The following is a 72,089-nucleotide window of genomic DNA, read 5'->3' as shown; positions in this document are numbered from 1 at the left end:
CGCGCCCAGGGGGTAGGGCGTGCCCCCCACCCTCATGGATGGTGGGTGGCCCCCCTCTGGTACTTCTTTCGCCCAATATTTTTTTATATTCTGTAACTTGCTCCCGTGAAGTTTCAAGACTTTTGGAGTTGTGCAGAATAGGTCTCTAATATTTGCTCCTTTTCCAGCCCAGAATTCCAGCTCCCAGCATTCTCCCTCTTCATGTAAACCTTGTAAATTAAGAGAGAATAGGCATAAGTATTGTGACATAATGTGTAATAACAGCCCATAATGCAATAAATATCGATATAAAAGCATGATGCAATATGGACGTATCAACTCCCCCAAGCTTAGACCTCACTTGTCCTCAAGCGAAAGCCGATATTGATAAATATGTCCACATGTTTAGAGATAGAGGTGTCGATAAAAATAAAATACGGACATGAGGGCATCATGATCATTCTTATAATAGCAACATATATAAATATTGTCATATGATTTCTTATGCTAAAGTAATAATTCATTCACAATTTCAAGTATGAATCATAAACTTCATTGAGAACTAACAAACTATAATCGTAGTCATTGAAGCAATTGCAATTTATCATAACATCAGAAAGAGTCAATATAAGAGCTTTTTAGCAAGTCCACATACTCAATTATCATTTAGTCTTTCACAATTGCTAACACTCACGCAATATTTATGGGTATGAAGTTTTAATCAGACACAGAGAAAGATAGGGGCTTATAGTTTTGCCTCCCAACCTTTTACCTCAAGGGTAATGTCAACAATAATAGTTCATGAAAACTCACATCCAATTAGCCATATATATTAGGATCTTTCCAACACATTGTGCTTGCCAAAGGATAAAATGTAAAAAGGAAAGGTGAAGATCACCAAGACTCTTGAATGAAATATAAGGCAAGAATAAAAAGATAGGCCCTTCGCAGTGAGAAGTAGAGGTTGTCATGTGCTTTCATGGTTGGATGCACAAAATCTTAATGCGAAAGAACGTCACTTTATATTGCCACTTGTGATATGGACCTTTATTATGCAGTCTGTTGCTTTTATTTCTTACACATCACCAGATCGTATAAAGCTTATTTTCTCCCCACTAATAAATCATACATATTTAGAGAGCAATTTTTATTGCTTGCAACGATGACAACTTACTTGAAGGATCTTACTCAATCCATAGGTAGATATGGTGGACTCTCATGGCAAAACTGGGTTTAAGGATATTTGGAAGCACAAGTAGTATCTATACTTGGTGCAAAGAATTTGGCTAGCATGAGAGGGAAAGGCAAGCTCAACATGTTGGATGATCCATGACAATATAATTTATTTCAGATGTAAGAAAACATAACCCATTATGTTGTCTTCCTTGTCCAACGTCAACTCTTTAGCATGTCATATTTTTATGAGTTATCACAATCATAAAAGATGTCCAAGATAGTATATTTATATGTGAAAACCTCTCTTTCTTTATTACTTCCTATTAATTGCAACAATGACCAAAAGTATGTTTGTCAACTCTCAACAACTTTCACTCATCATACTATTTATATGTGAAGTCATTACTCTCCATAAGATCCATATGATCTCTTTATTTATTTTTATTCTTTCTCTTTTATTTTACTCCCTCAAGATCATAGTAAGATAATCAACCCCTTGACTCAACACTAATCTTTACTATATATAGCTCACGGACTCGATTACATAGAAGGATCATAAAGCAAAACTCAAAAGTAGATCATACTAAAACTTTATTCTACTAGATCAAGATATTACCAAAAGGATCGAACTAAGACAAACGGTAAAGATAAAAGTGTGATGGTGATACGATACCGGGGCACTCCCCCAATCTTGGCAGATGCCAAGGGGAGTGCCCATACCCATGTGTTTATGTCTCCTTCCTCGGAGGTGGTGATGATGGAGTTGTTGATGATGTGGGCTTGTCGTCCATCTTCCTTAATTTGCGCTTGAGGATAGAATTTTGCTCCCTTAGGTCACCGATCTCCTACTCAAGGCTTAATACCTTTTTGCAAAGTTCTTGTTTGTTCTCCTGCAAGAGGCGAAAAGGGATAAACTCGATCTTAGGTTTCTTTGCTCTGTCGGGGAGGCTTGACTTTTTGAACTCCACATGCATGTCCCCAGGTTGAGGTAGTGGGACTTCATCTTCATTTGAGCTCATCTCCTCCTTTCCCCTAGGCTCATAGTCTTCTTCTTCCTCCGTGGTCCAACCACAATGCTCCAAGTCCCCATAGCCTTATGATCTGCAAGGTAATCAGTCACATAGCTTTCTCCCTCCGAATCTTGAGATGCATATTGCTCTAATCTACAGCAGAAGTCGGTTTACTTACCGTACCTCATACCTATTCCTTTTCAGAGTCTGAAACGTTCCGGAAAGTGTCCCTTATGTATTCCTCCGGGGTTACGGTTTCAATAACATTAGTTTCAACATTTATAGGATTACCTGAGATATAATGTTTGATTCTTTGACCGTTCACCACCCTCGGATTAGTGCCTTCGAAGTTGTTGATTTTTATGGCACCGGAACAATAGACCTCCTCAATAACGTAAGGACCTTCCCATTTAGAGAGGAGTTTTCCTGCAAAAAATCTTAAACGAGAGTTGTATAATAATACATAATCACCTATGTTAAACTCACATTTTTGTATCCTTTTATCATGCCATCTTTTAACTTTTTATTTAAACAGTTTGGCATTCTCGTAGGCATGGGTTCTCCATTCATCAGTGAGCTAATGTCAAAAAGCCTCTTCTCACCGGCAAGTTTAAAATCATAATTGAGCTCTTTAATAGCCCAATATGCCTTATGTTCTAGTTCGAGAGGTAAGTGACATGCTTTACCATAAACCATTTTATACAGAGACATACCCATAGGATTTTTATATGTAGTTCTATAGGCCCATAATGCATCATCAAGTTTCTTGGACCAATTCTTTCTAGATCTATTAATGGTCTTTTTCAAAACTAATTTAAGCTCTCTGTTGCTTAGTTCTACTTGACCGCTAGACTGTGGGTGATAAGGAGAGGCAATTCTATGATTAACATCATACTTAGCAAGCATTTTACGAAAGGCGCCATGAATAAAATGTGAACCACCATCAGTCATTAAGTATCTAGGGACTCCAAACCTCAGAAAAATAACTTCTTTAAGCATCTTAATAGAGGTGTTATGATCAGCACTACTAGATGGAATAGCTTCTACCCACTTAGTAACGTAATCAACAGCAACTAAAATATGTGTATACCCATTAGAGAAAGGAAACGGTCCCATATAATCAAAGCCCCAAACATCAAATGGTTCAATAACAAGTGAATAATTCATAGGCATTTCTTGAGGTCTACTAATATTACCAATTCTTTGACATCCATCACAAGACAAAACAAACTTACGGGCATCCTTGAAGAGAGTAGGCCAATAAAAACCGGATTGCAATACCTTATGTGCAGTTCTATCTCCAGCATGGTGTCCTCCATAAGCCTCGGAGTGACACTTGCGTAGGATCTATTCCTGTTCATGCTCAGGTATACAACGTCTAATGACACCATCTACTCCTTCTTTATAAAGGTGTGGGTCATCCCAAAAGTAATGTATTAAATCATAGAAGAACTTTTTCTTTTGCTGGTATGTGAAACTAGGTGGTATAAATTTAGCAACAATATAATTAACGTAATCAGCATACCATGGAGCAGTACAAGAACCATTTATGACAGCTAATTGTTCACCAGGAAAGCTATCATCAATAGGTAGTGGGTCATCAAGAACATTCTCTAACCTAGACAAGTTGTCTGCAACGGGGTTCTCAGCTCCCTTTCTATCAATAATATGCAAATCAAATTCTTGTAGCAAGAGAACCCATCTAATAAGTCTAGATTTAGCATATTTATTTTCCATAAGATATTTAATAGCAGCATGATCAGTGTGGACAGTTACTTTAGAATCAACTATATAAGGTCTGAACTTATCACAAGCAAATAAAGTTGCTAAAAATTATTTTTCAATAGTAGCATAATTTCTCTAGGCACTGTCTAGAGTTTTACTAGCATATTGGATAACGATTAATTTCTTATCAACTCTTTGTCCTAGAACAGCCCCTACAGCATAATCACTAGCACCACACATAATTTCAATGGGTAAATTCCAATCAAGTGGCTGAACAATGAGTTCAGAGATCAAGGATTTCTTAAGTATTTCAAATGCTTCTACACAATCATCATCAAAGGCAAAAGAAACATCTTTTTGTAAGAGATTAGTCAGAGGCTGAGAAATTTAAGAGAAGTCCTTAATGAACCTCCTATAAAAACCGGCATGACCAAGGAAACTTCTTATACCTTTAATGTTCTTAGGACACGACATCTTTTCAATAGCATCAACCTTAGCTTTATCAACTTCAATACCTCTTTCAGAAATTTTATGCCCCAAGACAATACCTTCATTAACCATAAAGTGGCACTTCTCCCAATTCAAGACAATATTAGTTTCTTCACATCTCTGCAAAACTCGATCAAGGTTGCTTAAGCAATCATCAAAAGAAGTTCCATAAACAGAAAAATCATCCATGAATATCTCAACAATCTTTTCACAAAAGTCAGAGAATATAGCGGTCATACATCTTTGAAAGGTAGCAGGTGCATTGCATAAACCAAAACACATACGTCTATAAGAAAAGGTACCGAAAGGGCAAGTAAAAGTTGTCTTTTCTTGATCTTCTTTGGACACAGGTATTTGAGAGAAACCAGAATAACAATCTAGAAAGCAAAAATGTGTAAGTTTGGACAATATTTCTAGCATTTGATCAATAAAAGGTAAAGGGTAACGATCCTTTTTAGTAGCTTTATTTAATTTGCGGAAATCAATTACCATTCTATAACCTATAACAATTCTTTGTGGGATCAATTCATCTTTATCATTAGGAACAACGGTAATACCTCCCTTCTTAGGGACACAATGGACAGGGCTTACCCACTGACTATCAGCAATGGGATAAATTATACGTGCCTCCAGAAGCTTTAGTATTTCTTTTCTGATCACTTCTTTCATCTTAGGATTTAACCGTCGTTGGTGATCAACAACCGGTTTCGCGTCTTTCTCCAGTTTTATTTTGTGCTGGCATAGAGTGGGACTAATGCCCTTAAGATCATCAAGAGTATATCCAATAGCAGCACGGTGCTTCTTCGGAGTTTTCAATAATTTCGTTTCTTCATGCTCTGAAAGGTTAGCACTAATAATAACAGGATATATCTTCTTTTCATCAAGATAAGCATATTTAAGAGTATTAGGCAATGGTTTAAGCTCAAACACGGGGTCACCCTTGGGTGGAGGAGGATCCCCTGGAATTTCAACAGGCAGGTTGTGTTTCAAAATAGGCCCATGTTTAAAGAATAATTCATCTATTTCCCTTCATTCATTCATAAACATATCATTTTCATGGTCTAGCAAATATTGCTCTAAAGGATCATTAGGAGGAACGGCAATAGAAGCAAGACCAATAATTTCATCTTTACTAGGCAATTCTTTATCATGGGGTTGTCTATGAAATTTAGCAAAATTAAACTCATGAGACATATCCCCCAAACCAATAGAAACAATATCCTTATTGCAGTCTATCTTAGCATTAACAGTATTCAAGAAGGGTCTACCAAATATAATGGGACAAAAGTCATCTTGTGGGGAACCAAGAACAAGAAAATCAGTAGGATATTTAACTTTCCCACACAAGACTTCAACATCTCTAAAATTCCCAACTGGTGAAATAGTGTCTCTATTGGCAAGTTTAATAGTAACATCATTTTCCTCTATCTCAGCAGGTGCAATATCATGCATTATTTCTTTATATAGGGAATGAGGTATTGCACTTGCACTAGCACCCATATCACATAAGCCATGATAGCAATGATCTCCTATTTTAACAGAAATAACAATCATGCCTACAACAGGTCTATTTTTTATTTTTAGTATCGGGTCTAGCAATTCTAGCAGCTTCATCACAGAAGTAAATAACATTCCCATCAATATTATCGGCCAAGAGATCTTTAACCATAGCAACACTAGGTTCAACTAATTTGCTCAGAGGGTGTAGGTGTTCTAGTATTACTCTTACGAACTAAAGTTGAAGTTTTAGCATGATCCTTTATTCTAAGAGGGAAAGGTGGTTTCTCAATATAAGTAGTAGGAACAACAGGATCATTATAAGTGATAGTCTTTTCTTCAACTTTAATAGGAGAAACTACTTTTACTTCAATAGGAGGATTATATTTAAACCACTTCTTCTTAGGGAGATCGACATGAGTAGCAAAGGATTCACATAAATAAGCAACTATCTCAGAGTCAAGTCCATATTTAGTGCTAAATTCACGGAAATCATTGGTATCCATAAAAGATTTAACACAATCAAACTTAGGTGTTATACCTGACTCCTTACCTTCGTCGAGATCCCAATCTTCAGAGTTGCGTTTAATTCTTTCCAATAAATCCCATTTGAATTCAATAGTCTTCATCATAAAAGAGCCAGTACAAGAAGTATCAAGCATGGAGCGATTATCTAGAGAAAGCCGAGCATAAAATTTTGAATAATAATTTCTCTTGAGAGCTCATGATTGGGGCATGAATATAACATTGACTTAAGCCTCCCCCAAGCTTGAGCGATGCTTTCTCCTTCGCGAGGCCAAAAATTATATATATAATTACGATCACGATGAACAAGATGCATAGGATAAAACTTCTGATGAAATTCCAATTTCAATCGGTTGTAGTTCCATGATCCCATATCATCACATAGCCTAAACCATGTCAATGTCTTTCCCCTCAAATATAAAAGGGAAGACCTTCTTCTTGATAACATCCTCGGGCATACCTGCAAGCTTAAATAATCCACAAACTTCATCCACATAGATTAGGTGCAAATCAGGATGTAATGTTCCATCACATGTGAAAGGATTAGCTAGCAGTTTCTCTATCATACCCAAAGGATTTCAAAGTAAACATTTTAAGTAGTTTCAGTAGGTTGAGGAGAAACTCTTTGCTCTACTAGACGGGGTGAAGATACCCCGAACAAGCCCCTTAAAGGATTATGTTCCATAGTAACAAGTGACAGTAAATTTCAGCACAATATATAAATTTTTCCTTACCAAATTCCACCTACCAAAGGCGCTTCACTCCCCGGCAACGGCGCCAGAAAAGAGTCTTGATGACCCACAAGTTTAGGGGATCTATCGTAGTCCTTTCGATAAGTAAGAGTGTCGAACCCAACGAGGAGCAGAAGGAAATGATAAGCAGTTTTCAGTAAGGTATTCTCTGCAAGCACAGAAATTATCGGTACAGATAGTTTTGTGATAAGGTAATTTGTAACGGGTAACAAGTAATAAAAGTAAATAAAGTGCAGCAAGATGGCCCGATCCTTTTTGTAGCAAAGGACAAGCCTGGACAAACTCTTATATAAAGGAAAGCGCTCCTGAAGACACACGGGAATTATCGTCAAGCTAGTTTTTATCACGTTCATATGATTTGCGTTCGGTACTTTGATAATTTGATATGTTTGTGGACCGGTGCTTGGGTACTGTCCTTCCTTGGACAAGCATCCCACTTATGATTAACCCCCCTCGCAAGCATCCGCAACTACAGCAGAAGTATTAAGGTAAACCTAACCATAGCATGAAACATATGGATCCAAATCAGCCCCTTACGAAGCAACACACAAACTAGGGTTTAAGCTTTTGTCACTCTAGCAACCCATCGTCTACTTATTAATTCCCAATGCCCTCCTCTAGGCCCAGACAATGGTGAAGTGTCATGTAGTCAACGTTCACATGACACCACTAGAGGAAAGACAACATACATCTCATCAAAATATCGAACAAATACCAAATTCACATGACTACTTATAGCAAGACTTCTCCCATGTCCTCAGGAACAAATGTAACTACTCACAAATCATATTCATGTTCATAATCAGAGGGGTATTAATATGCATAAAGGATCTGAACATATGATCTTCCACCGAATAAACCAACTAGTGTCAACTACAAAGAGTAATCAACACTACTAGCAACCCACAGGTACCAATCTGAGGATTTGGGACAAAGATTGGATACAAGAGATGAACTAGGGTTTGAGATGAGATGGTGCTGGTGAAGATGTTGATGGAGATTGACCCGCTCCCGATGAGAGGATCGTTGGTGATGACGATGTTGATGATTTCCCCCTCCCGGAGGAAAGTTTCCCCATCAGAACAGCTCCGTCGGAGCCCTAGATTGGTTCAGCCAAGGTTCTGCCTCATGGCGGTGGAGTTTCGTCCCGTGAGCTAGCTTGTGATTTTTTTCCTCAACGAAAGACCTCATATAGCAGAAGATGGGCATCAGAGGGCTGCCAGGGGGCCCACGAGGCAGGGGGCGCGCCCAGGGGGATAGGGCGCGCCCCCCACCCTCGTGGATGGTGGGTGGCCCCCCTCTGGTACTTCTTTCGCCAAATATTTTTTATATATTCTGAAACTTTCTCCCGTGAAGTTTCAGGACTTTTGGAGTTGTGCAGAATAGGTCTCTAATATTTGCTCCTTTTCCAGCCCAGAATTCTAGCTGTCGTCATTCTCCCTCTTCATTTAAACCTTGCAAAATAAGAGAATAGGCATAAGTATTGTGACATAATGTGTAATAACAGCCCATAATGCAATAAATATCGATATAAAAGCATGATGCAAAATGGACGTATCACTATACTGTTTCACTTATATCTTTTTAGAGCACGGCGGTGGCTTTATTTTATAGAAATTATTGAACTCTCTTGCTTCACTTATATTATTTTGAGAGTCTCTCTAAACAGCATGGTAATTTTCTTTGGTTTTGAATTTAGTCCTAATATGATGGGCATCCAAGAGGAATATAATAAAAACTTTCATATAAAGTGCATTGAATACTATGTGAAGTTTGATTCCTTATGATTGTTTTGAGATATGAAGATGGTAATATTAGAGTCATGCTAGTGAGTAATTGTGGATTGGTAGAAATACTTGTGTTAAAGTTTGTGATTCCTGTAGCATGCACGTACGGTGAACCGTTATGTGATGAAGTCGGAGCATGATTTATTTATTGATTGTCTTCCTTATGTGTGGCGGTCGGGGACGAGCGATGGTCCTTTCCTACCAATCTATCGCCCTAGGAGCATGCGTCTATTACTTCATTTTGATAACTAATAAATTTTTTTCAATAAGTATGTGAGTTCTTTATGACTAATGTTGAGTACATGGATTATAGGCACTCTCACCCTTCCACCATTGTAGCCTCTCTAGTACCGCACAACTTTCGCCGGTGCATTAAACCCACCATCACCTTCCTCAAAACAGCCACCATACCTAACTATTATGGCATTTCCATAGTCATTCCGAGATATATTGCCATGCAACTTCCACCACTCCGTTTATTATGACACACTTCATCATTGTCATATTGCTTTGCATGATAATGTAGTTGGCATTGTATTTGTGGAAAAGGCACCTTTCATTTTTTTATACATGTCGCTCTTGATTCATTGCACATCCCAATACACCGCCGGAGGCATTCAAATAGAGTCATACTTTTGTTCTAGAATTGAGTTGTAATTCTTGAGTTGTAAGTAAAAAAAGTGTGATAATCTTAATTATTACAGCATTGTCCCATGTGAGGAAAGGGATGAAGGAAGCTATGGTTCCCTCACAAGTTGGGATGAGTCTCCGGACTTTATGAAAAATAAAAGATGCCAAAGAAGCCCACAAAAAAATAAAAGAGGCCAAAGAAGCCCACCCAAAAATGAGAGAAAAGAGAGAAGGGGCAATGTTATTATCCTTTTTCCACACTTGTGCTTCAAAGTAGCACCATGATCTTCATAATAGAGAGTCTCCTATGTTGTCACTTTCATATACTAGTGGTAGTTTTTCATTATAGAACTTGGCTTGTATATTCCAATGATGGGCTTTCTCAAATTGCTCTAGGTCTTCATGAGCAAGCGAGTTGGATGCACACCCACTTAATTTCTTTTTGAGCTTTTATACACTTATAGCTCTAGTGCATCCGTTGCATGGAAATCCATACTCACTCACATTGATATTTATTGATGGGCATCTCCATAGCTCGTTGACATGCCTAGTTGATGTGAGACTATCTCCCTCTTTTTGTCTTCTCCACAACCACCATATTCTATTCCACCTATAGTGTTATATCCATGGCTCACGCTCATGTATTGCCTGAAAGTTGAAAATGTTTGAGAACATCAAAAGTAAGAAACAATTGCTTGGCTTTTCATCGGGGTTGTGCATGATTTAATACTTTGTGTGATGAAGATGGAGCATAGCTAGACTATATGATTTTGTAGGGATAACTTTGCGTGTGCGTCAGCGGTGTGTGCGTCAGCGGTGCACATTCTGGCGGGTGCCCTCTGTGGGGTCGTTGCAGCCTATGACGGTGGGATCTGGAACCCCTGGGCCTGGCAGGCAGGCCGCGTGTCGATGCATGTGTGGTGGGTTCCCATGCGCCTCTGTGAGGATTGCCCCTGCCATCGCGGTGGCCGGGAGGGCTTTTCTCTCCAGTTTTCCCCTCTCCTCCTTTTGTCCCTCATTTCCTCCACGCTCGCTTCGTCCGCTTGCTTTCGTCCACACTTCCAGGCCGTCGCGTCCTCTCCTGTTCGCTTGCCTTCATCCAGTTCATCCAGCTTACGTTGCGGTTCTCGCCATGGTCGCGTGTTGTTCCATGGGTGGTGTTGGTTGAGGTTCATCCTCTTATCCTTTCCCTGTTCCTTTTTGCCGTTCCTTCTCCTGTTTACTGACCTGCTTTGCTTGTCTTTGCTTCGGTGCGCAGTTTGCTACCGATTTTCTCGTTGGCTCTTGTGTGGGGGCGTGCGCCATTACGTTCTTGCTGTCCAGGTTGGTGCTTGCCTCTTCTACCTCTATGTGGACATATGCCTTTGAGGTGTTTGTTGAAATGCTTGGGTGCTGCTAGATAGGATGGTTGCCTGCTACCGTGTGCTCTGCTTTGACATTTTTGCATTCCGTTATTTGTGCATGTGCATGCTTCATGTTGTTTGTCGACGGCTAACATGAGTATAGCTTGTGTTTTAGGTTGTTTTCAGGTTGGGCGGCTGTTCATCCACGTTCGCTTGCTGGCTGCTCTTCCGGTTGTGCTTCGTCATTCTGGTAATGTGCTTCTCTTTTGCATGTTTGTCTCTATTTATGGATTGTCGAGAGATGCGTTGTTTAGTGATGGCCTGAAAGATTAGGTCTGAGAAGATGTCGTGCTTAGTCTGTTTTGTTTGGTTGCTGCCTCTACAGTAGCCCTGAAGGTTTATACTTCTTGTGTTTATTACTTTGCCTGAAAAAACACGGTGGCTGAGGTTGATTGATGGTCCTTCGCTTCCTGCATGTCTACAGTTTGATTGCTCAGTGATTAAAAGCTGCTATAGATATAGTGGATGGTGTTTTAGCATGCTGAGTGATGTTGTTTCCTTTGGTTCTGCCATCGTGTGGCTCTGCACTTGTTTAGTACCCTCGATGGAACATATATGTGCTCTGTGACTTGCTGTGTTCTAATGGTTCTGTCTGCATTTATTTTGTAGGTTGGAAAGGCTACTCTGTTTCTGAATCTGCGACCTGCTGCTGATCCTCAAGGTTTGCTCTCCTTTTCCATTGCATGTCCGTTACCTGTGGGTTCAGATGTATTTACTTGTCTGTTCATGTTATCATCGTTGTTGATGTACTGATAATCTCGCTATTCCGGATCTGCTCCGGGGGTCGTGTTATTTTTCAGTTTTTTTTAATTTCGTTGCGTGTGAGCAGGATGTGTACTCTTATTTCAACTGTTATACCCATTTTGGAAGTCGTGGTGGCTCGTTGTTCTTTGCCGGCGCTTTTGTATCTGTGTGAGGTCATGGAGGATGGGTCCATTCTTGCTGGGGTAGAACTGGAGCTTCCAGGCGATAGTTCTGCTCCGGTTCCACGCCGAGAATTTTTTCGGAGCTCAGCCTGGTGTGGTTTTGTCCATGCTTATGAACAGGCTGCCCTCCAAGCCATAAGTTTTTTGCAGCGTCTGTATGGGTTTGTGGTTCGAGACTATAATTATGACTGTATGATGGCCTATAGGAGCTCCCTTCGTTCTTCCATGACGGTTGCAGTCCCTGCCATTTGACATGTTGGTCACTTGGAGAGAGAGCTATTGCTCTTGCGCCGTGCGTCTGTGGAGACGGAGATAAATCCAGATGTTGGCCTTGTTCTGGTCCAGTTTGACTGGGGTCTACTGTGCTCGCGGATGCTTTCCTCTCTTCAATCTCTTTAGCTATCTTTTCTTGGCTTCTTGTTTGGGCCTGCATGCCTGCTTTGTACTGAATTCGTTCATTCCTCTGATGCAATAAAGTCCTTGGGCTTTCTATATGGCTCTTACAGTGTCTTCTTTCTGTTTTTGCAAGACTGAAAAGAACAGCCTTCTTCTTCAGATTCAATGCTCTTCCCACGTGCCCAAATAATAGATATGTTACTTGTTTATTGATTCTTCCTCGGCTGGGTCTCTGGCCTTTGGACCGCCCCCTTCTCTTATAGAGAAAAAAGTAGAACGGGCTTTAGAGGACCCTGTTCCTTTTGGGCTTCTGGTTCTTCATGGGCTTTTGGGAAGGTATTTCTTGGGGCACCGACTTTGGAGAATCCTGTACGTTTGGGCTTATAGTTTTCCATGGGCTCTTGGGAAGGTGTTTCGTGGACTTGCTCTCTCTCTCTCTTATCTTTTTTTTGCTGGGATTTTGTTTGATGGCCTTTTCATTCTGCCTATGTATTTTAAAAAAGGCTTACAGTTTACTTTCGGGATGCCTCTCCCTTTCGTTTAAAAAAAGTTAGTTCCATGCCCTTTATAGAGCCTTGTCTTTTGCATTCTATTCCTTGGTCTAGGTGTATGCCTTCTTGATATTTAATGCGCCTGATTAGATTGCCTTTCTTTGTGTTACGTTTCTGTTGCAGTGTGTTATGGTTGTTCTGTTCTTCATGTCGTTCCTGTGAGTCATGCCTCAGCGCCGTTCTGTTCGTCGTAAGCCCAGTTCAAGCACCAGTCAACCACCTCTGTTGTTCGACGAAAACTGTCTTTTTGTGACTCGCCGTTGCCCTACATATCCTCGGGCCTGCCTAAAAGAAAATGTACGGGGTAGCCTTTTAAAATAGGTCCTTTTCCTTTATGGGTGTGCCTCCTGCACTCTCTCGATTCCTCTTCGTACTTGTGACACACCCTTCATTTTTTTAGATGATGGTTTCTTCCCCGTTCTTAGTCCAGAAATTACGTCTCGTAATAGAAAGAGATGCAGCGTAGTTGTTGATAGACTTAGGGGAAAGGGGCCTGCCATTGGATCACCCTTAAGTGCTGACTGGGTTGGATTCACGGCTAAGTCTGAGATGCTGAAAGGTATGCTGAGTGCCGATATGCCTAGAAACTATTGTATGATGCATTGTTGATTTACCATTGTTACTGAGTCAAGATAAATTTGCAGCTGGGTACCGAAAGAGATCTTTCTATGGTGGCCCAGACTACAAATGTACCAACTGTGGTGCAGTCTTTTGGTTCGAGGAGAGGGTGAGATCGGAATCCACTATTACGCTAAGGCGGGTGGTTTACAACAAATGTTGCAAGGGTGGTAAGGTGTATATTACACCTTTTAAGAAGCCACCCTTGTTTCTCTCTGAGTTGCTAAGATACAATGGTCCCTCGCGTAGCAGAGAGTTTATAAAAAAATCGCCAGTACAACTGCCTCTTTGCATTTACTTCCATGGGAACTACTGTTGACCGTTCCGTAAATGATGGTAATGGTCCAAATATATACAAAATAAACGGGCAGGTTTGTCATCGAATGGGGTCTCTTATGCCTAAGGAAGGAAATACCACTAAGTATGTCGAACTCTATATACATGATACCCAGAATGAGGTGCAAAACAGGATTCAGGCTTTAGAAAAGGGTGAAAAGAGTGATGGTGGTTTAGATGAATCTATTGTTGAAGACTTGATGCACATGCTTGACACACACAATTCTTATGTCAAAATGTTTAGATCAGCTAGAGAAATACTAGCAGCCAATAAGCATGCCGAGATAGCCATTCGTTTAGTTGCCCCTGGAGAATCTGATGACCCACAGTTTAGCCTTCCTACAACTGATGAGCTAGCGTCTTTAATGTTTGGTGAGTTCACAGTGGAGGCTTCTTGTCGTGACATAATAATACACTGTAGAGATGACAATCTGCAGCAAATATCTTCTTTGCAAACTTCATATATGCCTTTGCAGTATCCTCTTCTCTTCCCCTATGCAGAACATGGGTTTCAACTTGGGATTAAATATATTGGTTCGGACCCTTTAGATACTAGCAAAAGAACCAGGCTCACTATGCAGGACTATTATTCCTATTGTCTCCACTATAGACCAGAGCAGCATAATCCATACCTTTGTTGTGGTTTGCTTTCCTCACAGGCCATTGTAGATGCACGCGCTTGCATAGACGAGTGGAGGCTGCATTTTATCATGAAGGCTAATAATGATCTTAGAGCAGAGAACTTGCAAGGAGTCACTAGTGATGTTGGAAAAGGGCAGACGGATGCAAGTTCTGCTGGCAAGAAAAACATACTTCCATCCTCTTTTACCGGTGGCCGGCGTTATATGATTAAGAACTTCCAAGACGCAGTAGCCATTTCGCGTGTCTTCGGCCCACCAGACCTTTTCACCAGCTTTACCTGTAATCCCAAGTGGCCTGAGATAACAGAAGCCCTATGTTCTGAGCCTGGCCAGATGCCTTCAGACAAGGCGCATCTTTCAGTCAGGGTTTATCACATGAAGCTCAATGACTATATTCATGATATTAAGAGTGGGGAGGCCTTTGGTCCTATCGTAGCAGGTAAAACGTGCTTTGCGATTCCTCTCATTTCTTTTCTTTTGTTCTTTTCCACCTCAGCTCGTGATTGTTTTTTACCCCTTTGTTCACAGACTGCACACTGTAGAGTTCTAGAAAAGAGGGCTTCCTCATGCCCATATCTTGATCTGGCTTGACAGAAAAAATGGGAGGTTAGTGCTGCTTTAATTGACTCTTTTATATCGGCTTCCATCCCTGATCCTATTGCGGATCCTCTTGGATACGTTCTTGTTTCTGAACACATGATGCACGGCCCTTGCGGGGAATGGTGTTAAATGTCCTTTCATGAAAGATGGATTGTGTTCAAAAAAATTCCTAAGTCATTTCAGATTGAGACCTCTCTAGATGATAGTGGATTCCCTGTGTATAGTCGCCCAGACAACGGCCGTTTTATAGTTAAAAAAGGTCAGGCTTGATAATAGGCATGTTGTTCCTTATAATTTGCTCATACTGAAAAAATACCAAGCGCATATTGACGTTGAGTGGTGCAATAAAACCCATGTCATCAAGTATCTTTATAAGTATGTTACAAAGGGTCCTGATTTTTCAAAAACTTTGTTTGAAAGCATCAAAGACAAGCATGGTATTGAGATTGATGAGATCATGGAATATAGGCAATGTCGTTACATATGTGGTAAAGATGGTTGCTGGAGGATATATGGCTTTGATATACACAGTAAGATGCCTTCTGTTGAAAGATTGCATGTTCATTTATTAAATAAACACATGGTGCGTTTCAATGTTAAAGCAAACCTAAAGTCAGTTGCTGACGATGCGTGGCTACAGAGAACAATATTAACCGAGTGGTTTGTAGCTAATAGATGCCATGCAAATGCTAGATCTCTTACTTATTGTGACTTCCCAACCAAATGGACTTGGCTAGCGAGCAAAAAACTATGGATTCCTAAGACCTCAAGCTATAGGATTGGTAGAATTTATTCTATTCACCCTATAACTAGAGAACTTTTCTATCTTAGAATGCTCCTGATGGTTGTCAAAGGTGCAATGTCTTATACGGATGTTAGAACTTATAATGGGATTGTGTATGAGACCTTTAAGGAGGCATGTGCTGCTAGGGGCTTGCTTGGAGATGATCTTGAATGGTATAGTGCGTTCGATGAGGCTTTGACCTGGGGTATGGGAGACCAGCTGCGCAGGATTTTTGTTACAATCCTTGTCCATTGTGGAGTTAACGATGAAAATGCTTTCTTTGAAAAATATTGCTCACACTTAGCTGAGGATATTAAGTACAATATCAAGCGCTCTTTTCGTGATGATAATCATGTTGTGCCTCCTGATGAGCTGATAGACATCTTGCTTGATAAGCTAACAGTTCTATTTACTAAAAATGGTTCTAATATTCTACATCACAGGCTGCCATTAAAGACTACGTATGATGATAACTCTGATGACAATGACATGATAACTGATGAACTATGTGCTGATCCTAAAAGTGAACTGCTAAAGACAGAAACCATGTACAACCAATTAAATCCAGATCAGCTCCTAGCTTATAAGAATATTATCGATAGAGTTGTGTCTGGAAAACCTGACTTTTTCTTTGTTTTTGGATATGGTGGAACTGGGAAAACTTTTCTCTGGAGTTCCATAATTGCTTATCTTAGAGGTAAAGAAAGGATTGTTCTCACAATTGCGTCTTCTAGGGTTGCAGCACTTCTTTTGCCTGGAGGTAGGACTGCTCATTCTAGGTTTAAAATACCAACCAGTCTAGATGAAAATGGAACATGTGATATAAAAAGATCTAGAAAATGAGCAAAGATGGTCGAATCAGCCTCCCTAATAATATGGGATGAGGCTTTAATGACGCATCGTAGACGTTTTGAGGCTTTGGATCGTAGCTTACGTGATATTCTCTCTGCCGACGATCCTTCTATAGCTGACATGCCTTTTGGTGGTAAGGTTATGGTTCTGGGTGGCGATTTGAGATGGATTTTACCAGTCATTGAGGGTGGGACTCGCTCGCAGGTTATAAATGCTGCTATAAAAAATTCACCTCTATGGCGTTTTATAGAAGTTCTACATCTTAACATAAACATGTGTTTGGTTGTGCAAACAACAAATCCTGTTTTGCAAGCTGAGATAGCTTCTTTTGCTGGTTGGATCTTGAGTATTGGTGATGGTACATCGCCTTGTATTACTAGACAAGGGGAGTGTGAGCCAAGTTGGGTAACAATTCCTGATGATATGTTGATCCATTCTGAGGATAATAGAATAGGTGCTATTGTTAATGTTGTATACACAAACTTTGCTAAAAATTGTTCTAATTGAAAGTACTTGTGCCAAAGGGCTATCTTAACAACAATAAATGATCTAGCTTAAGAAGTTAATGACCATGTGCTAGCCTTAATGCCTTCTACTGAGAGGGAGTATTTAAGCTATGATTCTATAGTAAATGTTGTTGATTCAATGCGTAATATGGATGTGTTTTATCCTATCGAGTACCTCAATACAATTAAAATTAACAATTTCCCATAGCACAAGTTGCTATTGAAAAAAGGCGTGCCGATTATGCTCCTTAGAAATTCAAGTCAGGCAACTGGTCTTTGTAATGGTACTCGTCTTGTTGTCTCTAAACCTGGTGAGAAAGTCATTGAGGCTATTATCATGACTGGTTCTAATATTGGGGATGTTGTGTACATTCCAAGGATTTGCCTCACTACCAAGGATCCTAAATGGCCATTTACTTTACATCGTCGCCGGTTTCTAGTCAGGGTTTGTTATGCCATGACTATCAATAAGAGCCGGGGACAGACTCTCTTGGCTGTTGGATTATACCTGAAAAGCCCTATTTTCACTCATGGCCAGCTTTACGTGGCGGTTTCACGTATGAATTCCAAGGAAAACTTGAAAATACTTATCGAGAACGAAGATGGCACACTTGGATCTCAGACTAGAAACATAGTTTTCTCTTAGATCTTTGAGTCTTTGGAATAGTACTTACGTCGCGCTTTATTTTGTGAGCTGCTTTTGGTCTCACTACTACTTGCTGCCTCTTAGTCTCTATTATTGTATGGTTCCTAATTTGGTAAAGTATTTCGATTGTCTGCTCCCTTTTCAATAAGATTTGAGGTTGTAAATATTGTTTTATCTGTTGCTGCTCATTACCTAAGATAGCATCTATTGTTCTTTTTGTGCATCTATCTACGCGTTAAAGGTATTTTGGTAGTTCGCTTAGTATGTCTGTTCACTTAACTTCGATTAGGTATGCTATCGTATTGCAAAACCTAATGTATTGCTTCTTTGTGTGTTTTTACCTTCCTAAGAAAAAGTGTCTTTGCATTTCTAGATGGTGCATCAAATGCTCTCTGAGATACACAAGCGCAGTAGGAAGTGGGTTGTCTCTGTCCTTGTCTCACGCCTGTGGTTTTATCGTGGGGTGACTGACAATGGGCCTATCCGGCACATGGACTTAGTTGTTCTTGATAGCCAGGTTTATCTTTACATAGATAGCTCAACTCCATTTGTCCATATTTGGCCTAGGATACCTTTCTGATTGCTGTTTTTGTTGGCAGGGCAACCATATGTATGTGCAGATACCTCAGAGAGCAGAACAACTGAAGGACGAGCTGCAGGAAGGAAAGGTCTACATGATGAGCAGCTTCAATTGGTTGAAGCAAAGACAACTTATAGACCTGTTGAGAGTCCCTTCATGATTCAGTTCACCAGGTTTAGCAATGTTTTTTTACGCCCGGCCTTGGAAGCAGATTACCCGTTCTACACCTACAATTTGATCCCATTTTCGGACATCCCCAGGCCATGTGGGCCATCGCCTCATTTCCTTGGTAAGTTGTGTCATTGCATGCCTAAGTACATTAAAAACTACTTGTCAAATATCTGGGGTCTGATGCTCTTGCAAATTCTATGGTTTTGAAGATGCCATTGGAAGAATAACTGTTGTTTCTGATGTGGTCACTATCCAATCAATGCATCAGCCAGAGCCATCAAACACAAGGACAATAATCCTCACTGACTTACAGTAAGTGTGATTTGCTTATTATTATGCATGCACCATTCTAGGCCGCCTGCTCATTTGTTTGTTTACTGATTTATTCATCATATGAAACCTATAGGGGCAAGGAGCTAAAACTGGTCCTCTGGGGTGATCGAGCGATTGAATTTGAAGAAGAAGCAATGCGGGCAAGAGACGAAAAGGAAGTTGTGATTGCAATTTTCGTAGGAACACTACCTAAAATAAATCAAGGTAGTCAACCTATTGCATCTTATACGCCTATGCATCCTATATTGTGCAACCTTTTCATCCTATGTTCAGTGCAACCTCTTACCCCTCTATATGGTTCAATAACTATGCAGGTGTTCCAGGACTTAGTGGTAGTTCTGCTTGCCGTTGGTACATTGACGAGGATCTGCCAGTGATAAATGACTTCCGCAACAGGTGATTTCTATATGCCTTCTAATTGGCTTCTCTTGCTTTAACCATGAATATGAAGACAGTGTTGTTTTCTTTGTCACGCTGCTAACTATCTCCCCAGTTGCGTATTAAAATAGGTTGGAGACTAATTTCAAACCCATTGATAACGATGCTGCTTTGACCGAGGGTGCATTTACTACCCGTGTCTACGCTGATCCAGTTGAAAAGACCGTGACAGAGCTCCTCCGCATGAACCCTTACGAAAACAAGGTATCCTCGCTGTCTTTTCCTCTATATGTTGTTCCCACTTTTCCTGATCATGTGCTCAACTGCAAGTTATGTTACTTCGACAGGAAAAATGGTTCATATGTACCGTTACTGTCCAGAGGCTCAATCCTGATCAGCGCTGGTGGTTCTTCTCTTGCTCCTCCTGCAACAAGACCTCTACAATAGTTGCATCGAACTACCGATGCACCAATCCTAACTGCTCATCCATAGCAGCACAAGAGATGTATGTGCCTTCCTAGACCTTTGTCTATTGTTTCTTTTGTTTTGTGTTGTTTGTTTCCTCAGGCTTCCTACCTGATTTATTTAGACATGCCTCTTCTATGTTTTATTAGTCCTTTACTACAATCCTCATTCTATTCATGCCATGTGTAGGTATTGTATTTCGGTATTTGCGAGTGATGACGTGGGTGAGGCTGAGTTCACCATGTTTGATAAAGTTGGAAAAGCAACTGTTGGAAATCCACTCCTTAATTTACTAAAGTTTAGAAACCCATGACTTCCAACCATACGCGAGATAGCTCGTGTACCGATGGTTGATAGGATTGCTCCACCAGAGGTTACCCAGATTATTGGGCAGAAGTATAAACTTCTTGTGTCCATTTCAAAGAGAAGCTTTGCAACCACAAGCACACAGTTATCATTCCAAGTTGTGAAAAATATGGAAACCTACAAGCCTGAGTTAAGCTCATCTGCCTTTAACCATGTCCCTGGATCATCTGGAGCATCATCCTCTACTTCCCTCACTGACAGTCCAGTACCTTCTGAGATGTTTACACCCAGTACCCCAAGCATCAAGCAAGCCCAGCCTGGCAGCTCCTCAGGGAGCCCTGCTATAACTTTTCCATCACCTATAGACGCGGTATGTTGTTTTCTTAGTCTACCATCTGTCGCTCGATTTATTCAATCAAGATGCCTGAAAAATAATTCAGTTCTTCTCATTTCCTTTTTTTACACTCAGGCGCAGACACCAACTTCAAAGCTCAGTGTTGGTCTCCTTTCATCTGCATCTCCAGGGTATGCCTCTTTAGAAAGGACTACTGCAGTATTTTCGAATGCTTGCTTGCTCTTATGGTTGTGTTTTCTTTTCTAGCAAATCACCATGCCCACCCAGCAAGACCAGGCGTGCTTTATTTATCAGCAATGACAAGAAGCTCCCTCTGGCAGAGGATCCTCCGAAGAAGTTTGATGAAATAGCCGCGGTAAATATTTCTCTGCTCTGCCTGAGATACCTATGAACACACATGTGGTAAATAACGCATAATACTATAAATGCACGCATGTACATTTAGTAAATGAGCAGCATGGTCACGTGCCGATACACATGTGTCAAGGCAAAATCTTACTATTGTATAGCCTAATAACCATCCAATATCAATATGCTATGTTTCTCTATTATCAAACTTATGTATATGCTGGGTGCTCCAGGAGAACGATGATGAAAAGGCTGAAGATCCTTCTGGTGCTACTAATGCAAAAGATGATAAGAGTCCACCTCGAAAAAACAAGAAGTACTACTTCTTACATTCCACTAATATAGCTGGTTTCCCAACCTGTGTATAGCATTCCACTTATTTCTTTTTGACTAACACACCTTGAAATAAAGGAACCCCATTGCTGCAAAAGGAGCTGGAGCAGGGAAGAAAACAAAGCAGCAGTGACTCCTTTGCCCTACCTATGCAACCTTAAAATATCTATAGGTACACCACAATTTCCCTATATACTACTATTCTTGGAATTATTTTGCCATTCTCATACTTGGAATTGGTTTATGAAACTTTGCATTCTACTGTAAGTTATCTATCCTATGTACATTAGCTTCTCCTTAGCAAGATCGAAGGATAAAGATGGCGGTTTATTCTCCATCACAATGCTCTTTGACCAGCTGCAAGCAGAGCCCGTTGCCGTGTATGCTTCTTACGAAGCATGTCTAAAACTCCTCTATTTATATGTCTGTGTGCTAAAAAGTCTTTGACTGCTCAAGTAGCAATGTCAAAGCAAGGCAAAAACAAAACTCCCCTATATTATGAAGCCAACTTGAACTTATTATATGTGTGTTCTTAGCTTCTTATTGTTTTCTCTCCGTGATAGGATGAATGTTTCCCATTCCATTTTTTTTTCTTACTCTCTACTGCTCATTTTATTTTCATATGACATCCAAGCCTATGGGCTTCCTTTGCTTTATTCTCAGCCCGTTTGGCCCTTTTGTCACTGCAAGGTGTGTCTCTACGCCACATCTAAGTGGCCCAAAGACAGTCACCTGTCTACTCCACTCTTCTCCTACCGTTGGATCTGCTATCTTATCATTGCCTCCCACCTGCGCTCTATAACCTACTCACTTACTTCATCCACACCACCAGCCACGCCGCCGCACTCCCCGGCCTAGCCATTTCTAGGGTTTCTTCACTCCCCATATCTTCCCTGTAGCGACCAGACCTCAAACGGTCCAATCTCTGTGCTCAGGTGTCATCCCTAGATCAGTAATGCTGACACCACACAGTACTTGAAGGATTTATAACAGAGTAGCAATCACACACTTATTACATCGAGTGTCTCAAAAGAGAACTTATTACAATAAACATGGCTTAAGGCCATCTAATAACGATAACAGTGGAAGGCTTGGAAGATAAGTGAGTCCATCAACTCCAACGGCATCACTGAGTATAGAATCACGACCTAAAAACACCTTAATCATCGTCTGAAAAGTCTGCAACATTAACGTTGCAGCCCGAAACGGGTCAGCACATGGAATATGCTGGCAAAATAACACATAGAGAGTAATGGAATGAAATAGGCTATTCTATATGCATATTTGGCTAGTGGAAAGCTCTATGGTTACAGTTTTGCATAAAGCCAATTTTTCCCTACTGCAAAGGAATAAATTTTATTTAACTATCATGGTAGTTGTTAAACATTGAGAATGGTTGACAGCATTCTCAATCCCAATTAAGCATCATCATTAAACAAAACCCAACAAAATTAATTTTAGAGTAACATGTTGAGATTCACATGATAATCCAGGTACTAGATACTCAAGATGTCCATAACCGGGGACACGGCTAATCATGATTAGTTTATACACTCTGCAGAGGTTTGCGCACTTTTCCCCACAAGACACAATCGCCTCTGTTTGGTTTCTCGCATTACATGGTGTTTGGGAAGACAGATGACCGAGACATAGTCTTTCAGAAGCGCTAGCACCTTACGATCGGGTAGACCATTACACCTACTCTCCCCTACATCTGCTAGTCTACCACTGTAAGAGTTCGCACAACTTAATCAACTATGCTAGAGCCCATAATAGCTTGTGGCTGCACACGGAAGTTTCTAGCATGAATAATCTCATGATCCCTTTGAGCCTGGGTGGCGATCCATAAAAAAACAGGCAATCGCTGGAATACCCAGGTGCCTCAATCCACCCAGATGTGTGTTTAAGTTGCCACCTTAAATAAACCATTAATTAACAATCTCACATCTGTCATGGGTTTCACTCACCCAATCCACGTCTACTAGCATAGCATGGCATAAGAAGCAAACGTAGAAGTAACTCCCAAAGGTTTGATAAGAACAGGTAATAGGTACTACCTCAACTACTTCCCAAACCCACAATTTAATTAGATCCTAATCATGCAATGTGTGAGGATTGATCTAATGCAATAAAACTGGGTAGAGGGAAAACATGATCAAAGTGTTACTTGCCTTGCTGATGATCCGGGAAACCTAGCGATTCGAAGTAGCAAGCGGCGCACTCCGGGTACTCTATCGCAAAAAAACAAGCATACAATAAGCACTCAACTAATGCACAGGTAAAACTCAAATAAGAGATCTAACCAGAAAGTTCAACTTAAGTACTCCGGTTGGCAAAAAGAATCAAAATGAATGAAGCAACGAAAGACAAACGGCAAAAGAAACAGGCTTCATTTACTATTTTGGATCTAGGGCAATTTTACAGTGGCAAAAACTTGTTTGAGTTGGTTAAACGGAAAGAGGGTTTCGAGATGAAACTCCAGGCGCTTGAATCGCCTGATTCTGATAAACGAGCGAAAAGTTAGACTAAAACGAAAATCGGATCAGAAATCGCGATCAGAAAAACCGCGGATTTAATCCGAGAAAAAGAAAAAAGGACGAACGTTCGTTAAAACGAACGAACGGACGAACGCTCGCTAATTAAATAAACCGGAAAAACCGATCTATTTTAAAAAACCAAAACTAAAAAAACCAACAAAACCGACGGAAAACCGATCGGTTTTAAAAAAACCCAGCGGCGCGAGGTCTACCTCCGGCGACTCTGGTGAACGGCGGCGGCGCGGGCGGCGGCGGCGCGGGCGGGCGGCGGCGCGGCCTAGGGTTTCGGGGGCGGGGCGGCTTGGGTCTGGCCTCGGGCCTCGGGGCGCTATAAAAAGGCCCGGCCAGGCGGAGTCCTGGCCGGTTACGGCCCAAGGTCGGTTCGGACTCTTTTTTTTAAACAATTACGCTCGGAAAAAAACAAAAGGAACACTAAACGGACTCCAAAAATCCCGAAATAAATTTTCCCCGGCTTCTAAAATCAAGCCGCACAGGATGAACATTTATTTGGGGCCTAAATGAAATTTTGAAAAACACGCATTTTTCCTAAATTCAAATAAAATAGCAAATAAAACCAAATTAAAATCTTATTTGATTTTTTATTAAATCCTCAATATTTCTTTATTTTTGGGAAAGTCATTTTATTCCCTCTCTCATATTTTTGTAATAGAAATAATTGAAGATAAAATAAATAAAATCAAATGATTCTATTTTCAAAATTTGAGAAAACTCAAATATGAAAATAACGAAATCCCCAACTCTCTCCGAGGGTCCTTGAGTTGCGTGAAATTTCTAGGATCAACCAAAATGCAATAAATATGATATGCAATGATGATCTAGTGTATAACATTCGAAATTGAAAATTTGGGATGTTACAAACCTACCCCCCTTAAGATGAATCTCGCCCTCGAGATTCGGGTTGGCTAGAAAATAGGTGAGGGTGGTCCTTCAGCAAATCTTCCTCTCGTTCCCAGGTGGCTTCGTCCTCCGTGTGGTGGCTCCACTGAACCTTGCAAAACTTGATAACCTTGATGCGGGTGACTCGACTGGAATACTCTAGAATCTTAACTCGTTTCTCCTCATAGGTCAAATCACTGTCCAACTGAATTGCTTCCAGTGGTACCGTATCTCTCAGCGGTATATCAGCCATCTCCGCGTGGCACTTCTTCAACTGGGATACATGGAATACGTCGTGAACTCCTGACAATCCTTCGGGCAATTCCAACTTATAGGCTACTTCTTCCACACGCTCCAAAACTTTGTATGGGCCTACAAAACGTGGCGCTGACTTTCCCTTAACTCCAAAGTGCTTAACTCCTCGAAGTGGTGATACTCGAAGATAAACTCGGTCTCCGACTTCGTAAACTGTCACCTTGCGTTTAGAATCTGCATAACTCTTCTGCCTGGATTGAGCTACCTTGAGCCTATCGCGAATCAATTTCACTTTCTGTTCAGACTCCTTTATCAGATCCGGTCCAAACAACTGGCGGTCTCCAACTTCATCCCACGACAATGGGGTCATGCACCTCCTTACGTACAATGCTTCGAAAGGGGCCATCTTCAAACTGGTTTGATAGCTGTTGTTGTAAGAGAACTCTGCATACGGCAAATTCTCATCCCAGCTAGATCTGTAATCTAGCGCACAAGCTCTTAGCATATCCTCCAAAATCGGATTGACTCTCTCAGTCTGTCCATCTGTCTGAGGGTGGAAAGCTGTGCTAACCTCCAGTCTGGTACCCAAGTTTCATGCAACTGATTCTAGAACTTTGATGTAAATTGGGTTCCTCTATCTGATACTATGCTCCTTGGAACTCCATGCAGACAAACGATTCTAGTCATGTATATCTTTGCCAACTTTGCACTGGTATAGGTAGTCTTCACTGGAATGAAAGAGCTACCTTTGTCAAACGATCGACTACAACCCATATCGAGTCATAGCCTGAACATGTTCTGGGCAATCCTGTAATAAAATCCATGCCTAGCTTATCCCACTTCCATTCGGGTATCGGCAATGGCTGTAGCAATCCGGCTGGCTTCTGATGTTCTGCCTTTACTCTCTGACATACATCGCAAACTGCTACATATTCCGCAATATCCTTCTTCATTCCGGTCCACCAGAAAATATCCTTCAAATCCAAATACATCTTGGTATTTCCTGGGTGAATCGAATACGGTGAATCATGGGCCTCTTGTAAAATTAACTTCCTGATCTCCGAATCATTTGGTACATAGACACGGTCTTCAAACCATAAGGTATCGTGCTCATCCTCACGAAATCCCTTAGCTTTTCCTTTGCTCATTTTCTCCTTAATAGAAGCAATCTCCTTGTCAGACTTTTGAGCTTCCCTGATCTTGTCCATCAAAGTAGACTGAATCTCCAATGCTGCTACATAGCCTCTTGGAACTATTTCCAAACATAGCTCTCAAAGATTTTTGGCTAACTCCCTTGGTAAATCTCCCGTTATTAGGGTGTTGACATGGCTCTTATGGCTCAACGCGTCAGCTACTATGTTAGCCTTTCCGGGGTGATAATGCAATTTCATATCATAATCCTTGATGAGCTCCAACCATCTCCTTTGTCTGAGGTTCAACTCCTTCTGTGTGAAAATATACTTCAAACTCTTGTGATCCGTCTACACCTCACAATGGTTTCCAATCAGAAAATGTCTCCAAGTCTTCAATGCATGCACTACGGCTGCTAACTCCAAATCATGCTTAGCATAATTCAACTCATGGGGCTTAAGCTATCGTGAGGCATATGAAACAACTCTTCCTTCCTGCATAAGTACTGCTCCAAGTCCTCGACGTGAAGCGTCACAATACACCTCATAATCTTTGGTCCGATCCGGTAAAATCAACACTGGTGAGGTAACCAAACGTTTCTTCAACTCCTGGAAACTAGCCTCACATTCCTCAGTCCATTTGAACTTGGTATCCTTCTTCAACAACTCCGTCATAAGCTTCGCAATCTTTGAGAAATTCTCAATAAACCTCCGGTAGTATCCTGCGAGTCCAAGAAAACTCCGGACCTCTCCAACTGTTGTTGGCGCTTCCCACTTGGTCACGGTATCAACTTTAGTGGGATCTACTGCTATACCTTCTCCAGATATAACGTGTCCGAGAAATCCAACTTCTTTCAACCAAAACTCACATTTGCTGAACTTGGCATATAATTGATGTTCTCTGAGCTTTCCAAGAACCAAACGCAAATGCTCCTTATGATCCTCTTCATTCTTCTAGTAAACCAGGATATCATCAATGAACACTACGACGAACTTATCCAAGAACTCCATAAACACTTTGTTCATCATGTTCATAAAATATGCAGGTGCGTTAGTCAGACCAAATGACATAACGGTATACTCGTACAGCCCATACCTGGTGGTAAAAGCCGTCTTAGGTATATCCTGTTCTCGAATCTTCAACTAGTGGTATCCTGATCGCAGATTGATCTTGGAAAATACCTTAGCTCCTTGCAATCGATCAAACAGATCATTGATCATCGGTAGTGGGTACTTGTTCTTGATGGTCACTTCATTCAATCCTCGATAATCAACAACCATCCTTAACGATCCATCATTCTTCTCCACTAGAAGTACTGGCGATCCCCAAGGCGAAGAACTTGGGCGAATATATCCCTTATCCAGTAACTCCTTAATCTGCTTCTTAATCTCCACCAAATCCTTTGCGGGCATCCTATATGGTCTCTTTGATATTGGCCCTGTGTCTGGCAAAAGCTCAATCAAAAACTCAATATCTCTATCCGGTGGCATGCCTGGCAATTCTTCTGGAAATACATCGGGGAAATCCTTCACTACTGGTACTTCCTCCTGCACAATTCCTGTTAAACAATTTACTTGAGTCCTCTTCGGCACATGCCGGGATACATACTTGATCCTTCTCCCTTCTGGGGTGGTAAGCAAGATCGACTTACTAGCGCAATCGATGTTTCCTCCATACATCGACAACCAATCCATACCCAGAATTACATCCAAACCTTGTGATTCCAATATTATCAAATCCAAGGGGAAAACATGCCTACCTATACTTAATGGCACGTGAAAACATCCTTGGGTAGCCATATACTTCGCTCCTAGTGAGCTTACTAACATAGGTGTTCTAAGAACTTTAGTGGGCAGGTTATACTTATCCACAAATCCCCTTGGTATGTATGAATGCGATGCACCGGTATAAAAAAGAACGAGTGCAGTAAATGACTTAACCAAAAACTTATCGATTACTGCATCCGGCTGCTCTTCAACCTCCTCCATGTTAACGTGGTTCACCTGTCCCCTGTTGAAAGGGTTTGGCTTCTTCCCAGAGCTTCCATTGCCATTACCATTCTGTGATTCAGGACACTCATTGGCATAATGTCCGGTCTTCTGGCACTTAAAACAAGTGACTTGGCTCAGGTCTCTCTTGGCTGGGGTTGATGGGTTGGTGCGATTCTGGCCGTTGCTTCCTCCATTCCCATTACCATTCTTGGTGCCATTGTGATTGTGCGAGCTACCTCCTCCATGGGTATGCTGAAAATGTCCTCCCGGTCTAGGGGTAAAACGTGGCTTCTGCTGAGCTCCTGAATTGTGCTTCCCTTGTCCATACTTCCTCTTGCGATTCTCAATCTGCTACTACTTCCCTTCAATCATGAGAGCACGATCTACCAACTCCTGGTAATTATTGAAGGTTGCTACCATCAATTGCATGCTCAACTCATCATTCAGTCCTTCCAAAAACTTCTCCTGCTTAGCTGCATCCGTAGCAACGTCATCTGGGGCATAACGTGCTAATTTACTAAAGTCCTCCACATACTGGCCAACTGTCCGTCCTCCTTGGCGCAAGTTGCAAAACTCTCGCTTCTTCATGGCCATAGCTCCTACTGAAACATGGGCAGTTCGAAAAGCCTGCTGAAACTGGTCCCACGTGACAGTGTCGACAGGGAAAGTGGCTGTGAAATTCTCCCACCATGATGCTGCGGGTCCTTCAAGCTGATGTGTGACAAACTTCACCTTTTCTGCATCCGTGCATCCTGCTGTGGTCAACTCTCTAGTTGTCTTGTGGAGCCAATCATCTGCTACTATCGGCTCGGTGCTACTGGAAAACACCGGCGGATTCAGCCTAAGAAAATGGGCTAAGTGATCAACAAGTGGTGGTGGTGGTGGGTTGTTGTTGTTGTTCCCCTGATTCTGATTCTGGACTAGCAACTGCATCAATGTGTTCTGCTGCTGGATCAACTGGGTGAGCTCCGGTGGAAAGGTAAATCCGGGGTCACGTCTCGGAGGCATCTGAGGGTTTAGAAAAGATGAGATTTAAGAATAGAGGGGTCTAAAGGGAAAACACTACCCATATGCACATGAGGCAAAAGCAAACAATTCACTTCATTCAATCAAACAAGGGCATACAATCAATCTAACTATCGCAAAAGTGCTCGGACTACTATATTTACATGGTGGACTACTACTACTGATGAGGTGGTCTACTAGAAATATTCTTCGGTTGCAGACTCCATGATATCTGCTCCTGCTTCATCAACATAGTCATCATCGCTATCGTCTGGATCCGAGTCAGTGTCGTCGATGATGATGTAGTCTTCCGGGCGAATCTCCTTGGGTTCTTCGTCTTCTTCTACTGGTGTAGGGCCTCCCATAAATATTCCGATCTTCTTGATCAGATCGTCATTCTTCTCCACTAATACTTCGATTTCCTCTTCATAATCTTCACGTGTAGCCTTGAGTTCTTCCTCCAGTTCCTTGATTCTCGTCCTCGCCTTCTTCAGATCCATCATGTCGGCGCACATCTGGTTCTCCTGACGTCGAATGTGCTGGTTTAACTCCTGGATAAAAGCTGCAACTGATCTATCCTTTCTGGTGCTGATCATTGTTGGGGAACATAGTAATTTCAAAAAAAATTCCTACGCACACGCAAGATCATGGTGATGCATAGCAACGAGATGGGAGAGTGTGATCTACGTACCCTTGTAGACCGACAGCGGAAGCGTTAGCACAACGCGGTTGATGTAGTCGTACGTCTTCACGGCCCGACCGATCAAGCACCGAAACTACGGCACCTCCGAGTTCTAGCACGTTCAGCTCGATGATGATCCCTGGACTCCGATCCAGCAAAGTGTCGGGGAAGAGTTCCGTCAGCACGACGGCGTGGTGACGATCTTGATGTTCTACCGTCGCAGGGCTTCGCCTAAGAACCGCTACAATATTATCGAGGATTATGGTGGAAGGGGGCACCGCACACGGCTAAGAATATGATCACGTGGATCAACTTGTGTGTCTAGAGGTGCCCCCTGCCCCCGTATATAAAGGAGCAAGGGGGAGGAGGCCGGCCCTAGGAGGGGCGCGCCAGGGAGCAGGATTCCTACTCCTAGTTGGAGTAGGTTTCCTCCTTTCCTAGTCCAACTAGGAGAAGGGGGAAAAGGGGAGAAGAGGGGAAGGAAGGGAGAGAGGGGCCGCGCCCCAAACCCCTTGTCCAATTCGGACTGGGCTTGGGAGGGGCGCGCGCCACCTCCTGGTCCTTTCCACTAAGGCCCATTGCTTCTTCCTCATATTCCTGTAACTCCCCGGTACCTCCGAAAATACCCGAATCACTCGGAACCTTTCCGATGTCCGAATATAGTCGTCCAATATATTGATCTTTACGTCTCGACCATTTCGAGACTCCTCGTCATGTCCCCGATCTCATCCGGGACTCCGAACTCCTTTGGTACATCAAAACTCATAAACTCATAATATAACTGTCATCGAAACCTTAAGCGTGCGGACCCTACGGGTTCGAGAACAATGTAGACATGACCGAGACACGTCTCCGGTCAATAACCAATAGCAGAACCTGGATGCTCATATTGGCTCCCACATATTCTACGAAGATCTTTATCGGTCAGACCGCATAACAACATACGTTGTTCCTTTTGTCATCGGTATGTTACTTGCCCGAGATTCGATCGTCGGTATCTCAATACCTAGTTCAATCTCGTTACCAGCAAGTCTCTTTACTCATTTCGTAATACACCATCCCGCAACTAACTCATTAGTTGCAATGCTTGCAAGGCTTATGTGATGTGCATTACCGAGAGGGCCCAGAGATACCTCTCCGACAATCGGAGTGACAAATCCTAATCTCGAAATACGCCAACCCAACATGTACCTTTGGAGACACCTATAGAGCTCCTTTATAATCACCCAGTTACGTTGTGACGTTTGGTAGCACACAAAGTGTTCCTCCGGTAAACGGGAGTTGCATAATCTCATAGTCATAGGAACATGTATAAGTCATGAAGAAAGCAATAGCAACATACTAAACGATCGAGTGCTAAGCTAACGAAATGGGTCAAGTCAATCACATCATTCTTCTAATGATGTGATCCCGTTAATCAAATAACAACTATTTTGTTCATGGTTAGGAAACATAACCATCTTCGATTAACGAGCTAGTCAAGTAGAGGCATACTAGTGACACTCTGTTTGTCTATGTATTCACACATGTATTATGTTTCCGGTTAATACAATTCTAGCATGAATAATAAACATTTATCATGATATAAGGAAATAAATAATAACTTTATTATTGCCTCTAGGGCATATTTCCTTCAATCATCTCCCGGTGCTCATCTCGGCGCCCACAAATCTGGTAGATAGTATCCTTGATATCATTGTGGTAGACTTCTCCAATGCGTCCCATGGCGATGTGAGCTGCCATGCTCTTTCCTAGACTCCAAGTTGGTGCATCAAAAGAAAACTCTATGGGCTCAGTGACTGGCATGAACGTCCTTCCTGGAACTTGAACTTGAATCATCCAGCGTTCTTCTTCAGGTAAAGTGGTGTTGTAGGTTCCGGTGAAGCTTGGTACTCCTATGTTCAGGTATCTAGTGACTTCCTTCAAGTGACGTCCAAAGGGTGTATCTTCATCCGGTTGCGTGAACTTGTTCCTTGCATCCGCCATCCTAAAAGAGTAGAAAAGATGAGAAGTCAGAAAGAGAAGAGAATGAGTAGTGATCTAGGTCTTTAGCTTAGTGGTCGTGTCCTACAGTCAGCGTGTGCTCTGATACCATCTTGTAGCGACCAGACCTCAAACTGTCCAATCTCTGTGCTCAGGTGTCATCCCTGGATCAGTAATGCTGACACCACACAGTACTTGAAGGATTTATAACAGAGTAGCAATCACACACTTATTACATCAAGTGTCTCAAAAGAGAACTTATTACAATAAATATGGCTTAAGGCCATCTAATAACGATAACAATGGAAGGCTTGGAAGATAAGTGAGTCCATCAACTCCAACGGCATCACTAAGTATAGAACCACGACCTAAAAACGCCTTAATCGTCGTCTGAAAAGTCTGCAACATTAATATTGCAGCCCAAAACGGGTCAGCACATGGAATATGCTGGCAAAATAACACATAGAGAGTAATGGAATGAAATAGGCTATTCTATATGCATATTTGGCTGGTGGAAAGCTCTATGGTTACAGTTTTGCGTAAAGCCAATTTTTCCCAACTGCAAAGGAATAAATTTTATTTAACAATCATGGTAGCTGTTAAACATTGAGAATGGTTGACAGCATTCTCAATCCCAATTAAGCATCATCATTAAACAAAACCCAACAAAATTAATTTTAGAGTAACATGTTGAGATTCACATGATAATCCAGGTACTAGATACTCAAGATGTCCATAACCGGGGACACGGCTAATCATGATTAGTTTATACACTCTGCAGAGGTTTGCGCACTTTTCCCCACAAGACACAATCGCCTCCGTTTGGTTTCTCACACTACATGGTGTTTGAGAAGACGGATGACCGGGACATAATCTTTTAGAAGCGCTAGCACCTTATGATCGGGTAGACCGTTACACCTACTTCCCCCTACATCTGCTAGTCTACCACTGTAAGAGTTCGCACAACTTAATCAACTATGCTAGAGCCCATAATAGCTTGTGGCTGCACACGGAAGTTTCTAGCATGAATAATCTCATGATCCCTTTGAGCCTGGGTGGCGGTCCATAAAAAAATAGGCAATTGTTGGAATACCCAGGTGCATCAATCCACCCAGATGTGTGTTTAAGTTGCCACCTTAAATAAACCATTAATTAACAATCTCACATCTGTCATGGATTTCACTCACCCAATCCACGTCTACTAGCATAGCATGGCATAAGAAGCAAACGTAGAAGTAACTCCCAAAGGTTTGATAAGAACAGGTAATAGGTACTACCTCAACTACTTCCCAAACCCACAATTTAATTAGATCCTAATCATGCAATTTGTGAGGACTGATCTAATGCTATAAAACTGGGTAGAGGGAAAACATGATCAAAGTGTTACTTGCCTTGCTGATGATCCAGGAAACCTAGCGATTCGAAGTAGCAAGCGGCGCACTCCGGGTACTCTATCGCAAACAAACAAGCATACAATAAGCACTCAACTAATGCACATGTAAAACTCAAATAAGAGATCTAACCAGAAAGTTCAACTTAAGAACTCCTGTTGGCAAAAAGAATCAAAACGAACTAAGCAACGAAAGACAAATGACAAAAGAAACAGGCTTCGTTTACTATTCTGGATCTAGGGTAATTTTTACAGTGGCAAAAACTTGTTTGAGTTGGTTAAATGGAAAGAGGGTTTCGAGACGAAACTCCAAGCGCTTGGATCGCCTAATTCCGATAAACGAGCGAAAAGTTAGACTAAAACGAAAATCAGATCAGAAATCGCGATCAGAAAAACTGCGGATTTAATCCGAGAAAAAGAAAAAACGACGAACGTTCATTAAAACGAACGAACGGACGAACGCTCGCAAATTAAATAAACCGGAAAAACCGATCTATTTTTAAAAAACCGAAACTAAAAAACCAACAAAACCGACGGAAGACCGATCGGTTTTCAAAAAAAAACCAGCGGCGTGAGGTCTACCTCCGGCGACTCCGGCGAACGGCGGCGGCGGTCCGGCGGCGCGGGCGGCGGCGGGCGGCGGAGGCGCGGCGGGCGGCGGCACGGGCGGCGGTGGCGCGGCCTAGGGTTTCGGGGGCGGGGCGGCTTGGGGCTGGCCTCGGGGCGCTATAAAAAGGCCCGGCCAGGCGGAGTCCTGACCGGTTACAGCCCAAGGTCGGTTCGGACTCTTTTTAAAAAAAAATTACGCTCGGAAAAAAAACAAAAGGAATACTAAACGGACTCCAAAAATCCCGAAATAAATTTTCCCCTGCTTCTAAAATGAAGCCGCACAGGATGAACATTTATTTGGGGCCTAAATGAAATTTTGAAAAACGCACATTTTTCCTAAATTCAAATAAAATAGCAAATAAAACCAAAATAAAATCTTATTTGATTTTTTATTAAATCCTAAATATTTCCTTATTTTTGGGAAAGTCATTTTATTCCCTCTCTCATATTTTTGTAATAGAAATAATTGAAGATAAAATAAATAAAATCAAATGATCCTATTTTCAAAATTTGAGAAAACTCAAATATGAAAATAACGAAATCCCCAACTCTCTCCGAGGGTCCTTGAGTTGCGTGAAATTTCTAGGATCAACCAAAATGCAATAAATATGATATGCAATGATGATCTAGTGTATAACATTCCAAATTGAAAATTTGGGATGTTACATTCCCGCTCTCGCCTGATGACATCGTCCTGAGCCGACAAAGGTGCGGCCCATGTTGTCGTTCTATCCATAGTCAAGTTCCATTCCTGGACTGCTGGTCTATACACCCGTTCCTCCTCTGTTCCTGCATAGATCTGATTTTCTTTCCTCAATGGTTAAGCTGAAATCTTGATCAAACCTGAATTGCTTTATAATGCTGCTAGGTCTTTCACCCTCATTTGTATCTCTGAGAAGAGATATAACAAGAGCTTTTGTTTCTTATGGAGATACAAAATGCCCAGAAATTCAGACACATTATCATTTCCAAGTTATTTTCTCTCCTGATAATAGAGCCATACGGAATAGATTTCATGATGCATTGGCTCAGGCTTTCAGCTTAGATGGCGATGTGGTTCTCTCTGGACAGTCCTTACGAGGAATTTCTGATTAGCATCCTAGATAAACCACAATACAACCAGGCAGTGCAGTTTCTTCAATCTGACCAGAGACTTAGCTTGGGCAGCATTCATTTTACCACCCTGCCTGCAGATGAAGCATTACCATATTGTAGTACTCCCAGTTATGATTCTCAAGATAACTATGCGGGATCCCAAGTCTTGATTGAGATAAGAAACCTGCCACTACACCTTTGGACATTCAAAACAGCAGATTTTATGTTGCATCCATATTGTGTTGTTTCTGAGCTTTACCCTGACACAATGGCCGACAAAGATCTTTCAGTGTTTTGATGCGTTTGCTGGACAAACACACCAGAAAATGTGCCATTGCGGATGAAAATTAAGGTTAGGCATAGGTTTCGACATCTAGCAAGCACATTGCCAGGCCTCCACCTAGACATGTTCACTATGCTTATTAGAGTGATTAACAATCTTTTCAATAAGAAGTTGAGACCAGCTGAGCTATTGCCACCTATACCAGAAACTCGACACAGCCCCGTTGCTGCTGCTGTGTCGCATTGTTTCCTTCAAGACACAGAGGTTGACCCCAATAGATTCCAAGAATTATTACACTCTATGGTCCTCAAACATGGTGATGGTTTTGAACCTATTAGAACAGAAGAGGTGTTCTCTGCAATAATTCAACACGTACTAGTGATGACACACAAGTATAGGGGAACTATCGTAGTCCTTTCGATAAGTAAGAGTGTCGAACCCAACGGGGAGCAGAAGGAAATGATAAGCGGTTTTCAGCAAGGTATTCTCTGCAAGCATTGAAATTATCGGTAACAGATAGTATTGTGATAAGGTAATTGGTAACGAGTAACAAGTAACAAGTGTCAATAAAGTGCAGCAAAATGGCCCAATCCTTTTTGTAGCAAAGGAAAAGCCTGGACAATTTCTTATATAGAGAAAAGCGCTCCCGAGGACACATGGGAATTATCATCAAGCTAGTTTTCATCACGTTCATATGATTCACGTTCGGTACTTTGATAATTTGATATGTGGGTAGGCCGATGCTTGGGTGTTGTCCTTACTTGCACAAACATCCCACTTATGATTAACTCCTATTGCAAGCATTCGCAACTACAAAAGAAGTATTAAGGTAAACCTAACCATAGCATGAAACATATGGAACCAAATCAGCCCCTTACGAAGCAACGCATAAACTAGGGTTTAAGCTTCTGTCACTCTAGCAACCCATCATATACTTATTACTTCCCAATGCCTTCCTCTAAGCCCAAACAATGGTGAAGTGTCATGTAGTCGACGTTCACATGACACCACTAGAGGAGAGACAACATACATCTCATCAAAATATCGAACAAATACCAAATTCACATGACTACTAATAGCAAGACTTCTCTCATATCCTCAGGAACAAACATAACTACTCACAAAGCATATTCATGTTCATAATCAGAGGGGTATTAATATGCATAATGGATCTGAACATATGATCTTCCACCAAGTAAACCAACTAGCATCAACTACAAGGAGTAATCAACACTACCAGCAACCCAGAGGTACCAATCTGAGGTTTGGATACAAAGATTGGATACAAAAGATGAACTAGGGTTTGAGATGAGATGGTGCTGGTGAAGATGTTGATGGAGATTGACCCCCTCCCGATGAGAGGATCGTTGGTGATGACAATGGTGATGATTTCCCCCTCCCGGAGGGAAGTTTCACCGGCAGAACAGCTCCGCCGGAGCCCTAGATTGGTTCCGCCAAGGTTCCACCTCGTGGCGGCGGAGTTTCGTCCCGTAAGCTTGCTTATGATTTTTTCCTCGACGAAAGCTCCATATAGCAGAAGATGGGCATCAGAGGGCCACCAGGGGGCCCACGAGGCAGGGGGCGCGCCCACCACCCTTGTGGATAGGGTGTGGCCCCCCTTGGAACTTCTTGCGCTCAGTATTTTTTATATATTCTAGAAATAACTTCCTTGAAGTTTCAGTACTTTTGGAGTTGTGCAGAATAGGTTTGCAATATTTGCTCCTTTTCCAGCCCAGAATCCCAGCTGTCGGCATTCTCCCTCTTTACGTAAACCTTGTAAAATAAGAGAGAATAGGCATAAGTATTGTGACATAATGTGTAATAACAGCTCATAATGCAATAAATATCGATATAAAAGCATGATACAAAATGGACGTATCAACTCCCCCAAGCTTAAACCTCATTTGTCCCCAAGCGAAAGCCGAAATCGAAAAATATGTCCACATGTTTAGAGATAGAGGTGTCGATAAAAATAAAATACGGACATGAGGGCATCATGATCATTCTTAGAACATCAATATATATATATAGTGTTACTATTCATCATTCAGGGTGTAGAATAAGTTATTCTTCATCCGAGGTAATCTTACTATCATTTCATAATTAAATTACGTTTGGAATTCAAATATTTACATTCCTATTGATTCACTACGTAAAATTTGACATAACAAAATAAAAATATAGGTCATAAGACAAGAAAATTTGCAGTTTATGTGTATTTTAGACTATGTTTTTACGTTTGTAATTTTACATAACATAAAATATTTTTTACGGCGATTATATATTTTCTTATGGTCTCTTTTTGCGTCGGAAAAAATAAAAAACTTACGGAACGTAAAATTATGGTGCATTGATGGTAAAATAGAGGGGGTTGAAGAATAACTATTCCTTACCCAGGGTGACGAATAGCGCGACCCTATATATATATATATATATATATATATATATATATATATATATATATATATATATATACATAAACACTATTCTGATCACGGGATCAGAATAATATTCTGATCACAACCTGACCTGCCCCGCTAGTAGTACGTTGAACTTCCCTGTGAACTAAGTTGAACTTCCGCCAACATTGCCCAAATGGGACTTGTAATATACCGTTGGAAAACTATGGACCCCAATATCATGACCCAACTTAAACTTTTGGCAAAATATAAGCGGTTTAAGAGCAGTTTTGAAAACCGTTTTTTCTTCGCACAAAAAACGTGAATCGTATTTTCGATCGCATTTCTAAACCGTTTATCGGAATGAGGCATATAATATGGCGTTGGAAAGCTGCTGCAAAACCGCTCCTTCCACATGTTGAAAGTTTTCTCTAATTCCCTATGGTTAAAGAGTAATTTGAAAAAATGTAAAATTTCATAAACCGAACAGCTGAGTTCGTTTTTTCGATGTCATTTCTAAACGGCTAATCCAATGGAGGCATATGATATGGCGTTGGAAAGCTTACGAAAATGCGCTAATTTTTAATCTTGAAAGTTTTTTTTCTAATTTTGAATGGTTTAAGAGTAATTTAGAAAATGGTCCAAGTCCTACCGAGTTCGTATTTTTGAGCTAATTTTTTAACCGTGCGTCCGAATGCAGCAAATGATATGGAGTTGGAAAGCTTGAACAAATGCGAAACTTTTCTATATATATTGTTTCTCCTAATTCATTACGGTTTAATGTCAGTTTTGAAAATGGCTATAAACGTATTTTCGCCGTAATTTTTACAAACTTTATCGGAATGGGGCAAATAATATACCGCTGAAAAGCTAAGGAAAATGCGAAACTTTTTCATGTTGATGGTTTTCTCTGATTCCTAGCCGTTTTCAAGTAATTTCGAAAATGGCGAGATCATTCGTTCTGCCTTTATCGCGAAACAGATTCTCCGAAAATGCACCGCGTGAAGAACCTAAACTTCTCGGCGAATGTACCTGAACTTCACTCTGTTTTTCACGTGATTTTTTTGCTCGTAGCTCTCCATCCACTGCTCGTAGTTCTTCATCCACTCACCGGAATTGAGCAAATGACATACCGTTGGAAAGCTGCTGTAAACATGCAACTTTTCCGTGTTGATCGTTTTTTCATACTCGCAGCGATTTTAAAAGTTTTTCATCTAAAATTCATCCACTGTAGTAATTGAACTTCCTGTTGTTTTCAGTTGAACTTCTGTGACGTATTTTCGTTTGTAATTTTCTCATACATCATGAGTGTTACACAAATGATATTTCTTTTGTACAAATCTTTCTCACAATAATTTTTTTAACTTTCTCTGACGAAGGACTTGAACTTGTAACAACAAAACTTTTAGTGTTTGCTTTTTTATTCTTTTTTAATACAACATGCACACCATGTAGTACATGAACTTCTGGCAGTTATCAACCTGAACCTCTCTCGGTTATGTGAAAATATTTGAGTTTTTTAATGAATATTTCATCTGATTTTTCTTAATCTTTTTTTATGAATTTTGAAGCGCTCTATTTTTAATAGTTGAACTTCTTGTTATTTTATTTTTGGACTTCTTGTTTCCATTCTTTAATAACAAGGAAAATCTGAGTTTTCTATAATCATCAAACTTCTCCATCTTTTTAATATGGCCTTCCTGGTTTTATTTCTTAATCTTTTTTATGAAATTTTGAAGCGTTATATTTTTAAAAGTTGAACTTCTTTATTATTTTATTTTGAACCTCTTGTTTCCATTCTTTAATAACGAGGAAAATCTGAGTTTCTATAATCATCGAACTTCTCCATCTTTTTAATATGGACTTTCTACTTTTTTTCTTAAACTTTTTTATCTAATTTTGAAGCGCTCTATTTTTAAAAAGTTGAACTTCTTGTTATTTAATTTTTGAACTTCTTTTTTTCATTCTTTAATAATGAGGAAAATCTGAGTTTTTTATAATCATCGAACTTCTCCTTTTTAAAAAAAATTGGACTTCCTGGTTTTATTTTTTTCTTAATCTTTTTTATGAAAATTTTGAAACGTTCTATTTTTAAAAAGTTGAACTTCTTGTTATTTTATTTTTGAACTTCTTATTTCCATTCTTTAATTACGAGGAAAATATGAGTTTTCTATAATTATTAAACTTCTCTATTTTTTTAATATGGACTTCCTGGTTTTATTTCTTAATTCTTTTTTATGAAATTTTTAAGTGCTCTATTTTAAAAGTTGAACTTCTTGTTTTTTATTTTTGAACTTCTTGTTTCCATTCTTTAATAACGTGGAAAATCTGAGTTTTCTATAATCATCGAACTTCTCCATATTTTTAATATGGACTTCCTGGTTTTATTTTTTTTAATCCTTTTTATGATATTTTGAAGCGCTCTATTTTTAAAAGTTAAACTTCTTGTTATTTTATCTTTTAACTTCTTGTTTCTATTCTTTAATAACGAGGAAAAATATGAGTTTTCTATAATCATCGAACTTCCTGTTGTTTTCACCTTCAACTTCTACCACGTATTTTTGTTCGTAATTTCTCACCCGTTACGCGGAGTTCCACAAATAATAAACCATTAGAAACATGTTGAAAAGATGCAACTTTTTTTAATACGATTAAACTTCTTTTTGGGACAACATACACCAAATTGTTTTTAACCGTTTATGTTGGAATAAGAATATGATATACCCTTAGAAATTTGTTGAATAGAAGAAACATTTATGTGCCGAGCATTATGTTTCAAATTTATAATGGATTGAGAAAATATTTTAAAACACTAGAAACAACATTTTTGTGTGTTTCTGCACAACTAAATACAAAGTTAACCTTCTTTACAAGAATTTTTGAACTTCGTGGGCCGAAACACGTGAACTTCTAGCTAAATTCTTTTTAGACTTTGTCTTTTTATTCTATTTTTCTTATATGAAACACACTCCATGTAGTAGTTGAACCGCTGGTTGTTTTCACTTTGAACGTCTCTTTTGCTTTTTTACCCATAATTCCTAAAACATTAATAGTTTTATTCTCCAGAGAAAAAATGTGGTTTAGAATCAACAATTTTATTAAAATTGAACTTATTGCTTTACTTTTTCCAAGAAATGGAAAGAATTTCAGTTTTCCGTATACATCAAAGTACTCCTTTATTTTAATTTGAACTTCTTCATTTTTATTCCTTAGTAACAAGGAAACCTAAGATTTTATAAATGCCGAACTTCTCTATTTTCGTAATTTGGACTTCTTGTTTTATTTCCTTGTAGTAACGGAAAAATCCTAGTTTTCTAATAAATATTGAACCGGCCCGTTATTTGAATATGAACTTCTAGAGTTTTTTATTAGAAACGATGAAAATCCTTTTGTATGAATTTTGTACTGCTCTATTTAAAAAAATTGAACTTCGTATTTTCATTCTATAATAAAGAGGAAAATATGAATTTCGTATAACCATCGAACTGCTCCGTTTTTTATATTTGAACTTCTAGGGTATGTTAACCGATAAAATACCTTTTTATATAATTTTTGTGTTGAGATGCTTTGTTTTTTTGTTTAACCTTCAGGGGGGTGTAATAAACATTGGACTACTTTGTCTTTTAAATTAAAAAGTCTGTGTTTTTCTAGAAATGAGGAAATCCATGTTTTTTATAAATTTTGAAATGTTCATTTTTTTAAACTTGAACTTCTAGGTTATTTTAGAAATGAGGAAACCCCATTTTCCAAAGACAAAAAAATCCATGAGCTTTTTTCTGTACAAACATATGTGTCACTTTTTTAATTTCTCATTTTTGTCAAACTTTCCAATTTATTAAATCTGAACTTCGAGAGTTCACACTATTCTAGGTGAACCTTTTTTCGTTCTTCCTATAAAAATATCGTTTGATTCAACCCAAAATACAGGGGGAAAACTCTAGTATTTCCAGGGAGTTCTGAAAACCCACAAAGCCAAAGAATTACAATATGTTGTGTTGCAACTAACATACTTGACCTTTGGATAAACAAAAAATTCAAAATTCAAAAACTTTGGAGAATAACACAACATTTTTGGAGATGATGTTCTCACGAAGTTTGTTGTTCGTTCGGGCATGGCCATATTCAATTTTTTTACAAAAACTGAATGAGCATATGAAGTCATTGGTGTACGCCCATGTTCCTCTATTAAATAATGCATAAAAAATCTGATATATATTTTTATAAAAGTTGAACCCCTTCTTTTTTTCAATTTGAACTTCTCAGTTTTTTATTTTGTAGTCGTAGCATGAACCCCTTCCTTTTCTTGGTTTTCTAGAACTACGTACTCGGTTTCTCTTGTTATTACTTTCTCCTGAGATTTTTAGTTCTGAAAAAAAAGTCAACCACTTTATGAACAACATTTTTTGTGATTTTTTATGCAAAAATCGTCTGTTCTTTCTGAACATCAATTCCAGATATGCAACAAAAAAAGAACTTTGGTTGGATGAGGGATCATGCCCAAGTTTTTTGCTGCTCATCCAGATACACAAGAGAGAGATCGGTGCTCTGTGTGCCGCTCCCTGTGTGTGCTGTGCTGCGAGAGGAAGGTCAGTATGCCCGAGGGGAGAAGTTCACTTTTTGGATGTGGGGGGCAGAGTTGTGCCGTTCCTGGGAAAGAAGGGGAGAAGGTCAGTATGCACGAGAGGAGAAGGTCACTCTTGGTGCACGCGCATCTCGGCCTCACCGCGGCATCATGGTCGGTGACGAGCCGCGGGATCGATGGGACCAAATGAGCTTGCCTACCCGCGGGGTTGAAGCAGGCTAGCAAAGGTGGCCAGAGCAGGTTACCAACAGGGAGAGGTCCACTGCGAGGTGGCAAGGAAGTTCGCCGGAGTTAGGTGCTGCACCACCGGGCGATGGACGGGGTTGTCGCGGCGACCGGATCCCGTGGTGGGGGCGACAGACGGATCTCGCGGTGGGGGCGGCGGCCAGATCCTGCAGTTGGGGCGGCGCCGCGGCCGAATCCGAGGCGTGTGGCGGAGTGGCAGCCGGGTCCGGGGGACAGTGGCGGCAGGGTGGCGGCGGGGTTGTAGGAGGAGACCGGCGGCGGGACCCATGGGCAGGGGCGCGGCATGCCTGGAGGAGGAGGCGGCCTCGGCAGGAAGAGGCTGGGTCGCCGGCGAGCAAGGAGGAGGCGGGGGCGGCAGCGGCCTCGCGCGGAAGGAGGCAGGGGCACCGATGGCCCCGCGCCCGGAGGAGGCTGGGGCGGCGGGGAGCCAGAAGGAGGCGGGGCCGGCAGGCGCGCCGGAGCCGGGTGGGCCGTTGGTCGGGGGGTTGCGGGTGGGGGTGGGGTGGGAGTGGGGCGGTTGCGAGGGAAAGTGTGCGACGGGGAGGGGGCCGGATAAGGTACGGGAGATTTTTCTTTTCAGTTCGCTGCGATCTCAGAAACATCCGATCGGCTATACAGGGACACTGTGATCCAAATAGTTATTCTGATTTCAGGATTAGAATAGTGCTGTCCTATATATATATATATATATATATATATATTGTCATATGATTTCTTATGTTAAAGTAACAATTCAATCACAATTTCAAGTATGAATCATAAACTTCACTGAGAACCAACAAACTCTAATCTCAGTCATTGAGGCAATTATAATTTATCATAACATAGGAAAGAGTCAATATAAGAGCTTTTCAGCAAGTCCACATACTCAACCATTTTTTAATCTTTCACAATTGCTAACACTCACGCAATATTTATGGGTATGAAGTTTTAGTCGGGCACAGAGAAAGATAGGGGCTTATAGTTTTGCCTCCCAACGTTTTACCTCAAGGGTAATGTCAACAATAATAGTGCATGAAGACTCACATCCAATTAGCTATATATATCAGAATCTTTCCAACACATTGTGCTTGCCAAAGGATTAAATGTAAAAAGGAAAGGTGAAAATCACCATAACTCTTATGTAAGGTAGAAGATAAAAGTAAAAGATAGGCCCTTCGCAGAGGAAGCAGAGGTTGTCATGCGCTTTTTTGGTTGGATGCACAAAATCTTAATGCAAAAGAACGTCACTTTATATTGCCACTTGTGATATGGACCTTTATTATGCAGTCCGTCACTTTTATTTTTTCCATATCACAAGATCGTATAAAGCTTATTTCCTCCGCACTAATAAGTCATACATATTTGGAGAGCAATTTTTATTGCTTGCACCGATGACAACTTACTTGAAGGATCTTACTCAATCCATAGGTAGATATGGTGGACTCTCATGGCAAAACTGGGTTTAGGGATATTGGAAGCACAAGTAGTATCTCTACTTGGCGCGAAGAAATTGGCTAGCATGAGAGGGAAAGGCAAGCTCAACATGTTGGATGATCTATGACAATATAATTTATCTCAGATGTAAGAAAACGTAACCCATTACGTTGTCTTCCTTGTCCAACGTCAACTCTTAGCATCTCATACTTTAATGAGTGCTCACAATCATAAAAGATGTCCAAGATAGTATATTTATATGTGAACCTCTCTTTCTTTATTACTTCCTATTAATTGCAACGATGACCAAAACTATGTTTGTCAACACTCAACAACTTTTATTCATCATACTCTTTATGTGTGAGCTCATTACTTTCAATAGGATCCATAGGATCTCTATGTTTCTTTTTATTCTTTCTCATTTTTTATTTTACTCCCTTGAGATCATAGCAAAATAATCAAGCCCTTGACTCAACACTAATATTTATTATATAGCTCACGAACTCGATTATATAGATGGATCATAAAGCGAAACTCACAACTAGATCATACTAAAACTTTATTCTACTAGATCAAGGTATTACCAAAAGGATCGAACTAAGAAAAACGGTAAAGATAAAAGTGATGGTGATACAATACTGGGGCACTCCCCCAAGCTTGGCAATCACCAAGGGGAGTGCCCATACCAGATACTCAGTTCTTCTTTGTCGGTGGAGAAGGTGATGGTTTTGTTGATGGCGTAGGATTCTTCCTTAATTTGCGCTTGAGGACAGAATTCTGATCCCTCAGATCATCGATCTCCTGCTCAAGGCTTAATATCTTTTTGCATAATTCCTGCTTGTTTTCCTGCAAGAGGCGAAAAGGGATAAACTCGATCTTAGGTCTCTTTACTCTATCAGGGAGGCTTGACTTTTTGAACTCCACATGCATGTCCCCAGGTTGAGGTAATGGAACTTCATCTTCGTCTGAGCTCGTCTCCTCTTTTCCCTTGGGTTCATAGTCCTCTTCTTTTTCTGTAGTCCAACCACAATGCTCCACGTCCCCATAGACCTTAGGATCTGCAAGGTAATCAGCCACATAGCTTTCTCCTTCTGAATCCTGGGACGACATATTGCTCTAATCTGCAGCAGGATAGCTCGAAACAAAGACATGAGATATTTGTGTGATACGAAGGTCAAAACCTTTGGGAGATTATATAATGAATTTTTACCGACCAAAAGAAGTATCGTGCAAGAAAACGGAGTCCGAAGAGCACACGAGGTGCCCACGAGGCGGGGGGCGCACCCAGGGGGTAGGGCGCGCCTCCCACCCTCGTGGAAGCCCCGTGTCCTTTCCGGTCTGCTTCTTATTTTTCTAGTTTATTAAATATTCCAAAACGGAGAAATATTGCCATTAGAACTGTTTTGGAGTCGGTTTACTTACCGTACCACATACCTATTCCTTTTCGGAGTCTGAAACATTCTGGAAAGTGTCCCTTATGTATTCCTCTGGGGTTACGGTTTCAATAATATTAGTTTCAACATTTATAGGATTACCTGACATATAATGTTTAATTCTTTGACCTTCACCACCCTCGGATTTGTGCCTTCGAAGTTGTTGATTTTTATGGCACCGGAACGATAGACCTCCTCGATAACGTAAGGACCTTCCCATTTAGAGAGAAGTTTGCCTGCAAAAAATCTTAAACGAGAGTTGTATAGCAATACATAATCACCTACATTGAACTCACACTTTTGTATCATTTTATCATGCCATCTTTTAACTTTTTCTTTAAACAGCTTGGCATTTTAATAAGCTTGGGTTCTCCATTCATCAAGTGAGCTAATGTCAAATGACCTCTTCTCACCGGCAAGTTTGAAATCATAATTGAGCTCTTTAATGGCCCAATATGCCTTATGTTCTAGTTCAAGAGGTAAGTGACATGCTTTACCATAAACCATTTTATACGGAGACATGCCCATAGGATTTTTATATGCTGTTCTATAGGCCCATAATGCATCATCAAGTTTCTTGGACCAATTCTTTCTGAATCTATTAATAGTCTTTTACAAAATTAATTTGAGCTCTCCGTTACTCAATTCTACTTGACCACTAGACTGTGGGTGATAAGGAGAAGCAATTCTATGATTAATGTCATACTTAGCAAGCATTTTACGAAAGGCGCCATGAATAAAATGTGAACCACCATCAGTCATTAAATATCTAGGGACTCCAAACCTCGGGAAAATAACTTCTTTAATCATCTTAATAGAGGTGTTATGATCAGCACTACTAGTTGGAATAGCTTCTACCCACTTAGTAACGTAATCAACAGCAACTAAAATATGTGTATACCCATTAGAGGAAGGAAATGGTCCCATATAATCAAAGCCCCAAACATCAAATGGTTCAATAACAAGTGAATAATTCATAGGCATTTCTTGACGTCTACTAATATTACCAATTCTTTGACATTCATCACAAACTTACGAGCATCCTTGAAGAGAGTAGGCCAATAAAAACCTGATTGCAATACCTTGTGTGCAGTTCTATCTCCAGCATGGTGTCCTCCATAGGCTTCGGAGTGGCACTTGCATAGGATTTGTTCCTGTTCATGCTCAGGTACACAACGTCTAATAACACCATCTACTCCTTCTTTATAAAGATGTGGGTCATCCCAAAAGTAATGTCTTAAATCATAGAAGAACTGTTTTTTTGCTGGTATGTGAAACTAGGTGGTATAGATTTAGCAATAATATAATTAGCATAATCAGCATACCATAGAGCAGTACGAGAAGCATTTATGACACTTAATTGTTCATCGGGAAAGCTATCATCAATAGGTAGTGGGTCATCAAGAACATTTTCTAACCTAGACAGGTTGTCTGCAACGGGGTTCTCAGCTCCCTTTCTATCAATAATATGTAAATCAAATTCTTGTAGCAAGAGCACCCATCTAATAAGTCTAGGTTTAGCATCTTTCTTTTCCGTAAGGTATTTAATAGAAGCAAGATCAGTGTGAATAGTTACTTTAGAATCAACAATATAAGGTCTGAACTTATCACAAGCAAATACAACTGCTAAAAATTCTTTTTAAGTGGTAGCATAATTTCTCTGGGCATTGTCTGGAGTTTTACTAGCATATTGAATAACATTTAATTTCTTATCAACTCTTTGCCCTAGAACAGCACCTACATCATAATCACTAGCATCACACATAATTTCGAAGGGTAAATTCCAATCAGGTGGCTGAACAATAGGTGCAGGAATTAATGCTTTCTTAAGTATTTCAAATGCTTCTACACAATCATCATCAAAGGCAAAAGGAATATCTTTTTGTAATAGATTAGTTAGAGGCCGAGAAATTTTTGAGAAGTCCTTAATGAACCTCCTATAAAAACCGGCGTGACCGAGGAAGCTTCTTATACCTTTAATGTCCTTGCGACATGGCATCTTTTCAATAGCATCAACTTTAGCTTTTTCAACTTCAATACCTCTTTCAGAAATTTTATGTCCAAGACAATACCTTCATTGACCATAAAGTCGCATTTCTCCCAATTCAAGACAAGATTAGTTTCTTCACATCTCTGCAAAACTCGCTCAAGGTTGCTTAGCAATCATCAAAAGAGGATCCATAAACGGAGAAATTGTCCATGAAAACCTCACATATCTTTTCACAAAAGTCAGAGAATATAGCCATCATGCATCTTTGAAAGGTAGCAGGTGCATTACATAAACCAAAAGAAATGCGTCTATAAGCAAAAGTACCGAAAGGGCAAGTAAAAGTGGTCTTTGATTAATCAGCAGCTGACACAGGTATTTGAGAGAAGCTAGAGTAACCATCTAGAAAGCAAAAATGTGTATGTTTGGATAATCTTTCTAGCATTTGATCAATATAAGGCAAGGGGTAATGATTTTTTTAGTAGCCTTATCTAATTTGCGGAAATCAATTACCATCCTATAACCTGTAATAATTCTTTGCGGAATCAATTCATCTTTATCATTAGGAACAACAGTAATACCTCCCTTCTTAGGGACACAATGGATAGGACTTACCCACTAACTATCAGCAATGGGATAAATTATACCTCCCTCAAGGAGTTTTAATATTTCCTTTCTTACCACTTCTTTCATCTTAGGATTCAGCCGTCGTTGGTGATCAATAACTGGTTTGGCGTCTTCCTCCAAATTTATTTTGTGTTGACATAGAGTGGGACTAATGCCCTTAAGATCATCAAGAGTATATCCAATAGAAGCACGGTGCTTCTTCAGAGTTTTCAATAATTTCTCTTCCTCCTTCTCTGAAAGGTTAGCACTAATAATAACATGATATATCTTCTTTTCATCAAGATAAGCATATTTAAGAGTATCAGGCAATGGTTTAAGCTCAAACACGGGATCACCCTTGGGTGGAGGAGGATCCCCTAGGATTTCAACAGGCAAGTTGTGTTTCAGAATAGGTCCCTGTTTAAAGAATGCTTCATCTATTTCCCTTCTTTCATTCATAAACATATCATTTTCATGGTCTAGCAAGTATTGTTCTAATGGATCAGTAGGAGGCACGACAATAGAAGCAAGACCAATAATTTCATCTTTACTAGGCAATTCTTTATCATGGGGTTGTCTATGAAATTTAGAAAAATTAAACTCATGAGACATATCCCCTAAACCAACAGAGACAATATCCTTATTGCAGTCTATCTTAGCATTGACATTATTCAAGAAGGGTCTACCAAATATAATGGGACAAAAGCTATCTTGAGGGGAACCAAGAACAAGATAATTAGCAGGACTTTTAGCCTTCCCACACAAGACTTCAACGTCTCTAACAATCACAATTGGTGAAATAGTATCTCTATTAGCAAGCTTAATGGTAACATCAATACCTTCTATTTTAGCTGGTGCAATATCATGCATAACCTATTTGTATAAGGAAATAGGTATGGCACTAGCATTTGCACCCATATCACACAAGCCATGATAACAATGATCTCCTATTTTAACAGAAATAACATGCCTGCCTACGACGGGTCTATGTTTATCTTTAGCACCAGGTTTAGCAATTCTAGCAGTCTCATCACAGAAGTAAATAACCTGCCCATCAATATTATCGCCCAAGAGATCTTTAACCATAGCAACATTAGGTTCAACTTTAACTTGCTCAGGGGCTTTAGGTGTCTTAATATTACTTTTGTTGAACACATTTGAAGCTTTAGCATGATTCTTTATTCTAACAGGGAAAGGTGGTTTCTCAACATAAGCAGTAGGAACAATAGGATCATTACAAGTGATAATCTTTTCTTCAACTTTAATAGGTGCAACTACTTTTGTTTCGATGGGAGGATTATATTTAAACCACTTCTCCTTAGGGAGATCAACATGAGTAGCAAATGATTCACAGAAAGAAGCTACTATCTCAGAGTCAAGTCCATATTTAGTGCTAAATTTACGGAAAACATCGGTATCCATAAAAGATTTAACACAATCAAACTTAGGTGTTATACCTGACTCCTTACCTTTGTCTAGATCCCAATCTTCAGAGTTGCGTATAATTCTCTCCAATAAATTCCATTTGTATTCAATAGTCTTCATCATAAAGGAACCAATACAAGAAGTATCGAGCATGGAGCGATTATTGTCAGAAAGCCGAGCATAAAATTTTTGAATAATCATTTCTCTTGAGAGCTCATGATTGGAGCATGAATATAACATTGACTTAAGCCTGCCCCAAGCTTGAGCGATGCTTTCTCCTTCGCGAGGCCAAAAATTATATATATAATTACGATCACGATGAACATGATGCATAGGATAAAACTTTTGATGGAATTCCAATTTCAACCGTTTGTATGTTGGGAAACGTTGCAGAAAACAAAACATTTCCTACGGTTTCACCAAGATCCATCTATAAGTTCATCTAGCAACGAATGATTGGATTGCATCTACATACCTTTGTAGATCACGCGCGGAAGCGTTCAAAGAACGGGGATGAGGAAGTCGTACACGACGTGATCCAAATCACCGAAGACCTAGCGCTGAACGGACGACACCTCCGCGTTCAACACACGTACGGTCAGAGTAACATCTCCTTCTTCTTGATCCAGCAAGGGGGAAGGAGAGGTTGAGGAAGATGGCTCCAGCAGCAGCACGACGGCGTGGTGGTGATGGAGCTGCAGTACTCCAGCAGGGCTTCGCCAAGCGCTATGGAGGAGGAGGAGGTGTTGGAGAGGGAGAGGGCGGCACCAAAGGCTGAGGTATGAAGTCCTCCATCTCCCCCACTATATATAGGGGTGCCTAGGGGGGCGGCGGCCAAGGGAGGATTCCCTCCCCCCCAAGGCACCTAGGGGTGCCTTCCCCTTGTGGGACTCTTCCCTTCTTGAAACCCTAGGCGCATGGGCCTCTTGGGGCTGGTGCCCTTGGCTCATGTAGGCCAAGGCGCACCCCCTACAGCCCATGTGGCCCCCCGGGGCAGGTGGCCCCACCCGGTGGACCCCCGGGACCCTTCCGATGGTCCCGGTACAATACCGGTAACCCCAAAACTTGTCCCGATGGCCGAAATAGCACTTCCTATATATAATTCTTTACCTCCGGACCATTCCGGAACTCCTCGTGACGTCCGGGATCTCATCCGGGACTTCGAACAACATTCGGGTTACTGCATATACATATCCCTACAACCCTAGCGTCACCGAACCTTAAGTGTGTAGACCCTACGGGTTCGGGAGACATGTAGAGATGACCGAGACGACTCTCCGGTTAATAACCAACAGCGGGATCTGGATACCCATGTTAGCTCCCACATGCTCCTCGATGATCTCATCGGATGAACCACGATGTCGAGGATTCAAGCAACCCTGTATACAATTCCCTTTGTCAATCAGTATGTTACTTGCCCGAGATTCGATCGTCGGTATCCCAATACCTCGTTCAATCTCGTTACCGGCAAGTCACTTTACTCGTACCATAATGCATGATCCCGTGACCAGACACTTGGTCACTTTGAGCTCATAATGATGATGCATTACCGAGTGGGCCCAGTGATACCTCTCCGTCATACGGAGTGACAAATCCCAGTCTTGATCCGTGTCAACCCAACAGACACTTTCGGAGATACCCGTAGCATACCTTTATAGTCACCCAGTTACGTTGTGACGTTTGATACACCCAAAGCACTCCTACGTTATCCGGGAGTTACACGATCTCATGGTCTAAGGAAAGGATACTTGACATTGGAAAACTCTAGCAAACAAACTATACGATCTTATGCTACGTTTAGGATTGGGTCTTGTCCATCACATCATTCTCCTAATGATGTGATCTCGTTATCAATGACATCCAATGTCCATAGTCAGGAAACCATGACTATCTGTTGATCAACGAGCTAGTCAACTAGAGGCTTACTAGGGACATGTTGGTGTCTATTATTCACACATGTATTACGATTTCCGGATAATACAATTATAGCATGAATAAAGACAATTATCATGAACAAGGAAATATAATAATAATGCTTTTATTATTGCCTCTAGGGCATATTTCCAACAGTCTCCCACTTGCACTAGAGTCAATAATCTAGTTACATTGTGATGAATCGAACACCCATGGAATTCTGGTGTTGATCATGTTTTGCTCTAGGGAGAGGTTTAGTCAACGGATCCGCTACATTCAGGTCCGTATGTACTTTACAAATCTCTATGTCTCCATCTTGAACATTTTCACGAATGGAGTTGAAGCGACGCTTGATGTGCCTTGTCTTCTTGTGAAACCTGGGCTCCTTGGCAAGAGCAATAGCTCCAGTGTTGTCATAGAAGAGCTTGATCGGCCCCGACGCATTGGGTATGACTCCTAGGTCGGTGATGAACTCCTTCACCCAAATTGCTTCATGCGCTGCCTCCGAGGCTGCCATGTACTCCGCTTCACATGTAGATCCTGCCACGACGCTCTGCTTGCAACTGCACCAGCTTACTGCCCCACCATTCAAAATATACACGTATCCGGTTTATGACTTAGAGTCATCCAGATCTGTGTCGAAGCTAGCGTCGACGTAACCTTTTACGACGAGCTCTTTGTCACCTCCATAAACGAGAAACATTTCCTTGGTCCTTTTCAGGTACTTCAGGATATTCTTGACCACTGTCCAGTGTTCCTTGCCGGGATTACTTTGGTACCTTCCTACCAAACTTACGGCAAGGTTTACATCAGGTCTGGTGCACAGCATGGCATACATAATAGAACCTATGGCTGAGGCATAGGGGATGACACTCATCTCTTCTATATCTTCTGCCGTGGTCGGACATTGAGCCGAGCTCAATTTCACACCTTGCAACACAGGCAAGAACCCCTTCTTAGACTGATCCATATTGAACTTCTTCAATATCTTATCAAGGTATGTGCTTTGTGAAAGACCTATGAGGCGTCTTGATCTATCTCTGTAGATCTTGATGCCTAATATATAAGCAGCTTCTCCAAGGTCCTTCATTGAAAAACTCTTATTCAAGTAGGCCTTAATGCTGTCCAAGAGTTCTATATCATTTCCCATCAAAAGTATGTCATCTACATATAGTATGAGAAATGCTACAGAGCTCCCACTCACTTTCTTGTAAACACAGGCTTCTCCATAAGTCTGCGTAAACCCAAACGCTTTGATCATCTCATCAAAGCGAATGTTCCAACTCCGAGATGCTTGCACCAGCCCATAAATCGAGCGTTGGAGCTTGCACACCTTGTCAGCATTCTTAGGATCGACAAAACCTTCCGGCTGCATCATATACAATTCTTCCTTAAGGAAACCATTAAGGAATGCCGTTTTGACGTCCATTTGCCATATCTCATAATCGTAGAAAGCGGCAATTGCTAACATGATTCAGACGGACTTTAGCTTCGCTACCGGTGAGAAAGTCTCATCATAGTCAACCCCTTGAACTTGTCGATAACCCTTAGCGACAAGCCGAGCTTTATAGATGGTCACATCACCATCCGCGTCTGTCTTCTTCTTAAAGATCCATTTATTTTCTATGGCTCGCCGCTCAACGGGCAAGTCAGTCAAAGTCCATACTTCGTTTTCATACATGGATCCTATCTCGGATTTCATGGATTCTAGCCATTTGTCGGAATCCGGGCCCGCCATTGCTTCTTCATAGTTCGAAGGTTCACCGTTGTCTAACAACATGATTTCCAAGACAGGGTTGCCGTACCAATCTGGTGCGGAACGTGTCCTTGTGGACCTTCGAATTTCAGTAGGAGCTTGATCAGAAGTACCTTGATCATTATCATTAACTTCCTCTCTAGTCGGTGCAGGCACCTCAGGAACATTTTCTTGAGTTGCGCCATTTTCCGGTTCAAGAGGTAATACTTCATCAAGTTCTACTTTCCTCCCACTCACTTCTTTCAAGAGAAACTCCTTCTCTAGAAAGGATCCATTCTTGGCAACAAAGATCTTGCCTTCAGATCTGAGGTAGAAGGTATACCCAATAGTTTCTTTAGGGTATCCTATGAAGATGCATTTTTCGACTTGGGTTCGAGCTTTTCAGGTTGAAGTTTCTTGACATAAGCATCGCATCCCCGAACTTTTAGAAACGACAGCTTAGGTTTCTTCCCAAACCATAATTCAAACGGTGTCGTCTCAACGGATTTCGACGGAGCCCTATTTAAAGTGAATGCGGCAGTCTCTAAAGCATAGCCCCCAAAAGATAGCGGTAAATCGGCAAGAGTCATCATAGATCGCACCATATCTAATAGAGTGCGATTACGACGTTCGGACACACCATTACGCTGAGGTGTTCCAGGCGGCGTGAGTTGTGAAACTATTCCACATTTTCTTAAGTGTGTGCCAAACTCGTGACTCAAGTATTCTCCTCCACGATCTGATCGCAGGAACTTGATTTTCCTGTCACGTTGATTCTCAACCTCACTCTGAAATTCCTTGAAATTTTCAAAGGTTTCAGACTTGTGTTTCATTAAGTAGACATACCCATATCTACTTAAGTCATCAGTGAGGGTGAGAACATAACGATAGCCACCGCGAGCCTCAACACTCATTGGACCGCACACATCAGTATGTATGATTTCCAATAAGTTGGTTGCTCGCTCCATTGTTCCTGAGAACGGAGTCTTGGTCATTTTACCCATGAGGCATGGTTCGCACGTGTCAAATGATTCATAATCAAGAGACTCTAAAAGTCCATCAGCATGGAGCTTCTTCATGCGTTTGACACCTATGTGACCAAGGCGGCAGTGCCACAATTATGTGGGACTATCATTATCAATCTTACATCTTTTGGTACTCACATTATGAACATGTGTAGCATCATGCTCGAGATTCATTAAGAATAAACCATTCACCATCGGAGCATGACCATAAAACATATCTCTCATATAAATAGAACAACCATTATTCTCGGATTTAAATGAGTAGCCATCTCGAATTAAACGAGATCCTGATACAATGTTCATGCTCAAAGCTGGCACTAAATAACAATTATTAAGGTTTAAAACTAATCCCGAAGGCAAATGTAGAGGTAGCGTGCCGACGGCGATCACATTGACCTTGGAACCATTCCTGACGCACATCGTCACCTCGTCCTTTGCCAGTATCCGCTTATTCCGCAGCTCCTGCTTTGAGTTACAAATGTGAGCAACCGCACCGGTATCAAATACCCAGGAGCTACTACGAATACTGGTAAGGTACACATCAATTACATGTATATCACATATACCTTTCGTTTTGCCGGCCTTCTTGTCCGCTAAGTATTTGGGGCAGTTCCGCTTCCAATGGCCACTTCCCTTGCAATAAAAGCACTCAGTCTCGGGCTTGGGTCCATTCTTTGGCTTCTTCCCGGCAGCTTGCTTGCCGGGCGCGGCAACTCCCTTGCCGTCCTTCTTGAAGGCTTTCTTACCCTTGCCCTTCTTGAACTTAGTGGTTTTATTCACCATCAACACTTGATGTTCCTTTTTGACTTCTACCTCTGCTGATTTCAGCATTGCAAATACCTCAGGAATGGTCTTTTCCATCCCCTGCATATTGAAGTTCATCACAAAGCCCTTGTAGCTTGGTGGAAGCGACAGGAGGATTCTGTCAATGAACGCGTCATCCGGGAGATTAACTCCCAGCTGAGTCAAGCGGTTATGTAACCCAGACATTGTGAGTATGTGCTCACTGACAGAACTATTTTCCTCCATCTTACAGCTGAAGAATTTGTCGGAGACTTCATATCTCTCGACCTGGGCATGAGCTTGGAAAACCATTTTCAGCTCTTCGAACATCTCATATGCTCCGTGTCTCTCAAAACGCTTTTGGAGCCCCAGCTCTAAGCTATAAAGCATGCCGCACTGAACAAGGGAGTAGTCTTCAGCACGTGTCTGCCAAGCGTTCATAACGTCTTGGTTCTGTGGGACGGGTGGGTCACCTAGCGGAGCTTGTAGGACATAATCTTTCTTGGCAGCTATGAGGATGATCCTCAGGTTCCGAACCCAGTCCGTGTAGTTGCTGCCATCGTCTTTCAGCTTGGTTTTCTCTAGGAACATGTTGAAGTTGAGGACTACGTTGGCCATTTGATCTACAAGACATATTGTAAAGATTTTAGACTAAGTTCATGATAATTAAGTTCATCTAATCAAATTATTCAATGAACTCCCACTTAGATAGACATCCCTCTTCTAGTCATCTAAGTATAACATGATCCGAGTCAACTAGGCCGTGTCCGATCATCACGTGAGACGGACTAGTCAACATCGGTGAACATCTTCATGTTGATCGTATCTTCTATACGACTCATGCTCGACCTTTCGGTCTTCTGTGTTCCGAGGCCATGTCTGTACATGCTAGGCTCGTCAAGTCAACCTAAGTGTTTGCATGTGTAAATCTGTCTTACACCCGTTGTATGTGAACGTTAGAATCTAACACCCGATCATCACGTGGTGCTTTGAAACAACGTACTGTCGCAACGGTGCACAGTTAGGGGGAACACTTTCTTGAAATTATTATGAGGGATCATCTTATTTACTACCGTCGTTCTAAGTAAACAAGATGCAAAACATGATAAACATCACGTGCAATCAAATAATAATAGTGACATGATATGGCCAATATCACATAGCTCCTTTGATCTCCATCTTGGGGCTCCATGATCATCTTGTCACCGGCATGACACCATGATCTCCATCATCATGATCTCCATCATTGTGTCTCCATGAAGTTGCTCGCCAACTATTACTTCTACTACTATGGCTAACGCGTTTAGCAATAAAGTAAAGTAATTTACATGGCGTTTCTCAATGACACGCAGGTCATATAAAAATAAAGACAACTCCTATGGCTCCTGCCGGTTGTCATACTCATCGACATGCAAGTCGTGATTCCTATTACAATAGCATGAACATCTCATACATCACATATAGATCATTCATCATTCATCACAACTTTGGCCATATCATATCACAAAGCACTTGTTGCAAAAACAAGTTAGACGTCCTCTAATTGTTGTTGCAAGTTTTACGTGGCTGAAATAGGATTCTAGCAAGAACATTTTCTTACCTACGTGAAAGCCACAACGTGATTTGTCAACTTCTATTTACCCTTCATAAGGACCCTTTTCATCGAATCCACTCCAACTAAAGTGGGAGAGACAGACACCCGCCAGCCACCTTATGCAACTAGTGCATGTTGGTCGGTGGAACCGGTCTCACGTAAGCATACGTGTAAGGTTGGTCCGGGCCGCTTCATCCCACAATACCGTTGAAGCAAGATAAGACTAGTAGCGGCAAGAAAGTTGACAACATCAACGCCCACAACAAATTGTGTTCTACTCGTGCAAGAGAACTACGCATAGACCTAGCTCATGATGCCACTGTTGGGAAACGTTGCAGAAAACAAAAAATTTCCTACGGTTTCACCAAGATCCATCTATGAGTTCATCTAGCAACGAATGATTGGATTGCATCTACATACCTTTGTAGATCACGCGCGGAAGCATTCAAAGAACGGGGATGAGGAAGTCGTACACGACGTGATCCAAATCACCGAAGACCTAGCGCCGAACGGACGGCACCTCCGCGTTCAACACACGTACGGTTAGCGTAACGTCTCCTTCTTCTTGATCCAGCAAGGGGGAAGGAGATGTTGAGGAAGATGGCTCTAGCAGCAGCACAACAGCGTGGTGGTGATGGAGCTGCAGTACTCCAGCAGGGCTTCGCCAAGCGCTATGGAGGAGGAGGAGGTGTTGGAGAGGGAGAGGGAGGCACCAAAGGCTGAGGTATGAAGTCCTCCATCTCCCCCACTATATATAGGGGTGCCTAGGGGGGGGCGCCGGCCCTAGGAGATCCAATCTCCTAGGGGGGCGGCGGCCAAGGGAGGATTCCCTCCCCCCAAGGCACCTAGGGGTGCCTTCCCCTTGTGGGACTCTTCCCTTCTTGAAACCCTAGGCGCATGGGCCTCTTGGGGCTGGTGCCCTCGGCCCATGTAGGCCAAGGTGCACCCCCTACAGCCCATGTGGCCCCCCGGGGCAGGTGGCCCCACCCGGTGGACCCCCGGGACCCTTCCGGTGGTCCCGGTACAATACCGGTAACCCCGAAACTTGTCCCGATGGCCGAAATAGCACTTCATATATATAATTCTTTACCTCTGGACCATTCCGGAACTCCTCGTGACGTCCGGGATCTCATCCGGGACTCCGAACAACATTCGGGTTACTGCATATACATATCCCTACAACCCTAGCGTCACCGAACCTTAAGTGTGTAGACCCTACGGGTTCGGGAGACATGTAGAGATGACCGAGACGACTCTCCGGTTAATAACCAACAGCGGGATCTGGATACCCATGTTAGCTCCCACATGCTCCTCGATGATCTCATCGGATGAACCACGATGTCGAGGATTCAAGCAACCCTGTATACAATTCCCTTTGTCAATCGTTATGTTACTTGCCCGAGATTCGATCGTCGGTATCCCAATACCTCGTTCAATCTCGTTACCGGCAAGTCACTTTACTCGTACCGTAATGCATGATCCCGTGACCAGACACTTGGTCACTTTGAGCTCATAATGATGATGCATTACCGAGTGGGCCTAGTGATACCTCTCCGTCATACGGAGTGACAAATCCCAGTCTTGATCCGTGTCAACCCAACAGACACTTTCGGAGATACCCGTAGCATACCCTTATAGTCACCCAGTTACGTTGTGACGTTTGATACACCCAAAGCACTCCTACGGTATCCGGGAGTTACACGATCTCATGGTCTAAGGAAAGGATACTTGACATTGGAAAACTCTAGCAAACGAACTATACGATCTTATGCTATGTTTAGGATTGGGTCTTGTCCATCACATCATTCTCCTAATGATGTGATCTCGTTATCAATGACATCCAATGTCCATCATCGTAGTCCTCTCGATAAGTAAGAGTGTTGAACCCAATGAGGAGCAGAAGGAAATGATAAACGGTTTTCAGCAAGGTATTCTCTGCAAGCACTGAAATTATCGGTAACAGATAGTTTTGTGATAAGGTAATTGGTAACGAGTAACAAGTAACAAGTGTAAATGAAGTGAAGCAAGATGGCCCAATCCTTTTTGTAGCAAAGGACAAGCCTGGACAATTTCTTATATAGAGAAAAGCGCTCCCGAGGATACATGTGAATTATCGTCAAGCTAGTTTTCACCAAGTTCATATGATTCACGTTCGGTACTTTGATAATTTGATATGTGGGTGGACCGGTGCTTGGGTGATGTCCTTACTTGGACAAACATCCCACTTATGATTAACTCCTATTGCAAGCATCCGCAACTACAAAAGAAGTATTAAGGTAAACCTAACCATAGCATGAAACATATGGATCCAAATCAGCCCCTTACGAAGCAACACATAAACTAGGGTTTAAGCTTCGGTCACTCTAGCAACCCATCATCATTACTTCCCAATGCCTTCCTCTAGGCCCAAACAATGGTGAAGTGTCATGTAGTCGACGGACACATGACACCACTAGAGGAGAGACAACATACATCTCATCAAAATATCGAACGTATACCAAATTCACATGACTACTAATAGCAAGACTTCTCCCATGTCCTCAGGAACAAACATAACTACTCACAAAGCATATTCATGTTCATAATCAGAGGGGTATTAATATGCATACTGGATCTGAACATATGATCTTCCACCAAGTAAACCAACTAGCATCAACTACAAGGAGTAATCAACACTACTAGCAACCCACAGGTACCAATCTGAGGTTTAGATACAAAGACTGGATACAAGAGATGAACTAGGGTTTGAGATGAGATGGTGCTGGTGAAGATGTTGATGGAGATTGACCCCCTCCCGATGAGAGGATCATTGGTGATGAAGATGGTGATGATTCCCCCCTCCCGGAGGGAAGTTTCCCCAGCAGAACAGCTCCGCCGGAGCCCTAGATTGGTTCCACCAAGGTTTCGCCTCGTGGCGGCGGAGTTTCGTCCCGTAAGCTTACTTATGATTTTTTTCTCGATGAAAGACTCCATACAGAAGAAGATGGGCATCGGAGGGCCACCAAGGGGCCCACGAGGCCGGGGGCGTGCCCAGGGGGGTAGGGCGCGCCCACCACCCTCGTGGCCAGGGTGTGGCCTCCCTCTGGAACTTCTTGCGCTCAATATTTTTTATATATTCTGGAAATAACTTCCGTGAAGTTTCAGGACTTTTATAGCTGTGCGGAATAGGTCTCTAATATTTGTTCCTTTTCCAGCCCAGAATCCCAACTGCCGGCATTCTCCCTCTTTATGTAAACCTTGTAAAATAAGAGAGAATAGGCATAAGTATTGTGACATAATGTGTAATAACAGCCCATAATGCAATAAATATCGATATAAAAGCATGATGCAAAATAGACGTATCAACCAGCATCTAGATATGTTCATGTAAAACCAATCAGTTATGATGCTTTCCTTGTCTATTATGAAGGGGATGTTCAATTTGCTACATTTGCCACATTTAGATCGACTGTTGTTGCTAGAGGACACATCGAGCTTGGTGGTCGCATCTTCAGAGCTATTCCTTGGTCTCCTTCTTATGGTAGTGAACAAACTTACCTTTAGCAGATTTGTTCGCATTGTTATAAGTGAATTTCTAGCCGGGCTTCTGCAACATGAGATAGCAAGCCAGCTACTTAGCCCATTCATTTTGGTTGAGCGGACTGATATGCCTGGACAAGGCTTGGTAGATACAGATAAGTATAGCTGCTTCGGATGGGTTAACAGTGTAATTGATATCCTGGACTACATCATCATCTACATAACACCTAGAAGATGCCAATCAGACTATATGCATACCGGACACCACTACATGCCCCTATATCCACGGCGTGCAAAGATAACGGTTGAGCCTCCAAACATGCCAAGAAACTAAGGTATAATATATGCATGGGTAGGTTCATATATTGCATTAACAAATTGCTACGATATCATAACAAACTTGGTTTTTCATTCCTGGCAGGAATGTTGCAGCAGCCAGTCTACAAACCCACTTCCATTCTGCTTCCTAGGAAAATAATGCAGGTCAAACAACGCAGCAAAGCACGCCATTTGGCTATCTTTTCCAGATGGCCTATCGTGATACCTATTATGTACCACTATATATCATTGTTTCCGGACTAAATATGCCTCTTTAAGTCCTTGCGTGTTTACTATGTAATCCATCTAAGTAAATGTACTATCTAATTCCCCTCAATTTTATTTAAGATCATGGATTGATGAGCCCATTTTGTTCTACCTGCTACATAAGGCTTGGGATTGTGTTGTTTAGGCCCAGTCCCAGCAGCCACACAAAAAGCCCATCGGGTCCTCATATTACTACCATGAGGAGTGCCAACTGTAGCCCTAGATCGACAGACTACTCCTTTTTAGAACCCTAGATCGACAGCCCTCTCCTCCTCATACGACAAGCGTCAACTTTTCCACCGATGGAGTCGCCGGCGAATCCACCACCAAGTTTGTTGGTTGATGCCACTCCTTCCGTCTCAGCGCCTCGTGAGCAGCAACACTCCTCCACTGAACCGCGAGTAACTGCCCTTACGATATTGTGATGAAGCTACACCTTAACGCATTCACTTCTTCGTTCAAACCACAGCCAGAAACAACGTTTAATTTATTCCACATCTTTTACAGGAGACACCACCAGATGCAGAGGAGATGCACGACAGCTTTTCTCCAGAAGAAGAATTTTCAACCAATGACCAGCCTGAAGAACAACACCCAACGGTTATATCTCTTCCCCAAGACCACACACGTTCTGATAAACAGAGCAATTTGCCTGATCTATGCTTTCGCTATGGTGAATGATTACTACAGAATGATACACCATGCCTAGAAGAGATCCACAGCCACTTGTCCTCATATGCAACATGGTACAATGAGTATGAGAACTCACAGGGAAATTCTGAGGTTAATGTTCTGCCCCTGCATTTAATACACGGACTAAATTTATAATCTAAGATATAATCGATGGCACAAAACAATTAAGATCAAGAAAAAACTATTTGATTTTGGATATTAGGAAATGCTTCTTAGAGCAGTAAATAACAGCATAGTTCTTTGGCTTTCTCATTTGGTAGGCTGCACGCTTAATATTGTTCCTACAACAACTTCTAGCTTTGGAAAACAAGCGCCTCACTACCATGTACATTACAATACGACAGTATCCTAAATTTCATGTATTCTACTGCATTGTCCTTCAGAATAATGTAGATACCTATAAAACAAAGGATCCTGGTAGATATCAAATTCACAGCTTTATCCATGCTTTACCAATTAATCTCTCCTATTATGCCTTGACATGTATTTAATATCATAGGCCGCACCACCCCTGGTGAAAATACCTTACAAGATGATGCTAGATGCTCATCTACAAGCTTTGGGCCTTCCAATGGCCGAGTACCGTACCAAGCAGTGCAATGGCGCAAGAATCTGTGCGACTGTTTTTTCCACATGCCTGGATCGTACCTTGGAAATGATGACAATCGAATGGCTATCCCTGGAATACAGTATATAAATTATGCAATGTCGGAAGACACAGCTGCTATGGAAGCAATTGGGTACATAAAACACATGGTGAAAACAGAAATAAGAGACTACAATTACAGTGCTATGAAGAAGCTCAAGGAAGAAAATAAATCGCTGAAGCATGAACTGGTTATAGCCAAAAAACAGAAAGAAAAGATGAAGACCAAAACCAAGTCCATGAAGAAAAATCTCAAGATGGCCAGGTACAAAAACAAGAACAATGCAATGGGCTGGTTTGTTCTGACAAGATACATGCATGGGCTCTCTAATCATATATGCAATGTAACGGCGCTCAATAAATCTGCTGGTAAAGAACCCATAGATCTGCTTATCAATGAGCCTCTTATCAACATCAAGAAGGTGGCGGAAAGGATCAGGCGTAGAGTGATCAAGTCAGAAAAGAAATTCAGAAGCATCAGAAGGGGGTTTTAGAATGATGCGATGGAAAATGCCCTAGCCTAAACCTTTGGAAGTTGTGATGTATTTTCCACCTTTTGTGTAACCTGCAAGGAGTAATGAACCAAGCTGTACTTTTGCTTTCTGTTTAGACCACGTTCAGACCAAGAGTTAGCCTACCTATGTACTTGAGCACTACTGATCGTTTTATTCGAAATGTATGGGTTTATGTTGTCTATGCCTACTACATTCCTGTTAAGAAAATAACTTCGGCCTGGTCTCGCATTGGCCGTGAAGAGAGGTGCAAAGAGGATATTATTCGCCCACAACAATGGGCTGTGACCAACAATTTCAACATCAGCCAGGGCACCTTTCCAACCAAACTAAAAGAAACCACCAAGGCTTGCTATCCTTAGCTACAAAGTATTTTGCTGGATACTATAGTTTCTCTTCCAGTTAACAAACGCAAAATACTTGATACCTTAAAACAAACACGATTGGAACCTTAACAAAGAGCCCATAGCTCACACATAGTTCATATTTTCAATCATCATTGCATTACATAACCATCACAACGGAGAGATTGCTAACAAAAGAAACACATACTGCCTGCGCAACCCAACACACCTAGCTAGAGTCCATGCAACAACTAAACTTACCTAGCTAAGAGCCCATAGCTCAAACATAGTTCATGGTTTCAATCATAATTGCATTACATAACCATCATGACGAAGACATTGCTAGCAAAAGAAAGGCATATTGCCTGTGCAACCGAACACACCTAGCTACAACCCATCAACAGCTAAACATACCCTTATAGAACACCTTAACATACTCCTCCTTAAACGCTGCGTTGTAGCCACCTGCAAATGCACGTGCTTTCTTAGACGATGCAATAAAACAGCAATCCTTCTATAGATTAAAACACAGTGCATATACAAACCTTTTAGATCTTGTGAACGGTGAATTCTGGTTTCCCCTTGCGAACTCGAAGGGAGAAAACACAGATATCCCCTTTTGTCAGCTTTGCTTTCTCTGCAAAGTTACCCCAATTTCGTGTTATGGTAGCCCTGTTGTCCACACCATTAATAAGGCGAACACGCCTTACACAACGTCCAGATGATAGTTGAATCTTTACCCCATCAACAGGAGTAGCGATGAAATCCGCTAGATGCTTCTTCGTAAACACAGCAGAAAAGTACTACAAAAGAACACCAAGGCTATAGTCATGTGCCATGATAAACTAATAAACCAATGCAGATATAAATGTTTTTTGAGATTTCAAACCATTCTCTGCCCAAGCTTGGCAAAAGTCTTATTCAGCTCACAAACATAGTGGCCGATAGCAGGCTCAACTGATTCAACATAATGGTTGAGACGCTTCCAAGCACACATTGACATCTTAAATCTCTTTGAATACATGCATCTAGCATTAGTAATTGGATTATAACCTAAAAACAAAAGTACATAGGTTAATTTAATCCAACCACCAACCAGTGGAAACAATAGACCATAAAAAATAACACTTACCAACTGTGTACTCTTTAGGGCAATCACAGATGTTCATGCATGCCTTCCAAGGCTTCTTCTCCTTCATGCGCCTATGCACACCTACATCATCGAACAAGCCAACAAAATATACGTTCAAAAAATTGCAGTAGCTGACATGGTTATATCTCACAATTTTCTAAATTCTGGTGTTGGTTTCAATATTTTGCGAAGCTCATGCAGTGTGCATTGGACAGTGTTGTGGAGGGTCCAAAAAATAGACCGGACCTGTGTCCTTCTTCTTTCTCTTATGAATCAATCAGCCAACTTTGAGTGAAAAAAAATGAATCAGCCATTGCCTTTTAAAAAGAAAATACATGTGGCGCAGATGCCCGCTGAATACATATGATCTATGGTGTTCCCATCAACAATTGAAAGATTCAATTAAGACTGAATTAGTTACTTCCACACATAGTAAAGAATAAAAGCTTAAAAGCCACCAAAACATATTAAGTCAAATCAGCAACAATCCAAAATTACAACAACCATGATATTCAGAAACACTGAACGGCCAACATCATTCTACTTCTACTCCTAACAATGGCATTCCCTTCCATTAGACATGCATACTGACTTTCGGCATAATCAATCTAAATGAACTTGATTTTATACTGCAATACATATCAAAAGCCCACAAACTAGAAAATATCTCACTGAAGCGCATATGAATACCTTTAGCATGGATGGTGTGAGCGCCTTCATCAGAGCTGCTGCTCATGTCTTCATCAGAGCTGGTGTAGGCGCCCTCATCTGGACTGCTGTACTCGCCTTCATCAGAGCTCATGTGCTTCCCTTCATCAGAGCTAATGTACACCACTCCATCGGAGCTCATGGACGCTCCTTCATAAGAGGAGCTATAACCAGATCCATCTGAGCTGCTGTCCGAGTTTTCGTCAGAGCCACTGTCAGCGCTTCCATCAGAACTGACATCCACAGGCTCAGTTCGAGATCCCCTCATACTCAACCGTCGCACTGACCTACGGCACCATCGATTCTCAATCAAAACAATAGCAGCTTATAAATAACCATCGATTTACTTCCATATGAGTTCATCCCAAAACAGAAAGAATCACAACACAAGATCTATAATGCCTAGAAAACGAACCAAAAGCGGTGCGAATCGCCAAAAAAAGAGAAGAGATGCAAGATCGAGATAGATGGAAAGTAAATCCATGCATGCAGACCATTCCGAAATCAAGAGAGGCAAGAAATCGCACCGGTCGCGACTGACGAAACGCCTCTGTCACCACCAGTTGAGAAACCGAGAGAGAAAAGAAGGAGATAGACTGTCTTCGTTGGCTCCGCCACCTGCCGCTTCATATTCGCCTCCTCATAGGCCACACACATCGCTCTACATGGGCTGGGCCCAATAATATATGGGCTATTCTAATACCTGCTGATCCCTATATCTCCCTATATGCACAACAAAGGCATCTTTTTTTCTTAGGTTTCTTATCGTTTCCCCTCTTTTTTTCCAAGAAATATATGCATGCCCAGGTTTTTCATCATGATAACCATGTTTTCAAACTTGCTAAAAAAATACAGCCAAGCCAGCTTTACTCTCTCATCATAGTGGCCATTTTTTCAAATCGAACATATTTCATATCTATTATGCAAAAAAAAACTTAGGTTTCATATCTTTTCCCCTCTTTTTTCCAATAAATATATGCATGGCCAGATTTTTCATCATGATAACCATGTTTTCAAACTTGCTAAAAAAATACAGCCAAGCCAGCTTTATTCTTTCATCATAGTGGCCATTTTTTCAAATTGAACATGTTCATATCTATTATGCAAAAGAAAAATCTTAGGTTCCATATCTTTTCCCCTCTTTTTTTCCAAGAAATATATGCATGGCCAGATTTTTCATCATGATAACCATGTTTTCAAACTTGCTGAAAAAATACAACCATGCCAACTTTACTCTCTCATCATAGTGGTCATTATTTCAAATTGAACATATTCATATTTTGCAAATTTTCCCTTTTCCCAAACATGTTTACAAAATACCATGATTTAGTTGAAGATTCTTGCAACATGAAACTATTTTCATCGACAACATGTTTTCAACGGGTCTCTGTGCCATTCGGCGCAACGGGTCAACTAGTAAATGATAAAAACCCATTTATAAGACGGTTTGGATAGCTGACATGGGACGTTGTCTGAATGTGAACAGGGAGTATAATATTCTTTATTACTCCCTCTATTCCTCGTATTAGGTTTGGTCAAAGTCAAGCTTTTTAAACTTTGACAAGGTTTAGAGACAAAAACATTAACATATACAATAGCATTAGATTTATTATTGAATGTACTTTCATATCATATAGATTTGTTATGGTAAATGTTTACATTATTTTCTTTAAACTTGATCAATTTTTGCAAAGTTTGACTTCAGTTAAATCTAATATGCAGATTAAATAAAAATGGAGGGAGTATAAGCAAATTAGGTGTTAATTTGACCAGCTGACTGTGCAGAGAGCAGTCCAAGGTCAAGGAGGGGTGCCTGTACTGTGTCAGTAGGCAGTACCTTTCGTCGGATCGTAAGTATGGCAGCTTGCTCAGCCCTTTCTGCGGCGACCCTTCTCTCGGCCGCGGCGCCGGTCAGCAGACGGCGAGCGGCAGCGTCGCCGCGGCTTCCCGGCAAGCGCGTCTCCGGCGCTGTGCGGTGTAGCGCTGCTCCAGGCGGACTCGGGATCTCGGGGAAGAGTGAGTTCTCTGTTTTCGAGTTTTAGCGAGGATCCGATCCTCGTTTCAGACTTCCGGCCTGATGTGTTTCTTTCCCTCCGATTGGCGGGTGGCAGTGGCCGAGCTGTGGCAGGCAGCGAGGAGTGCGCCTCCGGGGACCGTGCTCGCCGCCGTGGCTGCCGTGGCGGTGGTCTACAAGGTGGCGTCCGGCCTCCTCGCCCCGCCGCCTCCGCCGCCGCAACGATGGCAGGAGGTCGCTGATGAGGCGCTGCCACCAGCTCCGGAGCCAGTGCAGGTGGGGGAGATCACGGCGGATGAGCTGCGGCAGTACGACGGGTCTGACCCCGAGAAGCCGCTTCTCATGGCCATCAAGGGGCAGATCTACGATGTCTCCCAGAGCAGGTCGATTTCCTTAGCCCCGTCTCATATACACCTCCAATTCGGCTCTGTTCCTTTGAATTCAGACTATCAGCTGTGACCACCAAATCAATTACTCCTTCAGAACTCGGTTGTGATCACTGATCAGTGGTATCACTTGTTACTAGTACAAACGAAGTTCTCTAGAAAATGCTCTCTGAAGTGAAAACATTCTTCCTGGTCTCGAAGCGCTGATAGCCTAAACCTGGAAGCAAATGAATAGTTCTTCTATGCTAGGTCTTGTAGTATTCCAAATAAGAATTGTAGGAAATTGGCGAAATAATTCAAAGGCGGTATTTCGAAGAGTCATAGGCTGTTGTGCAATAAGAGAATTATTAAAATCATTGACCTGAGTTGATATTTTGCTCTGGACTATGGGAACTCGTGACTTTCTTTGGCAAACCTAAGTGTCTAGCAAAGAAAGGTGAAAATGATTTCGGTGTTAGTAGCTATTAGACCAGTTGTTCATGAGATATTTGACGGACATTCAAATATGCATATAAAATGTACATGCTGCAAATAGACTACTGGAGCTCCTCAATTCTGATGCCTAGCATAGAGCATTTCCGCTGTTGGTATGTTTGGAGCCGATGTGGGTTCAATTGTTCAAAGCTAATCTACATGGTGTATTAGATGTTGTATGTTCAAGTTCACTTATTCATCACTATTCCATATATATATATATTTATTATCTTTATACGTACCTGTAAAATGCGATCACAAGTTAGCAAACTTTAATAGTACTATCATTTGAGTTGATGGCTTGAGGCTCGTGAGAACTATGATAAACCGATACTATCAAACAAGGAATTGCACACCTAATTACCTGGACTATATTTTTGCAGTGCATCAGCAAGGTTAGAACTTTGTTATATATAGTGTATAAACCTTGCTGATTTTTTCTTTATGGACTGTACTTTTGGAAACTCCCTCCAATTCAAATCGCATGAAAATATCATTTGTTTTTCTCTTCTGGTGTAGAGTAAGGTAATGCATATCCCTTCTCCAAGACATTAGTCTTCATTCTCTCGATGCAAAGTTTTTGACTCAACCTTTTGCCATCAAAGATGAAATTGCTAACTTGCTATATGTACTACCACATGGCGTTTCACATTGATCTACATCATTTTTGGGTGTTGCTGATTTGATTTGTTGCCTTGCAGAATGTTCTATGGGCCTGGTGGACCATATGCATTGTTTGCTGGTAAAGATGCCAGTAGGGCATTGGCGAAGATGTCCTTTGAGCCACAAGATCTGACAGGTGATGTATCTGGCCTCGGTCCATTTGAGCTTAGTGCCTTGCAGGACTGGGAGTACAAGTTCACCAGCAAGTATGTGAAAGTAGGAAGCATCAAAGGAACAGGACCCATAGAAGAGGGTAATGTTAGCACTACCTCTGAAATACAGGCGGAAGCTGCTGCGGTGAAACTGAATGGAGAGAAAGCACCATGAGGCACTACTGTATATAATCGACCCTGAATTTCGACGAGATATACTGTATAGCTTTGGATCCAAAGAGAGTCAGAAACCTGGGTGCCTCCTAGCTGCTATAGTGCTGTTACCTGCATGCATCTGGAGTGTAATCCACAGATATACTGTATAGCTTTGTCTGACTAGAAGCTGAAGTGTAATGTTAAACATCGAATGACTTTTTTGGCGGGGGAAGTATCGAATGACTGAATTAGAGAATTAGAAGAGTATGATGCCCCGTTGTTGCACTCCACAAGATAATGCTGTTGATTTTCCTTTGTCAAGAACATGGTTCCGGGCCTCTTTGATTCGCAGGATTGGAAAAACACAGGAATAGGAAAAACGTAGGATTGAAATGATATGGCCATTGGATTCCTATAGGATTTGAGGTTGTTTGATTGTATCACATGAAAAACAAAGGATTTCTTTCAAGAGGTTGGAGTGGATGCTAGAATTCCTATGAAATATAGTACAAATGAATCCATAGAAAAAAATCCTATGGGATTCAATCCTGCGAATCAAACAAGTAACGCAGAAAAAATTCCTAAGAATACTAATCCTTTAAAAATCCTATAAAAATCCTTTAAATCAAAGAGGCCCTCCATGTTATTGGTTGGATCCCTTCATAGTCAATGCTCAATCAAAACAAGTATATATCCGACTTGGTTTATACCTCATGGTGGGCAAAAGCTATGTCATTTATTAAACAAAAGTCACAGAAAATTCTAAGTGAATTAGCTGTTCACCTAACCTAACTGACATGAAAAGAAAAACAGTTCAATGATAACGTACATGTTCTGTTACATTACCACCTACTCCCTCCGTTTCAAAATAGATAACTCAACTTTGTACTAACTTTAGTACAAAATTGGGTCATCTATTTTGGAACGGAAGGAGTAGATATGAAATCTAGAAGCTCAGGTTTTCGATGCACTTCCATGAGCCTCCAGGTTACATCGATGATTACTCAAGGACGAATTAGCCAGGAGCTGTTTTCTGTTATGCTATCTGTCAAGTGCCGAATTTCAGTTAGACAACGCGTGGCCAACTAACCTAAAGGGACCTTTCGTTAATTCCAGCCTCATGCTTATGTCACGCACGATTCCATGTACTAGTCAACTGCGTTTAGCGCAGCTTGTTCCGTTGTTCCGTTGCATAGGAAGTTGATGCCAGCTTGTCTTTTGCCTTTTCTTTGCTGAGGTGAGGCATGAGAAAACTGGCATACAAGAGTATATTCTTTCTGGGGTTCAGTTTATGATACCTCCAAGCGATAACCCTTTTGTTCTTGAGAGAACATGAAGATATTCAAATTATAAAGTGTCTGTTTGGAATGCATGAATTGTACCGGGATTTCACATGATTTCACATGAAGGAAGTAAATTTGCAGAAACGTTGAGGCTTTTTTGTTTGAAGTGGAAAATGACAAGCTAACACCAACAGTCCAACACCAACACAGTATACTATGAAAAAGATGTCTGAACCAGTGGAAGTCAAAAGGACTGTAGTAGAATTTAAGCATGAGCGGCAGTACTGGTAAAAGATAAGCCTCTCCCACTGGAAAATGCTTCTTGACGAGGAAGGATCTCTTGACTTTTTTGTGTGTAGTGCGTGATCTCTTGACTGATTTGTTTTTCCACACCGTCTCTACTTTCACAAATTAAGCTTGGTCTAACACCACCCTGACACTCTACCTTAAACGCACAGAAACACAGCTATTTCTGCATAAAGAAGACGTCAAAGTCAAATGTGTGGAAGGACTGAAGTACATTTTTCTTCATATTTTTCTGAGGTTCTGACTGCAGCGCAAGAAATTTCACATTAAGTTCGTCACTTTGAACATGTCAATGCAAAATTTGAGAATTTTCTGTATTAGGAATATGCAACTTGTACTCCATGACGGCCAAAGGCCAATATATATACATGTTCAAGCGGTAATATACAGCAAACCCCTCATACAACATGAAAAATATACAGGCTGTAATATAACTCTAACACCCCTCAAACTCATGGTGGATGAATCATACTGAGTTTGGAGAGATAGAAGCCATGCCGCGCTCTAGTCTGGGCCTTCGTAAAGAAATCCGCCAACTGCAAGTCGGAAGGCACATACTGAAGAGCCTGCACACCAGCGCGCACATAGAAAGCATCAACACCAATATGCTTGGTGAGCTCATGCTTCACAGGGGTGCATGCAATGCTAATAGCATATGTACTGTCAGACAATAGCAAAGTAGGTGTAGTGACAGAAACACCAAAGTCCTGAAGTAACCATCATAACCAAGTCACCTTAGCCGTCAAAAGAGCCATAGCTCGCAATTCAGCCTCTGCACTCGAACAGGAAACCACTGTTTGTTTCTTCATCTTCCAGGCAATGAGAGAACCACCAAGAAAAACACAATAAGCAGGAAGTGAACGCGATAGGAGGGATCACTAGCCCACGTAGCATCTGAATAGGCCTGAAGCTGTAAGGAATTGGAGCGAGGAAAGAATAGACGGTGAGATATCGTGCCCCGAAGATATCAGAGAACATGAAGGAGGTGACTATAGTGAACCAAAGTGGGAGCAGGGACAAACTGCCACAGAATATGGACAGGATAAGAGATATTCGGACGAGTGACAGCTAGATAGACAAGAATCCCAACAAGATGACGATAATGTGTCGGATCAGACAAGGGGTCACCATCAGTATCACGGAGGTGAACATTGAGCTCCATGGGAGTCTCAACAGTACGCTCATCAGTAAGAGTAGCACGAGCAAGAAAATCCTGGATATACTTTTCTTGGGAAATAAAAAAGCCATCAGAGGTAGAAGAGACCTCGATCCCAAGAAAGTAGCGAAGAGGGCCAAGTTCAGACATAAGAAACTGCCCACTAAGACAAGCCTTCATAAAAGGCCGTATACTCAGGGTCGTCGCCAGTGATGATCATGCCATCAACATAGAGAAGAAGAAGAGTCCGACCATGAGCAGAAAGGTGAACAAACAACACTGGATCATAAGCACTCGCTGAAAAACCAGCGGCAGTCACCACAGAGGCAAAACGCTCAAACCAGGCGCGAGGGGCTTGCTTAAGGCCATAGAGAGAGCGATGAAGACGGCAGACCATGCCATCAGGAACAGAATACCCAGGTGGCAGCTGCATGTAAACCTCCTCACACAGCTCACCATTAAGAAAAGGCATTCTTAACATCAAGCTGAGACACAGGCCAATGGCGAACAGAGGCCACGATAAGAAGTGTATGAATAGTGGTCATATGGGCCACAAGAGCGAAAGTCTCATCATAATCACGGCCATGCTCCTGCTGAAAGCCGCGAGCCATAAGATGAGCTTTGTAACGCTCAAGAGAACCATCGGAGCGAGTCTTAACCTTGTAGACCCACTTACATGTGATGGGACGAACACGAGGAGGAAGAGAAACAAGATTCCACGTACTGGTGCGCTCAAGAGCGGCAAGCTCCTCTGCCATCGCAAACTGCCATTCGAGATGAACATCAACTTCACGATAACAGTCGGCTAAAGAACAGTAGCACTAGCGGTTGGGAAACCAATGCGATCAACAAGCGGAAGCGTATGAGGACGCAAGCCATAAGGCCAACTCCACCGCGCGACCCCAAACGGACGTCCGTTTTGTCCGGATTCTGTCCGTTTGGGTAGGCCAATGGGGTCGTGTCCGGGCGTGTCCTGGGATGCGGTGGCTATGCGCCCAGCACGCGGACGCATCCGTTTGCCCCATCCTGTCCGCGTCTATTTAAAAAAGAGAGAAACGTTTGAAATGTGAAGCCCTAGTTCATCAGGCCAACGGCCTACACGTCCATCGCCGGCATCAGCTAGCGACCAGCAACACAGCCAGCCTCCAAAATGAATAGCTGTCCTCGTCGGCAACACAACCAGCGGCTGGCAACACAGTCGGCCTCCAAAATGAATGTTTTTCTCGCCGGCACACAACCAGCGGCCCAGCGGGAGGGTG

The 72,089-nt window shown here is 41.5% G+C and overlaps 3 protein-coding genes and 1 pseudogene across 5 annotated transcripts; 3 read left to right on the top strand and 1 right to left on the bottom strand.

The window, feature by feature from the left end:
- The first annotated feature begins 13,766 nt into the window (after positions 1-13,766).
- Positions 13,767-16,668, top strand: LOC147991038 (uncharacterized). Its single transcript, XM_087538500.1, has 2 exons — positions 13,767-14,880; positions 15,896-16,668. Exons 1-2 carry the CDS (start codon positions 13,767-13,769, stop codon positions 16,666-16,668), a joined length of 1,887 nt encoding a protein of 628 aa, XP_087394626.1.
- Positions 16,669-18,202: 1,534 nt separating this feature from the next.
- Positions 18,203-20,069, top strand: LOC147991037 (replication protein A 70 kDa DNA-binding subunit B-like; annotated as a pseudogene).
- Positions 20,070-62,499: 42,430 nt separating this feature from the next.
- LOC147991036 (uncharacterized) lies at positions 62,500-64,890 on the bottom strand. Of its 3 annotated transcripts, XR_015610871.1 has the most exons (7): positions 64,768-64,890; positions 64,223-64,522; positions 63,533-63,613; positions 63,290-63,453; positions 63,141-63,203; positions 62,946-63,037; positions 62,500-62,865 (listed from the first exon to the last, which is right to left on the bottom strand). XR_015610871.1 is itself a non-coding variant. In XM_087535546.1 (6 exons), the coding sequence occupies exons 1-5, from the start codon at positions 64,868-64,870 to the stop codon at positions 62,949-62,951; spliced, it is 903 nt and encodes a 300-aa protein (XP_087391672.1). In that variant the 5' UTR covers positions 64,871-64,890; the 3' UTR covers positions 62,500-62,865; positions 62,946-62,948. The 3 variants fall into 3 exon arrangements, 2 of the variants coding, with proteins under 2 accessions (XP_087391672.1, XP_087391689.1); XM_087535546.1 differs by having other exon boundaries at positions 62,946-63,203; XM_087535563.1 differs by having other exon boundaries at positions 62,946-63,203; positions 64,223-64,527; positions 64,768-64,869.
- Positions 64,891-66,030: 1,140 nt separating this feature from the next.
- On the top strand, positions 66,031-68,352 carry LOC125509100 (membrane steroid-binding protein 2). The gene is made up of 3 exons (XM_048673980.1): positions 66,031-66,256; positions 66,352-66,637; positions 67,816-68,352. Exons 1-3 carry the CDS (start codon positions 66,097-66,099, stop codon positions 68,102-68,104), a joined length of 735 nt encoding a protein of 244 aa, XP_048529937.1. The 5' UTR covers positions 66,031-66,096; the 3' UTR covers positions 68,105-68,352.
- Positions 68,353-72,089: the final 3,737 nt, after the last annotated feature.

This window comes from Triticum urartu, chromosome 1A (genome assembly GCF_056163025.1).
Source record: "Triticum urartu cultivar PI428250 chromosome 1A, HENAU_Tu73, whole genome shotgun sequence".
Lineage (NCBI taxonomy): Eukaryota > Viridiplantae > Streptophyta > Magnoliopsida > Poales > Poaceae > Triticum > Triticum urartu.
This window is presented reverse-complemented; position numbering and strand designations above follow the sequence as displayed.

What these genes read in the sequence shown, in the direction of transcription:
- LOC125509100 (XM_048673980.1), top strand. Translation starts at nt 66,097, where the DNA reads ATGGCAGCTTGCTCAGCCCTTTCTGCGGCGACCCTTCTCTCGGCCGCG. An exon ending in ACTCGGGATCTCGGGGAAGA is followed by an intron (nt 66,257 to 66,351) that starts GTGAGTTCTCTG and finishes GGCGGGTGGCAG; the next exon opens with TGGCCGAGCTGTGGCAGGCA. An exon ending in TACGATGTCTCCCAGAGCAG is followed by an intron (nt 66,638 to 67,815) that starts GTCGATTTCCTT and finishes GTTGCCTTGCAG; the next exon opens with AATGTTCTATGGGCCTGGTG.
- LOC147991036 (XM_087535546.1), bottom strand. Translation starts at nt 64,870, where the DNA reads ATGAAGCGGCAGGTGGCGGAGCCAACGAAGACAGTCTATCTCCTTCTT. An exon ending in CCCTAAAGAGTACACAGTTG is followed by an intron (nt 63,454 to 63,532) that starts GTAAGTGTTATT and finishes TTTTGTTTTTAG; the next exon opens with GTTATAATCCAATTACTAAT. An exon ending in CCAAGCTTGGGCAGAGAATG is followed by an intron (nt 63,204 to 63,289) that starts GTTTGAAATCTC and finishes GTTCTTTTGTAG; the next exon opens with TACTTTTCTGCTGTGTTTAC.
- LOC147991038 (XM_087538500.1), top strand. Translation starts at nt 13,767, where the DNA reads ATGGGAACTACTGTTGACCGTTCCGTAAATGATGGTAATGGTCCAAAT. An exon ending in CTTTGGTCCTATCGTAGCAG is followed by an intron (nt 14,881 to 15,895) that starts GTAAAACGTGCT and finishes TGGTTGTCAAAG; the next exon opens with GTGCAATGTCTTATACGGAT.